The sequence below is a fragment of the Varanus komodoensis genome, unplaced genomic scaffold (assembly GCF_004798865.1).
Source record: "Varanus komodoensis strain SLA01 unplaced genomic scaffold, ASM479886v1 scaffold22, whole genome shotgun sequence".
Lineage (NCBI taxonomy): Eukaryota > Metazoa > Chordata > Lepidosauria > Squamata > Varanidae > Varanus > Varanus komodoensis.
Genome location: NW_025335606.1, coordinates 3,715,971 through 3,788,059, shown reverse-complemented (window position 1 = coordinate 3,788,059; position 72,089 = coordinate 3,715,971). Strand labels below are relative to the sequence as shown.

General features: G+C 44.2%; 1 non-coding gene across 1 annotated transcript; it reads right to left on the bottom strand.

Moving 5' to 3' along the window:
* Window positions 1-27,811: 27,811 nt before the first annotated feature.
* Window positions 27,812-27,893, bottom strand: TRNAS-GCU. The gene has a single exon. It is a non-coding gene; the product is annotated as a tRNA-Ser (tRNA).
* Between the last annotated feature and the right edge of the window lie 44,196 nt (window positions 27,894-72,089).

The following is a 72,089-nucleotide window of genomic DNA, read 5'->3' as shown; positions in this document are numbered from 1 at the left end:
AAAGCTTCACCCTATTGAGATTCTGTCCATGGGCTAAAATAAATTCATACCCTTTGTTTTAAACCATATTGTAAGTACTCATCAAGATGGCTATGAAATGTAGACGAAATCCAGAGGCAGTTCCTAGTCTAGAACTCCACAAACTCAAGACGATTGTGTTAACAACCACGCCATATTTTGCATGGAGGCCTAGATCTTTATTTTTGATGTGTTGCTCAGTGCCCTGCTGTTGTATGTGCTTTCACCGCCTCTGTGAAAATTATGGGCTTTTTTCTGAATTTCCCCTTGCATAAAGAAGGCATTCCTGCTCAAACAAGGAATGAGAAGATTTCTGATTCCCATGCTAGTGCTGTGATCCTTTGTCCCGTGCCCTGATTCTCAAGAGCGCGTTATCCAGATGGAATAAAGGGCCAGTACTGTACATGGCAAAGTGGACAGCGGTGGTGTAGTGGAATGGAGGCTCACAGGGACGTGACACGAGCACTGTTTTATTAGCAGGGACACTAATGCCATCTGCCACCCACCACGTCATACCTGGTTCCCTTGGAGCTTAGCCGCCCTTCTCAGTGTTGCCGTGGGCAGAGAAGTATTTTTTCCAGCAACTGTTTGTTGAGTTATCCCTGTTATAATGACTTGATCTTGAATGGCCAGTCAAGACCTATTTACTGCTCCTGATGGAGGAGGGGAACCCTGGTTGAGTATGTACTTATTTGGGTGGGCAGTTATAGGAATCAGTAAATTGCCTGCATTTCTGGGATCTGCTTGGGGACACGAAGATGGGTGCTTGCGCCTCAAGCACTGGGACTACACCTATTGCAATATTTCTCAAGAGAACGCTGGGGGCACTTTTCTTCCAGGATGGAGCGACATTTTTAGCAAACTGTAGCGGTTGGAGATTAGTTCTTTGCATTTATTTCTTTTTAGCTTCCTCTCTTCCTTTTTTCCCCTTTAAAATGCTTTTTGCCACTGCAGGAATCTTCCTCCTGGAGCCATCTTACCCCACAGTACATCTCAGGAAAGTGAGGTGCATCATGTAGAGAAGTGAGTCAAGATGGTAGAAGACCATTACCTTGTGAAAATAGTGGCAAAACCTTCTTGTATAAAGAGGGAAGGGGAAGTGAGGCAAAGAACCAAGTTTTCCAAACATTGAGAAGCTCCTTGGATCCTTCCGCTTACTTGATTTCAGGTCGCTGGAGGCTTTTTGATATTTTGTAGTATGTGTATTTATTCACAAACAGATGGATTGAGCATAGCTGGAGGCTCACAGTTTAAACCACCACAGCAGCTTCCCAATGTCCACAGATACCTCAGGTCAGATTTCAGAGCGGGGCCCAGGACTGACTCGCTGGCTCTTTCCCAGTCTGATTCTTTTTGTCTCACTGCTCCCAAATGGCAGGCTGGCTGCTTCACACCAGTCACTGGAACATCCCTTCAGGGAGAGGGGAAGGTTGTGGGAAAAACACATGCCCACCTTCCTAGAAACATCTATGCCCATGTCCTTGGTCACCCAATGGCTGGCATGTTTATGCATGCATGCATATGTGTATTTAAATGTATTTTTCAGGCGACTTTGTGGGTGGACCTTTTCAAGGTGACATATAAGATTAAAAACTAAATGAAGTGCATCTGATGAAAATCAGTAAGTACACATTCAACAGAAATGCATAAAATGAGGTCACCGATGAAAATCAATAAAAATAGACATTGCTAATAAAAGTGGCAGCCAGGAAAGCAGGTATCTCTTCAACGCTTTCCTGAAAAACATATGATGAAGAGAACTGAGGAATCTCCCCCCTGCACATGCACACACACACGGAAACCGTTCCTAGTCGTGCAAGACCATTAGTGCCCCAATCCTTGTCTTCTCTATGCTAAGTACTGTCCTTTGTGGGAGGCAAGAGAGAAGACCCTCTGCTGATGATCTCCCAAACCAAAGCAGATCCACCAAGCTAGGTATGTCCACATTGTTGGATCCATTTTGGCAGGACTCCTTCTTGCAATCACAGAAACAGAAGAACTCTTGACAGGGGACATGTCTTTCAAACTTAGAACGAAAGACAGTAACAGGAGACACTTCTGCTGGAGTTTGCTGAAAGTAAGTCTCCCACTTTTGCAATTGTTTGCAATTGTTTGGTCTGGATAAAAAAATTATCCAGACCAAATCCCAGTGCGAAGGAAGCACTGTTCCTCGGAACCAAGCCCCTGTCTGACGTGATGTGAGATGATGGGAAAATTCTGTCTTCTGTCTTCCATTTGTGCTGGGCATTTCACACATCCAGTGAGGTCATCCCTTGTCAAGGAGTTGATAGAACAAAGGTGAACTACTTGTGTGCCCCTGGATACTTTGGCTTACAACTCCCATCAATGGTCGATGGTGAACAGTCGTAGGAGTTTTTGGCCAACCATCCCTCTGAAAGGTCACAAGCTGCCCATTCCTGTTATAATGGGATGAACATGCATGTGTGAACTGCTATGGAACCCTTGCCGTCATCCTTACCCAGCGGAGGGAATCTTGCAATGGCAAATCCCCTGCAATGGACTGCAAGAACCAGAAGCGGGATGCCAGTTGCCGGAGAAGAGAAATCGAAATATGTTGCTATACTTGTACTCTCTGTCTGAGCTTCCTTCGGCTGCTATGCAACAACAGTTCCAGTTCCAGAATAGTTAGAGCTTCGCTTTGATCTGGAGGGGCTCTGAGCTTATTGTTAAGGTTGACTTGCTTCAACGAGACAGCCCCCTTGCAACACAACCTTGTACATGTCTACTTAAGAGTAAGACTTACTGAGTTCAGTGGGGCCGATTCTCAGGTGAATGGGTACAGAATTGCATATAATCAGTTTGAATCAGCCCGAGATGGTTTCCTGTTTTCAGAAGATCTTCCCACAGTGGGATGGCTACAACCATGCACTGTTATATGCTCCAACATTTTGCACATCGTAAAAGGGCCGATCTTGTTTCTCTGCAGAATCCCTGTTCTTGTACTGAGCCTCAGTATTTAAGCTCCCAAATATTGCTGAAGTCTGTCGTCCACTAGCTGCTTGCTGTCTTCTTTTGTGCCAATTTCAAGGCAAATGAGAGTCTGTTTCTTTGGGTTGATGGCCTCTTTAAAAAAAGTTATCGTTATATGTTACTTGGTTCTGTGTTATGTCCTATCATTCCTAATAAAACTCAACCCCATGTATTTCTTGCTACTGTTTGACATCTTAAATTTTACATTTGATAAAATGGACAGGGTTGGAAACACCCGAAAATGTCGGCATTTGCTTCAATGACTCGCCCATCACCTTTCACCAACAGCTATTCTGACTATGGCTGATGGGTGTAGAAGTCCAGAGTTCCGCACATTGCTCATCCTAATTGCATGGCCAACCGAGCCATGGAACTCAATGCCAATGGTTTCAGGCGACCCATCTGAGAAGGGGCTCTCCTCCGGAAGCCATCCTTGAAAGAGATCAAGAGGATGCTGGGCAACTGCTATTTTTATTTCTATAGAATAAAATTAAATTTATTAATACAGCCTTTTAGAATTAATTCATGGCAAACCGTTCCAAGATGTCTAAGTACAGGACGGTACAGAAAGATTTAAAATCAATAAATAATAGGTAAGTATAAACCACATCCAGAGAGCCAAACGGACTTTGCCGGTGGCACTGCACACAAGGCAGGCACTGTGTCGCCCCACACCTTAGTGTTCACATGTGAGCACTGATATACCTGCATCCAAGTATCCATCCCTCACGGAGGGTCTAACTTTTGGAAACAAAAGAAAGGCAGTGGGGATGGGGGAGACAACTGCAGGGACTAGTATCTTACTAGAAACATTTATTGATTTATGTATTTATTTATTTTTAAAGTATCCTTTGAATGTCTCCAAAATGCAAAGCACCCATAATATAGGGCAGTGACGGCAAACCTTTTAGAGACCAAGTGCCTAAACTGCAACCCAAAACCCACTTATTCATCGCAAGGTGCCAACACTGCAATAAATTCTGAAAACTGAAGTTTTAGTTTAGAAAAAACAATTAAATATGATGCTGCATATTCAAATATGCCAGGGGGACAGCACAACATTAAAAGAATCTCAGTCTCTTAATTAGAACATCTCTTTGCTAAATCTTAGATATTAAATTTCAATTTTTCATTAAAAAACTCAAAGCTAAAATCTTGTGTCAATAAAAACAAATGTATTAAAACCCACAGCCAGTCCAAGCAAATATAAAGGAGATATATATATATATCCTTGGCAATGCACTGACTGGCCATGCTAAAGCATGGACAAGTCTCAGCTAATGAGTCGTGGCTCATGATGTCATCACCTGGCGCCGCTACTCCTTTCTGAGCATGCGCGTGGCCCCTATGCATGCTGTTATCCGGTGCTCGACTGCCGGGGCGATGCTGGAGCCACTTGGCTCGCATGCCAACAGAGAGGGCTCTGTGTGCCCACTGCGGCACGCATGCCATAGGTTCCCACCACTGGTATACGGGGTCAGTGATTTATCAAGCAGGAAACCCTAGTAATTGGGGTTGCCCCCAGAAAATACAGGCCACTACAGTGTTTGCACAAATGCGAAGTGCAATGCTCCAGAGCAAACAGCTCTCACTTTGAATGACCTTTGCCCTCCGTTCCCATTAGCAACATGACAATGTTGCTCTCCAGGAAAAGAAGGAAGAGTTTGCATCACCACTATTGAAGCAGAAGTTGCTGGAGTTTCAAGAAATCTTTTCCTGGAATCACTTTGCCTGCCCTGATGGTACAGATCTTTGTTAAATTGGAGAACTCAATTCGCAAAATGTATTGTGCCATTTGAAGAATTCAAAAGCATTCCACTTTTCTTCCTCTCGTGGTTCAAAAGTGTGAGATTTGGTAATTTCACCGCACACTGCGAACTGAATCACTGCTGCTGCTTCCTTCCTACCCCATGTTTCAGCACTAATACGTGCATCCATTTCTACTGCCATCATTCAGGCGCATTTTTATCCCAGTCTCTAATGCTCTCCCAGTCTTGTTTTTTTCCAGGCACCATGATTCTTGACTTACAGTCACCCAACTTCTAAGTAATCCATAACACTTAACCTTAGTTAATTGGGCAAAGCTCGCAAAGGTTATAGTCAAAGGGACTGCCATAAGTCATAACCGAGCGGGGGAACCGTTCCGGCTGCTTTTCCTAATTAACCAAGATGCTTCCTCCAAGGGATGGCAAGGAGGAGCTTCTGCAAAGCTGACACGGCAAAGATGGAAGAATTAGAACACAGCTGCTCCGTGGTTTTTGGTTTCACTGGCTTTCCTCCCCCAGTAATCAAATCTCAAGATGGAAAACAGGTTGTTCTATTACTGCCATGGCCATCCCAAGATGACAGCCGTAACTCACTTTGCTGTCAATCATTCCATGGTCTGGATATCCTACAGCATCGTTTGGGGTTGTTTTAAGAGACAACGTATGCATGTATAGATAGATAGATAGATGATAGATAGATAGATAGATAGATAGATAGATAGATAGATAGATAGATAGATGAGAGACATATATTACTTTTCATTGGAACTATGGTGTCTTCTGCAAATGTATAATATATGAGCCAGGTTACCCTTTTCTCTAGCCTTGGCAGATTTGATTATTATCTCACTATGAAATCATTATCTCAGAGGGCAGTCATAAAACAGGATGGAATATATGCCCAATTAAGGCATTCCTTTAAATCTAGCCATGATATTTATATTACCCCCATTATCATAGTGCCAGGATGCCTGGACAGCTTGTTAATCTCATTCTCTGGAACCAAATACAGAAACTGTTGAGAAGCATGTGCTTAGGTGGTTGGCTTGCTATCATTACTAGCAAAACGGTGGGGCAAGTTTTGGAGTCTGTGAGGGGAGAGAGGTATGAATTGCACCCCTGTTGAAACTCATCTATAAGGAAGGAACTATGCAGTGCCGAGGATGGGACGTATGTTCTACATAGGTGAATGAGATGTTTGAGTTTGCCAGGATCCTTCAAATACAAGCACATCCCTGTGCAATTCCCACCTGCACTTCCTAACACTGCTTGATCTACAGGAATGGGGAAGTGTGTAACTAGAACAGCAATCAAATGAGTGATTTACACAAGGTTCACCAAAGTTGTACAGTGGTACCTCAGCTCATGAACGCCTCAGTTCATGACCAAATCGGGTTGCAAACAGAAATTTCAGAAAAATTTTGACTCAGGTCATGAACTTCACATTGGGTGAAGTTTGCGATCACGCCCGTCTTCCCTGCACAGGCATAATCGCGGTTTTGCTCCGGGTGGGGGGGAGGTGGTCATGATTGTGCTGGGGGGGAGATGGCCATGATCATGCCCGTCTTCCCTGCACTTGCGATCGCACCCGTCTCCCCACTAAGTGTACCCACGAATGTGCCTATCGCCCCCCAGCATACCCATTTTTTAAAATTTATTTATTTATTTTTCAATTTATATCCTGCCTTTTTCCTACAAAGGGCTCAAGGCAGCTTACATCTCCTCCTCCATCTTATCCCCACAACAACAACCCTGTGAGGTAGGTTGAGCTGAGAGTCTGTGACTGGCCCAAAGTCACCCAGTTGGCTCCTTGGCTGAGTGGGGACTAGAACCCGGATCTCCTGAGTCCCAGTCCATGCTCTGAACCACTATGCCACACTGGCTCTCTCACCCATCTTTCCCCAAGCGCGCCCGTGATCACACCCGTCTTCCCCATGATTAACAAAAATATTTACAGAACAGATTAACCTTATTTACAATGAACCTTATAGTGGACTTTAACTTGGCTTGCGACGAATTCGGGTCGTGACCAGAGTCATGGAATGAATTAAGTTTGTGAGCCAAGATGCCACTGCCATGAGGCTGATTCAGTCTGAGGAGGAAATGTGCAGAAAGCAAATAATTTGGGCAGGTCAAACTGGGAATCAGGTTCAAGCTGAACACAACCATGAACCGAACCATTTTGGATGACCTGTGCCCACATTCATGGCCATGATGCCAAATACTTTGTGAGCAAAAATGTAATTGCCAACAGTCCCTAGTTCTGCCTCACCATAGTGACATTCCCAAGAGGAGTGAAGAGCAGCCGTTCTTATTTGCTTCTAGAGAAGGTAGTAGGCAGGTATATCCTAGGATCCCAGAAAAAGGGATTTTATTCCTTATGTCCCCATTGGGGAAATGGGGGGTTTTCACAACGGATCCCCTACGAGTTTGGATTTCCATGACTCTCGCTTGTGGCTTCCGGAGCAGATTGATGGGCCTCGGAGTTGTATGACTTCCACTCACTTGTGGACAAATAAAGGAAGAGAGAGAGGATGATGGTATTTGTGCAAATTTTCACTAGTGGAGGTGGTCTCAAGCTCTAATGCTCCCTTGTCCCATTGAAACAAAATCTCCCTACGTTCCCAAAAGGGATAAAATTCCATCAATGAGTAAGCACTCATTGTGCAAGGACAAGCCTGAAACAATTTATCAAAATTTGTTCATCCCTAGGTTTAACTCATTCAATTATTTATTTATTTATTTATTTATGTTATTAAAACATTTTTATGCCGCCCCATTCGCCGAAGCCTCGGGGCGGCTTACAACAATAGATAAAACCAATAAGTTAAAATGTACATAAAAATAATCATAATAATTTAAAACACACATTATAAAATAAGCCGCCCTGGCCAGATAAAATTCAGTGGTATTAACATTTAAAATGTTGCTTAAATAAAAAGGTCTTCGCCTGGCGCCGAAAAACAAATAACGACGGCGCCAGGCAGACCTCTCTGGGGAGCGCATTCCATAACTTAGGCGCCACCACTGAGAAAGCCCTCCTCCGAGTAGCCACCCTCCTAATTTCTCTCATGGAGGGCTCCCAGAGAAGGGCTTCTCCCGCCGATCTCAGGGGGCGACTGGGCATATATGGATTAGTCCGTCCCAAAGAGGAAACAAGTTTGTGCCAGTTTTATTTATTTATTTATTTATTTATTTTATATCCTGCCTTTTTCTACAAAGGGCTCAAGGCAGCTTACATCTCCTCCTCCATCTTATCCCCACAACAACAACCCTGTGAGGTAGGATGGGCTAAGAGTCTGTGACTGGCCCAAAGCCACCCAGCTGGCTCCATGGCCGAGCAGGGACTAGATCCCAGATCACCTGAGTCCCAGTCCTGTGCTCTTAACCACTGCACCACACTGGCTCTCAGGTTACACCAAGCACAGCCTCAAAACTCAGCTTGGGATCTCTCTTCTGTCACACCAGAAGTGTGTACTGTCGCTTGCTTTGGATGCTTGGCAAAGGGTCAGTAGAGCAGTGGAATGGTCCTTTCTCCAGTCCCACGATCCTGCCACCCACGTTCTCAACCTGGCATCCTCCAGGCAAGGTCCAGACGCTCTCTACCTTCTGTCTGAGTATCTGCATAGACATAAGCAAGGAGATGGCTATCTCGAATGGCTATCAAATTAGTCTTTGGATTCCTTCCTCAATGGCTACTTGCGCAGGGGGAAAGGATGTCGAATTGCGGCCTGAGAGGTTATGAAAATCATCGAGGGAAATCTGCCAACAAGGCATGAATAACTTGTGCTCTCTTACACCATCCTCACCCACACAGGGAGCTTCACCTTTAAACTGGAAGAGTTTAATTTGATAATCATTCAATTTGCTGTAATTGGATTTGCATTATTGCAATTTGAAATTCGTGACACTCACCTCAATTTGTTTAATTCATCTCAGGCATTTAACTTTGCCTTCACCAACACAAAAGGTAAATTGACAGCCCCACCAAGGTAGCAACAGTGTCTGCTTTTGAGGCATTGTCTGATCCGCTCAGGCAAGGGCTGGGCAACATGTTCAGCTTTCATTCGTTCCACTTGTTCCAGGTGAGAATTGAGAAACAGAGAAACAGAGCGAGTCAGAAGGGGTCTCCTGGGCCATCTAGTCTGACCCCCCAGCTGGCTCCGCTCATGACATGCCTACCATATGCATGTCCAGCCTATCCTTGAACACCCTCACCGATGGGGCCTCCACCACCTCCCGTGCTTTCTCCTTTTTCCTTTAGTCCATTGCATCACTGACAGTCAATATAAAAAATGAATGAGGAGAATTTCTTAACAGCTCACATGTGGTCAGGGATAGATAAACCAACATTCTTTTGGACCACGTTGCTTTTGAATTTGCTTCCCCATATGCCCATTCCATGTTTTTGTATTAATTTTCTATTCAACTCAGCCCCCTTCCACATACAATATGCATGAAACCCCAATATATTTAAAAGCATAATTAAATGCACATTTTAAATGCATAATCTCCCAAAATGCATATTTGTCAAATGCATTTTGGTACGTCATTTGAGCTGCGATATGCATCGGAATGGTTAGGCATCTGAAAACCGAGCAGTGAGTTTCAATATTTACATGGCTCCAGTAAGTACATAGAAACATAGAAACAGAGTGAGTCAGAAGGGGTCTCCAGGGCCATCTAGTCTGACCCCCAGCTTCAGTCAGCTCCACTCACGCCGTGCCCACCATGTGTATGTCCAGACTATCTTTGAATACCCTCACCTTTGTACAGAGCTGGTGAGTTCATTACAGTTTTTCCAAGGATCCAACTCCCTGAGCATGGCACTTCGATAACTTTGCATGAATTCTTTTAATACATAGTGGAACTTTTTCAAGGGTGGGGGAATCTGGTAAACAAGCCATATGGTCCTAGGAGAGCATCCAAAGGACTCCAGAATTCTTTGGAGGCCCATTCTATGTATTTATTTAAAACTTTTTTAGACCATACCTTACCGTAGTCTTGGGGTGGTTTAACAATAAGACAAAATAAAATAAAACACAGCATCCTAGTCGAATTCTTAACCCATCAATAATAAAACCCACATTAAAAACAGTCAAACCTTAAAACATTGGGAAAATAAAAAGGTTTTAGCCTGTTGCCGAAAAGAATAAAGTGATGGAACTAGGCAAACATCTCTGGGGAGTGTATTCCAAAATTGGGGTGCCACCACAGAGAAGGCCCTTCTCCAGGTAACCACCCTCCTAATCCCCTTCAAGGAGGGCTCCTGGAGAAGGGCCTCTGCCCCGGATCTTAAGGGTCAAGCAGGCACATATGGAAGGAGACACTTCTTCAGGCAACCAGGTCCTAAGCCATTTAGGGCTTCCTAGGTCATCACCACCTTAAATTGGGCCCAGACTTCAACTGGTAGCCAGTGTAGGTGATAAAGGACTGGCATTATGTGTTCATACCTGCCGGTCCCTTTTAACATCCTGTCAGCTCTGTACTGATCCAATTGAAGTATCCAGACCATCTTCAAGGGCAGCCCCACATAGAGTACACTACAGTAGTCTAATCGGTGACCAGAGCACAGGTCACTGTTGCCAGGACTGCCCATCCAGATGGGGTGCAGATGATAAATCAGCCTAGCTATAGATGTTGGCACAACCTTGCAAGAGGGGCTCCAGAATTCCCTTTCTTCCCCACCCCCCTGTAGCTACTGCAGAAAGAACTCCCTAGGCCACGATCCAAGAGCACAAAAATGGCCTCAGAAGGCAACAGCAGGGTCTTCAAGGGAGCATCTGTTGGGTAGGCAGCAGAACAGAGCAAAGCAGACAGCAGGGTACAAAGTTTCTGATCACCTCTTCCAGGAAGGCCCCTGCTAGCATGTCTATTCGAGAGAGGCTTGGGGCCCATCTGTCATTAAAGCACAGTAAAAAGAGGCTGGGAAAGCAAAACTCAGCTCTAGCACTTACCTGCCCTGCTGGTAGCAGCCCAGTAGGCCATTAATACTTGGAGGCCTGTGAGACTGGGCTTTCTGCTAATGGATCATGTCCTGAAGCTTCTAGATCGAGGGAGGGATTACTGCCTCTCTATATGACTCTGGTGTGTCCATAGCTGGAGTATTGTGCTCTATTCTGGGTCCCTCATTTCAAGAACAGCAAGGTTGGAATCGGTCCAGCAAAGGGCCACTAGAATGGTGGCCCGTTTGCAGGGGAAGCCGAATGAGGAGAGACTGAGGGAACTGGGTCTCCAGGCTGAAGAGGAGAGTCTGAGGGGATCCATTGGGGACATACAGGTACAAGAGAGAGTGTCACACAGAGGTGGGTCGAGGCCTGTTTTCCCCTGCAGAGGGCAGGATGCGCTCCAATGGATCCAAACTCAAGGAACCGAGGTTCAATCTGGATGCCAGGAAGCACTTCCTGACAGTCAGGACCCCGAGGGTGTGGAAGGGGCTTCCATGGGAGTTGGTTGAGGGTGTTCAAAGATAGACTGGACATGCACATGGTGGGCACGTCGTGAGCGGAGCCGACTAGAGCCGGGGGTCAGACTAGATGGCCCGGGAGACCCCTTCTGACTCACTCCGTTTCTATGTTTCTATGTACTTCCTGACAGTTAGGACCCCTAGGGTATGGAAGGGGTTTCCACAGTATGTGGAAAAAGCTCCATAGGTGAGGTTGTTCAAGGATAGGCTGTCCATGCACATGTTAGGCTTGTCATGAGTGGAGCCGGCTGCAGCCAGGGGTCAGACTGGATGGCTCAGGAGGCCCCTACTGACTTGCTCTGTTTCTGTTTCTCACTCACAGGGGTATTACTATAGCGGAGGTGGAATGCCGTGTGTAGCCATAGCTCCTCTCTTGAAAGGATACCCCCTCACAGGTAGCAGAAGGTGGCAATATATGGAATGAGGTGGACTAGCATGTGCACTGGGTCCAAACTTGCTCTGTTTCCATAGTTCAGTCTTGACCACAACATCCGAACTCGGCATGGGTGTATTTTCCCTTCTTTCCATTCCTTATGCATCTGTTCAGTTTCCATGTTTTCCTTTCCTATCTAATCCCTTGGACTGCAACTCCCATCATCCCCACGGTGGCTGAGAAAGATGTTCCACGTAGTCCAACAGATTGGAATGGCACCAGCTTGGGGAAGGTTGGCTTTAGGGGCTGCACATTCTTTGAATTATACTCTTGTCTCAGAACTGGATAATTTCTTCCACAGTGTGTAGCTTATTCTGTCTGAACCCCCTCTCAAAAAAAAAAAAAAAAACTTTTCTGAAAGCTTTTTTAACTTGAGAGATCTGCCTGGAGCCCTGTGGGAAGCGTGCATGGCACCGTGATTTGCATTGAAGATGGTTCTTGTCTCGCGACTGCTGCGAAAGGCGCCCCAGAGGTACTCCCCTAGCTCTCTACTCTGATTCATTCTCTCCGCCGTGCTGTTGGATGCGGCTGCCTCCTTTTCCCAAACATTCCAGTGTTGCTTCCACCGCTCTGAATTATGAGGCTGTTTGCATGAGCAGGGACGGATGCCCTCTCCAGAGCACCGAGCTCATGTGGCAATTTGAATCTCTCCCTCCAGAGGCAATAAAGAGCAGAGCCTCTGACTCACGGCCTTGCAGACTGTACGTCCTCTGTCATTAGACAATTAATGTGACAATGAAAATTTTGCAGCCCGGTGCTTTGTCAGTTATCAATATTTCTTTTTTTCCTTTTTGGTGGCGCTTGGAGACTGTTTCAAGAATATGCAGGGCCGGTGTGCAATGAGTGTTATCGATCGACACCGCAGAAAGAACAGAGGGCAAGGAAAGATGGGGAAGCTACTTCCAGCTTGGAATCTCCTCAGTGCCGTTGGAAGAGGAGTGTGGGGCACACACGCTCGGATGAGGTTCCCAGGCGCGCACGAGAGACGGAGGGCTCTGGTTGGAATGGCGGCTCAGACTCGGATGGGGGGAGTGGAGAGCTGACCCAACCGTGGCTCAGAGATCTCACCCTGATATTGGAGCTGTTGAGACTAGCGAGGCCCCGGCTGCCCAAACCCTCCCGGTGAGCCAGCCCAAGCCAGATCTGGTTCCAAGTACTGCAAGACCAACCACAGAGCACCCCCATCCTGATTGTGGGAAAGAAGCAGGTGGGCCCTTGCATCCGCGTCTCCTGGGGTGTCAACTTCTCCTCCTGACAACCCCTCCCCAACCTGTTCTCTGCCAGCTTCTTTCCCACCATCAGGAGTGGGAGGGGGCTCAGTGGCTGTCCTTGAAGTGCTTGATCCAGAGCTGGCTCACTGGGAGGGTTTGGGCAGCCAGGGCCTCGCTACTCTCACCAACCCCAATATCAGGGTGAGAACTCTGAGCCACGGCTAGGCCAGCTCTCCACTCCCCCTCCTCCGAGTCTGAGCCGCCATTCCCACCAGAGCCCTCCATCTCTCGTGCGTGCCTGGGAACCCCATCCGAGCGCGTGTGCATGGCAAGGGGTGCCATTAAGGGAGCTGAAGGATGGTGGGCCAATGTGAAATCCCTGCAGGATGATCTCTAGGAAGCTGCCTTGCCCTGAACCAGACCAATGGCCCATGTAACCCATTCCGGCGGGCACGGATTGGCAGCTGCAGCACCCCAAGCCCTTCATGGGTTCCCTCCTAGTCCCGCCACATGACAGCAAGGACTGATCCATGCAAAGCACCTGTTCACCCACCAAGCTCTGCTTTTTCCCAATCTGACGCTCTGAAATTGCAGTGTGTCGTATTAGATTTCGCACTTAATGCAAACAGGGCTGGCTCGCATTCTCAGGCCATTGCTGAGAGACCCATGCCCTGGCTCCTCCAGAGTAAGCTGCTGGGTCTGAGAGCTCTTCTCTACCTGAAGGTCAGACGATGTCTAGAAGCACCTGAACTTGCCTCTCTCCACAGCTTTGTGGAGCAATTTAAATGGGGCTCAGAAGACCCACTGATCTAGGAGCAGACCTATCTCACCAAGGACCGCTCAGCTGTGCAAGTAGATGGCTCAGGTGAAATACCTGAAGGCTGAGAGGTGCTTCAAAAGAGGTTTGCTGGGTGAGCAAGCAACGTCCAAAAGCACCAAGAATCTCCAATCAGCTCACTTTGGGATCTTGAACGTCTGAGTTACAATTTGTGTATGAACAGAAAATCGTACAAACCAAACAGCTATCAAACCTGATGGTTGTGCACCTGTTCCCGATTTGGAAAACATTCTAGAGTTGCACATATTTTCCCCATAGCCTAAAGCACAGGAGTTGTTGTTGTTGTTGTTGTTTTTTAATGCGCACAGCTTTGGATGTTTCAGAAAACTGAACAGGAATTTGTGCAAATTAAACAATAGCACATTTGAAAGAAAAAAATAGCAGACACTTTCTCTTGCTGAACAGAGTTGTCAAAGCAAGCAGATACTTAGGAGTGCATTCATTCCTGGACTCACCATAACTCCAATGCAATTTCACAGCACATCACAACTGTTCTCCTGCCCAGGTTGGGCAACATACTCAATACTGAAATACTGAAATTTGCATAAATTTCTAGTTTGCTCAGGGTGGGGGTCCACTTATCGCTAAAGGGGAACTAGTACATCATGTGATTTCTATTCATGCAGCCTAATGTTTGTTATTTATTGTCATCATCACAATATTATTATTAATTAATATTTCTATGCGACTTATGGAGCCCAGCCAAGTCAGTTTATGAAAAAAAGAAAGATACCAACTACAATATAATAAAAATAGAGGATAAGACTAACATCATGTATGTTGTTAAGAGCACCTGGCCTGATGATCGTCATATCCATACATGTTCCTCCCATGATATAGAGAGACCAAAAGCAATTTAGAGCTGTATAGAGCAATCCTATGGCCCCTAAGACACTGTGTCTTAGCCATAGGACAGTTTGGATTCTTGAGATTTGTGGCAGCACCCCAGACTTGGAGCTCTGCACCCCTTCCTCACCCCATGGAGCTGGTGCGAAAAAAACACAATGCCTGTTCTTCGAGGTCAGAAAAGCGACCTCGGAGAGGCAGTCAAGGTAGGGAGGACACAGGAGGAAGCTGAAGTTAGCAGCTAGCTAGCAAGGTAACTGAAGCTTCCCACACTCCCCCCACCCTGCCTTTGAAAAGCCATCGCTGGATAGCTGAAAATGGCTCTTTTGCAAAAACGCAGGATCACTGCTCCTTTTGCTTTCAAGTGGCTGTCGGTAAGTTTTGAGACCTGCAGACACTTCAGACCCCACCCCTGCAAGTTAAAACCAGCACCTTGAATTGAAGCCAGAACATGGATTTCAATACTGGAGCACATGGTTAGCAGCCTGGTGACCCTTTTGCACTAATGGAGGGTTCTGGGCACTTTTCAAAGCTAACCCAAGTATTTTGCAAGAGTTTATCTGGTTAAGCATCCCTTCTTTCCTTCCTTTGTCATCATTTGCAGCACTCGCCTCCTTTCTCCACTGTGATGGCTACACTAAGGGGAAAGCAAAGCAAAGCAAAGCAAAGCAGAGGAGAGGAAAGCCAAGGAGAGCAGAGCAGAGCAGAGCAAGATGGCGGAGTACTTTGTGCGTCTCCTCTCCTGCCTCTTGGTTGGTTTGACCCAAAGAGGCAGAGGTTTGCAGAAGGGAGAAGCACAACTCTTAATATCAGGCAGTGCTATTATGGAACTTTTTCTGCTTGCCTCCAGACTAATTTAAATGGTGGCAGGAATGTCTCCCGCCGGGGATTTGTAATAGCTTTTCACACATGCCTTTTCTACATGGAGAGGACACCCACCAGGTCTGGAAATGGCCCATGCTGAACCATCGCTCCTTGCTGCTCCACCCTGCAGGGTTTTCAACCAAACGCTAATGCAAAATGCGGGAGGCAGCCCGATGTCTTCCCTGCGTCTCGCTAATAAGGTGTTTTCTGAGCACTTCCAAGATCTGAGCAGGTGGATTTGGAAGAGATCCAACTGTATGGAGCAGGCAGCCAGGGTTTCTGGAGAGGAGCAGCTGTGTGCAGAAGAAACTTGAAGAGCCCTTGGCCCTATCTAATAATTGGCTGGATTGTGTGACAAATGCCACACACTCACCCATGCACAATTGCTGTGACACACAAAAAGAAGCAGTTAGGATTCCTTGTATAGCCAGCCTGAAACCATTTCGTGTTTAAAGTTGGCGCTTGGAATGTTGTGGGACTGTGGAATCCAAAGAGACAGAAGAAAGTGCTTTATAAGTTAAAGGAATATGGCCCCAAAGGGACTTTTCTGTAAGAAACAGACCTGGTTACAACAGATACAAATCAGATGATGAGAGACTGGATGGACGGGCCTACATAGCAGATCATTCAACCAGGTTTAGCTGGATAGTGATTATACTCCATGAATGGTGTACATTCTGAGTTCAATAGAGTGCTATTGAACCTGATGGTTGGCCTTTGATTGTGGTGAGAAATCAAAATGAGAATGCATTTGTTTGGATTATTATGCATTATGATTCTCCAGCTGAGTTTCATGAAGTTTCTGCAAACTGCTGGATTCCACATACAACTATTTGAGTTAGTGTGTGTGGGTGGGGACCTTAATTATATTTTAGACTCCCTCCTTCTAGGCCTACATCAGCCCCAAAGAGGTTTAAAATTCTGAGACTTGCAATCCAGGCTTATGGGGCTGAATTTAGCAGGCTGGAGTCTTGGGAAATAAGATACCCAGACAAGCAAAACTATGCATTTCTGTCTTGTGTTCACTGTTTATTCTTTGTTAGAATACTTCCTAGTTCCCACAACCAAATTAGAGACTCTAAGATTGGAACACTGACATTGCATCTTACGTTTTACCTCTCAGTTTGTTTAGAATTGCAATTTACAACTTGACCAAGACCTACTTGGTGTTTTGAAGGGTTTTGAATGTTTGTTTTGCTTTGCTTTTTGTTAATTGACAAGCTTTTCAAATATCAGAATGTGATGAGTTAGAAGAATATTTTGAAATCAATGAACATGAAAACAACCCTTACTCTGCTGGCTGGGAGGCTAGTAAAGCTTTTTCTAGCATCAGGTTATTGCTTATGCTTCCCATAAAAATAAATTAAAAAGAAAGGTAGGAGTAACAATGAAGTCTACATTTGCCAGCTTTCCAACTATGAAACTTTATCAAGACATGCAGCACATTCATTGGTGGATGGACAAATATTCTGGAATGAGTGGCTGAATTTGCCTTAGTTCATTTAAGACAGACGTCTTGAGAAAGTGGTGACCATCCCAGGAAGGTTTTGACCTGTATAATTCTACCTTTGAATCCAGTTATCTTTCATCAGCACTTAATGATATTTATATTATAAATCGTGATGCAATAGACATCATGCTTATTTCGCTAACCACTGGCCCATTTCATTGATTGATGCTGATATTAACTTTGGCTAGTGGACTAAGAGGTTATTTACACATTAGTCCAACAAGATCAGGTAGTGTTTGATTGTTGATCTGATTACATTAAATATGGATAGAACAAATACAGCTGTCAGTATTTGTCTAGATGCAGAGGCCTTTGATAAAAGGTGTTGGAAAATTATTCATGCTACATTGAGAAAATTTGGCTTTCCTGAAGAATTTCTGAAATTGGTTAAAAATATATTCTATCCTAATAACTAGAGTTAGGGCAAAGTTTGCTTGCTTGCTGAATTTATGTTCAGTTGGTACACGCTATGGATATCCTCTTTCTCCATTGATAGCTGATCTATGTTTGGAATCCCTGGCATGTGCTACTCCACAAAAGCCTAATATTAATAGATTCTTGCATAATTCCTCACCTTTAAACTTATTCTTTATGTCAGTAATCATTGCTGTTTATTTACCAACTCTATTTAGTTATTCTGCCTTTGATGCAGAGAATTTTTTTTTTTTTGGATATTCCTCTAAATATTCTATTAACTGGTCATTTTCTGAGCTGATATTGACTGGAGATATATATCCCAGGGTGATCTAGTTAACTGGCAATTCAGACTCTGCTAGGAGGTTATTACTTCTTTGGGAATACTGGTCCCTAAAAATATATCTCAAGTTGTTAAGCTATATTTGAGTAAACTGATTAATGAGATCTCATAGGGCATAGATAGAAGGATGTCTTTAGGTCTATGGGGTAGGGCTAATATGATCAAAATTGCTTGTGTTTCACATGGTTCCCCTTTACTTAAATCTGGCAAATATTTCTGGGTATTTACTGTTTTCTTTTGTGAATTCTTATGGTGTTCCTTTTTGCCCTGAATACATTTGAAAAGGATGTAACTTTCCATTAAAGAGCTTGGCTTTGGCTTGTCAGTTTTGGAATCTTAGTGTCTGGATTTTCTTCCCGAACAAAGAAGGGATCACACCAAAGTAGAGAGAGTGTCTTCTAGAGTTAGGGCTGTAAGGGAGGTGTGATGCATATTTTCTCTTCAATTTCAGTTTGATTCACTTTTGCATGCAAAATTAATCTTATGTGGACAACCAGATTTTAAAAATGGAAAGCTTTTGTCTTGCGGATTTGAACAGACAGTCTGGTTTTCTTTTTGTATAACTTTGGATAACATCTTTCCCTTTTATGTTTTGCGTGCAAACTATGACTTTCCAGTTGTAGCCGAGTGGCAACGAATGTTACTGAAATTTTGTTAGAATCAAGGTGCATCCTGCCAGTTTTACAGCTTCAGACTCCCTTTTGCTTTCTGGAGTACTGATCAATGCTGAGCACCTACCCTGGCTCATATTTCATGTTTATAAATATATGTAGCTGGTGAAAAATGTATAATAGCCTGCATCTTAAACAGAATCAAATTATGAATTGGAGTGTTGCGTTATGCTTAATCAATGGAGTACCTTGTTCGCATCTCTTTCAAAAGGAGTGATGGTTCTCAGGCTATTTTTAATTCAAGGAGAAAAAGATGTTTCAAGTAGACTGGATGCCACATCATCTTTTTGATAAGGACCTAATCGGAAAAACAAACTGTTGCAAGTGCAATAAAGCTAACTTTTTTCCTTATGCATATGTTTTGCCAATGCCCCCTGACTGCTTCCTTTTAGGAGAAGGTAATAATTTGGATAAATTTCATGATGGGAAGTTCTTTAATATATGTGGAAATGCATGTTTTTAAGTGTCTACCTTTTTCTTAATGAGGTACTTTTTTGTCCAACATCACAGCATTCATTATTATTTAATAATTCATAGAAGCCACATTTCCCTTGATCTCGTATGGCCCTTGATAGCTAAATGAAGGTATTCACATATTCCCTGACGCCTGGCAAAGTATTCTTCTGGGCATCCTGCATTGCTCCTTCTGAACAGAATGTAAAAACACACAGCAGTTTTAGTCTGAATTATGGATGTTAAAAGGAACATTTTGCATTGAAAGTTATATTTTGCACAACATAATTACTTGCATATATACATAACTTTGCTATTGATCATTATTTACATGAAATAAATAAGCTTATTAAAATGAATATAGATAAAGAAATAAATTCTCTTTAAATAAATATCATAGCTAATAAGTTTCTCCCAGAAACAAATTCATTCATTCAAAATTATCAATGACTTTAAGATTGCTGTTCTTGAACAAAGAACTATTAAAGAGAGACCCCAATGCAAAATTTCTGAAATTCACATGATCAAGAAATTCAACTGTATTTCTTGTGGCTTGAATAAGTATAACCATTTTTAATCACACTGTATATATAAATGCACTCACCTTCACAGTTCTGTCTGTGTTGTCATCTGATGCAGTTTTGTGAATAGTGACCATTTAGCAGGCCACCACTGTCTACACTGTTTCCTATTTGAATTCCCTCTAACAAAGGGTTTTCCATGCAGACGTGTTATAGGGTTTGGGCTCACTCCCTCTATAAAACAATGTTTAAGTTTGGGGAGACAGATTCTCCCAGGGACCAAAAAAGGATGGGCCAGAATTCATAGTTGAAATGGTGAGGCCAGCAAACCCAAATCTAAGATAGAGAATTGGACTATTCCAAGGTCTGTTGGGAAGTTTAATGAGCAGGTGGATAGGGGTGCAGGGGGGCTGTACATCATTAATTCCTGGGTACAGCATCGGGTTAATTGAGCGCACCAGTAGAGAAGGATCAGTCACTCCAAAGGCGGGCTCCTTTTCTCAATGCAAGATAGAGATGCAGAGATCTCTTCGTTAGGGAGAGACTTTTAGCTTGGCTCCACCTTGGTAACACTTTTCTTGCTTCCTGGCAGGAAAGAGAGGGTTTTGTCTCTTGCTTGTCTCGGTGATGGCGGCATGATAAAGGGTTCATTAGGAGTGCCTTTCCTATGTGTCTTCTTTCCCAGCACCTTCACCAGGACTGTAAGGATTGAGCCAGTGTCTCAGCAGAAATGTCTGAAGAAGACATAGAAACAGAGAAGCAGAGCGAGAAAGAAGGGGTCTCCTGGGCCATCTAGTCTGACCCCCGGCTCCAGCCAGCTCCGCTCACGACATGCCCATCATGTGGACGTCCAGCCTATCCTTGAACACCCGCACCGATGGGGCCTCAACGACCTCTCGTGGAAGCCCATTCCACACCCTCGGGGTCCTGACTGTCAGGAAGTGCTTCCTGGCACCCAAATGGAACCTGGGTTCCCTGAGCTTTGCTCCATTGGAATGTGTCCTGCCTTCCTCTGCAGGGGAGAACAGGTCTCTACCCACCTCCGTGTGACATCCCCTCACATACCTGTATGTCGCCAACATATCCCCTCTGAGTCTCCTCTTCCCCAGGCTGAAGAGACCCAGTTCCCTCAGTCTCATCTCATACGGCATCCTCTGCAAACCGGCCACCAACCTTGTGGCCCTACGCTGCACTGACTCTAACCTGGCTATATCCTTCCTTGCTGGTCAGCTTTAACATAACAAAGTCTTTTTGTTAGTTAGTCCTAGTCTACTTGGAAGGAGTAGGAGATGAATAGTCAAGACGCACCCACACAAAACTACACTCAGACACACACATGTATATATAGATCTTGTAATTTGAAATTGACACTTCATGCATCTAATGAAGTGGACCACATCCCTGGAAGCTTATGCCACAATAAATCAGGCTTCAAAGTGTCACGTAGTTAACCCTAGAATTTTTTAAATTGTGCTTTTCTGGGAAGATGACCTTGTTCTCCAGAGGTCCCCCACGCAAGCCCTTTCCCTTGCATTAGCAAAGGTCTACTGCCTTTATTTCTCCTTCAGGAAAAATGAAGTTGAACCTGTCATGTGCAGTTCACATTCTGGAGAAATGACCAACACGTCGCTTTTCTCAGCTACCCCCGAGGCACCACCGCCTTGTTAAATAACAGACTTTGTGCTTGGCTTCACCCTGCAATGGTGTTGCTTTCCTCACTTGGGAGAGCATGACAAACAGGAAATCAAGACTAGAGGCATTCATGACATGGCACTCCTGCATAACCAGCCGTCTGGGTGTCTAAACAAGGAAACCAAGACGGCTCAATATAGCCAAGATCCCCTGCAGTTTGACTTAAATGCAAATGCTAGGCCGTCTACCAGAAATCCATTAATTTTGCTTGACAAATTGCTGGGCTATTCCCCGTGCTCCAGTGCTTAACTAAGGAAACGCCATGGAGAACCATTTGTCAGTCTACGGCGTGATGGTTGTGGTCGGACTTTGGGGTTATTAATCCTTCAACTGACTTGTCCTTTTCTACTGATTGAAGAAATTTATTTTGCAGTCTTCAGATCACAACTTTCAAAGATTCAGATAGTCTACAAACTTGCATTCACATTTTCTGGTGAACTCTGCTTGGATTCTTGGAACCACAGGTGGAATTCCACTCACTGAGTCATGGGCTTCTCAATTCCATGGGAAGTTGCCCCAGAAAAGCCATTCCTGAAAGTCAGGGGCCTCCCAGGATGACATGTGCGAAGGTCTGCAGCTGCGGAGGAGAGATTCAAGGAAATAAGAGAGTGACCCTCTTACAAGTTTAGAAAGTGCTATCTATTTATGGACGGAACACCTTGAATCCAAATCAACAGTACACATTAGCATCTTTATGAACACCCTGTAGGGCAGCAAGAACTCCAGAATGCCAGGATTTCCCCAGGATTTTAGTTTCCCAGGAATATGACAAAGATTGAATGTGTGTGCAAGAGCTTACACATATATATGGTTCAGCCAAAAGGGGGTGTCAAAACATTAACAGTGTTGATCTATCTAAGCAATCCATGCCTGACCACAGAGCAAACCCTAACCCACAATCATAGGCTTCTTTTTTTAAAACCTCATTAAGAGGCCATTCCAATCAACCCTGTATCTTGTGACCACGTGAACACTCATTTTTATTTCCAGGATTGGATTGTGAGGGTCACCATCCATACCCAAGAGGAAGCTTCAGCAATCTTTGGGGAAACTGTTTGCCTGGATCCTGGTGCCTGCAAGTCCACCCACCTTCCTGCCTTGTTCCAGCCTGCTCCTGCTTCCATCCCTGCCCTCCCAGGCACCTGCATCTTCCTTCCTCACCCCTGACTTTCTTCATGGTACTTCACCTCTGGGCTGTTTTCTTGGATTGTGAGCTTAGGTTATGTGTTATTGGACTGTACTTGTCTCACTAGATTTGACCCTGGACTGTTCAGCCAACAGAACTTGCTACTGGTCCTCTGGTCCTGCTGCAGAGATCTATCTCACACCTGTGCCCTGGTGTCCCAACCTTGATAGCTTGTTGCCCATGCCTTGGACCTTCCATCTAGCTGGAATGCCGATAATAGTGGACCCAGACTCTTCTTCTCTCTGCAGCCAGAATGGTCCCTTTACCCCTTCTCCAAGGTCACTTTTGGGGCTTCAGACAAGCATGTTTCTTTCCCTGCTGACTGTGATCGCAGCAGCGAGAGAGCTGAGCCTACAGTAAAGAGGATCTGAGTAACCCTTGGAGCTTGAAGGTCTGTTTCCAGAACCACATATGGGAATCAAGAGCTCTCGTGCCCACTAGACACTGTCTAGGAAAGCATTGCATTGCTCTCCGATAAAGGTCTCAAACAGGAGGATGAAGAATCTACTTACTAAGCCTGTGTACATCTTTCCAAGACTGATTTATTGCCATTACAATTCCTGGTGTTTCCCTAATAGAGACCTCCAGTTTCTTGTATTTTTGAACAAATCTGGTTTTAAACTCAGAAGCTGATGCTGCAGCTAGTTTCATTCATGACTTATGTATTTAAAACTTTTGCAGACTGTCTCATTACTGAAATCTCAGATGGTTTAACAATACAAAATATATATTTTTTTAAAAAACACAGCATCCTAAAATTAAACTAGTGGTGTGAAGCTGCAATTGGACTGATGTGGCTCATATAAAAGCACAATGATGGCCCTTAGTATCTTCTTTCTTTTTGAAGGAGGAGGAGAGGAAGAGGAAGAGGAAGAGAAAGAGGAAGAGGAAGAAGACGACATATATTACTGACATTTCCTAGCTGGAACAGGTGGATAATCACCTGAGGAAATTTCTTTATAGTCCAGTAGCTTCCCTGGGTCAATCTTACGGACTCTTTGTGATAGGCTGTGCAATAGTTCTTGGCTCAGCCAGTTATCTCCAGATGTTATCCATAAGAAGTCTAGGCCAATGCGGTCTTGCTGCGGACCTCCGAAATCCCATTTAGTAAACTGAATTTATCTCTGCTGAGGAGGAACCAGCTGTTTAATTAGGATAAAAGATTTCAGGAGAAAATAAAGCAACCTACTGGGCAGAAGATTTATTTTCCAGCAAAAACAGTATGTAGGATGTCAAGACTCCAGACCATCTTGAGCAAAGCACCACATTCATTTGAAATGGCCATGCTACTCCCCCCACCCCCCATGAATAAAATGGAGGCAGTGTTTTCCCTGCTGGAGGTTTGCTGAGCCATATGGGGCCTTCTGGTTATTAGGAAGAACTTGAATGGCCCTTTCCCTTGAACCTGAGAGGCATTACAGAACAAGTAGTAAGGGGGGAGACATTAGCTCTGTTTACACTCGGATTTGCACTTTCCAACACCAAAACTCAGTTGTCCTTTGCAATTTGCTCTTCTTCAGTTTTCTGGTGTTTTCTATTAAAAAATGCATGCAAAACAGGATGTTAGGGAAAATATTTGCATTACAAAAAGATTTGCTTTCCAAAATATAAGCAAGAATGCATTAGGCAATGCACATAATAAAAGGCTTGCATTAGAAGAAACGTGCACAAAAATTCTTATGAATCTTTGAACTGCAAGCAATCAGGCAATTAAACTGTCTGTTTGGGATGAGCCAGATGAAAGAAATTTAAGATTAGTTTTTTGTTTGTTTATTAGATTTGTATAAAAGCTATCCCTTAGTATTATGCTCTCTGGACAGTCATTACAATAAAAATATCAATAATAGCATTAATAAAATAATACAGTTAAAAAGTTATAAAATAAACAAGATAAAACACAATATAGGCAAGCAAGCAAAATGTAAGTTGATCATATTAATAAATGAAATTAAAATTAAAACCAGTGCCATCGAAGAAATAGTTTAAGTAGTGCCATGGGTGCTTCCATCAGGCATCTAAAATGCAATAAAGTCAGTGCCTGTGGAATCTCCAATTCTAAAGTGTTCCACAAATGGCCCTTCTCCTTGCAAACTTCCCCTTAGCCTCTCTGGGGAGACGAACCTGGAGGAGGGCCTCCACTGATGATCTCAAACAATGGGCAGAAATGTATGGAGTGAAGCATTCTGTAAGATTTATTTATTTAATTTAAAATATTTCTATGCTGTCCTAATTCACAAAAAGCCTCAGGACGGCTTACAACATAAAATAAGATATAAAATAAATAAAATCCCTGGCCCACACTGGCTGTGATTAAAAACATAGAAAAAAACAATATTAAAACTTATTACGATATCGCTGGAAATAAAGGTCTTAACCTGGCGCCGAAAAACAAATAATGACGATGCCAGGCGGACCTCTCTGGGGAGTGCATTCCATAGATGGGATATGCTTAAATCTACATCTAAATCACAATCTAAAGATGTTTAGATTGTGCCATTTTAGTTGAATATAGGAAGGCATCCATAGAAAACAAGGCCAATTCAGCAGGCAAAGACCTGAAGGAAATGAGAATCTGAAATGAGATGCCAGAAGTGAAGGGCTGAAGAAGCAAGATGACATTCCTGTGGGGATCATCCGAGATTAGCTGAACAAGCCCAAGAAACACAAACATCTTGCCATCTGTGCTTCCCATCCCCTGATCGCAACTTATCTAAATTAGCTCTCGGAACTTACGACACCACCTTGTAATGGGGCACTCCATCCACCCATCCACATCCATCAGACTGGATGCTCAAGATGAGCCAAATATTCTAAGCAGAGAAATCCTCATAATTTCCCCTTTCGTCTTACTCACAAGAAGAAAATTGTGCTCAATATCATCCTGATACATTTCTGTGATCCGTAACGTCCTGAAGATAAACCCTGTTGAAGGATTTTGCTCCCAGAGAATATTCAGCAATCCCTTTCCACACATTTCATCAAGAGCAAATTGGGTGGAGCATTTTGGAAGGGGATTTTTGTCTAACGATGAATGCATTTCTGGGACTTTCTCTGCCACTTATTCCCTTCCCCCACACAAGCAATCCTGTGGGAAAAGCAGCTGGAGAAAGTGCTGCTCATCACACCAGTGGACTTGCACATGGATGCTGGCAAGTTGTACTTGCTGTGGAAAATTCACAGGAAAGACCATCACTCTGAAAGCAACACACAACCCTACACACTCGGATTCGGGTTATGAATGCTTCTCCATCAGGACCTGCCCTGGATTGTTTGACTCTGTATTTCCACCATGGCTTTCTTTCCCAGTCAGAACTCAGGCTCACTAAATCCAGCAGAATCTAGAGTCTAGAAAGCCTTTTAGGATAATCACATCATAAAATGTGTGCGTGTTACTGGTCGTTTTTAGCTTTTATGTTCATTGCAGAATTGCACAATTGCAGAGTAATCCTATGGCCCCTAGTTAGCATCTAGGTAGCTTCTGGGATTTTTCTGAGTCCCGGCTTCAACCCTGGAAAACAGCTCCAAGTTCAGTGCATCCCTGCCACCTCTCCCCGCACCCCTCCATCCCCAAAAAAATCTAGGATGGAAAGAACTGTATTGGCTAGTTCTATGATGTTGCAAAATTGACCTCGGAGAAGGAGTTTAGGAGGTTTTGGAGAAGGGAAAGTTTACCACTGCCAAGGTAGGAGGTATCCTTGGAGCACCACTGCATGAGGAAACTACAGCATCCAAGGATGCTCCTGTATTCCTCCTACTCCAATGGGTTGCCCGTAATCCTCCAGCCTCAGAAGGTTGCAGGCATCGTGTTAGGACTGAGCCCTGAATTTCATAATGCAACAGCAAAAATAAAAATAATTTATGAATTCTCTTCCATGGAAGTCTTTTCTGCTTATCTGGAAGTCTGGAGAGCCAGTGTGGTGTGGTGGTTAAGAGCACGGGACTGGGACTCAGAGGATCCGGGTTTGAGTCCCCACTCGGCCATGGAGCCAACTGGGTGACTCTGGGCCCGTCACAGACTCTCAGCCCAACCTACCTCACAGGGTTGTTGTTGTGGGGAGAAGATGGAGGAGGAGAGATGATGTAAGCTGCCTGGAGCCCTTTGCAGGAAAAAGGCAGGATATAAATCGAAAAATAAATAAATAAAATAAGTCTGATGCCATTCAACCTTCCACCACTTGCAATGCACATAGATTTGCTAGCCAGTCATGAGTGGTTTTTTTTTTTTTCCAATTTCTATCCTGCCCGTTTCCTACAAAGGGCTCAAGGCAGCTTACATCATTCTCCTCCTCCATCTTATCCCCACAACAACAACCCTGTGAGGTAGGTTGGGCTGAGAGTCTGTGACTGGCCCAAAGTCACCCAGTTGGCTCCACGGCTGAGTGGGGACTAGAACCCAGATGCTCTGAGTCCCAGTCCCGTGCTCTTAACCACCACACCACACTGGCTCTCAGATCGGAATGCTGACATGAATGAACATTTATGTCCCATCAAAATCTGAATTGGATAGAATCAGATATGAGAAAGGCTAGGGATAATGGTCCACACTAGCGGGACAAAAGCATTTCTTCTCGGAGCTGAATGTGGCACAGCATCGTGAAATCCCAAATGTACATGGCACTTGGAAGAAGAGCAGCAACAGGAAACATGCAGGATTTGCCCCCAAAGTTGCTCACAATCCACATGCTTCCCACTTTGGGGAAAAACAAAGGACTGGGGGTTATGGAAGAAGAAATGGTAGCAACCGATCAATTGATGGGGGTGGGGGCGGAATCTTGCAAATTCCTTGCTAGGGTCTTCGGGAAAAAAGGCTTGGCTCAGGGCATGGTATGAAGCCTTATGATACAGCCACCTTTATGGCAGCCATAACCAAAGTGCTTTGAGGGTGGATGGATAGAGAGATGATCTGAAGAATACTAGCACTGAATTGACACCTTTCACTGGTCTTCATTGTATTATAATAGTTTCTTTGCCACCCAGTTGCTGAAGCTCTCTGGATCATCCACAACGGACCTTCTGGCAGGCTCACAATAGCTCTCTCTTGGCATCATTTTACAATATTTTCTGCAGCAAAGGAGACATGATGTCAAAAGTGAAATTATCATGGGTCAAGAAAAGACCACCAGGAAAGTTGCCTTTTGAAGGTGACTCTGCAGGGAAGCACAGATGGGGCTTTCAGTCACACACAAAAAGAAAGTACAGAGAGTTTGCTTAGGATCACGTATACAGGAACTCTCCCCACCTGTACCCACTAAGGTCCATGGTTAGGTGAACCTGATGTGCATCTATGTGGAAAGATTACAGTGGTAATCTTTCCCTTCTCATAGGTACCTGTGATTTGAAACCCTACATCCCAGGGTCTCTGGTCAAAGAGACTGGCGTTTACATGGCATTCAGGGGAAACCTGCATAAGCTCCTCGTAAATGTAAAACAGACAAGGCTGCTTTCAGGACTGGGGCCAGTTGGACCAACAAATAGAAACATAGAACAGAGCAAGTCAGAAGGGGTCTCCTGGGCCATCTAGTCTGATCCCCAGCTCCAGCTGGCTCCATTCATGACATGCCTACCATGTGCATGTCCAAAACTCATCTCGACGAAGGTGGGATTCGAACCCACGCGTGCAGAGCACAATGGATTAGCAGTCCATCACCTTAACCACTCGGCCACCTCGTCAGGTGCATTTCTGGCACTCCCTTCACTCTCTCGGCTTCCCCTTCACCTACATGTCCATCCCACACTGCTTCTTCTACTAAATGAGCATGGCTACAGAGCTAAGAATCCGAGTTGTTGTTTTTATGTGTTAATTTCATTGCTATATCACTCAATAGCCAACGCTCTCTGAGAGTTCATTAAAAGCAGTTCATAAACTTGAGAATACAATAACGCTGTGTGTGTGTGTGTGTGTGTGTGTGTGCGCACACGCGTGCATGCGTATGTTGCAAAAATACAAAATTTCAATCTATTAGCATAAACAATAGAGAGTGACAGCACCTGACATTCATACCCCCTTCAAATCCTTCAACATTGCTGGATGTCTAAATGTTTCAGCATGGAACGCTGTCTTAACCTGATGCAAAGGAGTGGCAAGGTTGGCACCAGACGCGCCTGACTGGGGAGATCAATCCACAGTCAGGGGGCTGACACTAAGAAGGTCCTGCCCCTTGTTCCCACCTGCTCAGCTTCTGATTTGCATTGAATGGTATAGGCACCAAGCAATGGTGCTTGTGATGAAGCTGCTGATGATATGGAAGACGGTTTGGGGCATGCACCATGTTCACTGTTTGGGCTGTTTTGGTGCTCTCTGGAACACAGAAAGGGGGAAGGAAGGAAGGAAGGAAGGAAGGAAGGAAGGAAGGAAGGAAGGAAGGAAGGAAGGAAGGAAGGCAGGCAGGCAGGCAGGCAGGCAGGCAGGCAGGCAGGCAGGCAGGCTATTGCATTGAAACAGTACTAGAGGGATTACCAAAAAATTGTCTTCCAGCGCCTTGCTATATTCTGAGTTAAGGTTTAAAGCCAAAATGTAAAGCAAAAAAAGGACTGCCTAATCCTGAAATTTGAATCCACGTCCATGGTGCAAACATGCCTTCCTCTGCTGGGAAATGGCGACTTTCATTAGCTTGCTGGCTGCGGACAGAAAAAAGGCACTTTAATGTGGGAGGTTTATATCAATCTAAGATGAACATACTTGGAAGGCTCTTATCTCTTAATGCAGCAGAAGCTTTTCATTAAGCTGTCAGTAGTTAGCTTATTAAAATTGGTATATAGTTGTGGTTGTAAACATTTAATCAAGTCACACTGGATACAGCTCAAGTCAATCTGGGAAAACGTCCAGTGGCTCCTTCCAAGAGGAAACCATCGCAAATTCACTCTTGGAGAGATGTAGGCCTCATTCAGATGGGATGTTGCATGTTGGGCTGCAAAGTATGGCTCCTGGTCTGAGAGGGGTCCCAGCAGGTGGCACCCCTGTGTGACCCACTCAGGTATGGCTGGCCATTGTGGCTTTAAGCGGCACAGCATCCTAATCCTCCCAGGGTGGCCAGTCCAGCATTGCTCAGATGCATGGCCAGAAATTAAAATGGTGGTGTGGCCAACGGGGCGACCATTTTAATTCCCTATAGGACCCCTAGTGATGTCGCCTCCCGGATGTTTTGGTCATTTCAGTGGTGGCTGGTTCACAGGGTCAGCATCAGCAGTGGGTCCTTCCAGGGTGCTGTGCACTGACGAGCTGCCCCAGAGGGTTGGATGGTGACATCAGTCCTGATTAGGTCCATTTTGAAAGTTGCCTTTGATGGCACGTAATGTTTTGAATATCTTCTCAAGGTACCCAACTGTTGGCTAATGGAACTTACTTGACACGCTAGAAATCTTCTCATGGTTTGTTCCATTGTTCCCAAACAATACCAAGTCATTGGCATAATGACACAGATGAGTGGCCTGCGGGCAAATTTAGGCCCACAAAAGGTTTTTCAGCTGGTCCCAGGAAGTTCAGGTCTTAGCAGTGCTGCTTTTCCAAGCTATAAAAATGAAACATTAATTTCAATAGATGAGTTAATGGCAGAAGAACACAAGAAGACCAGAAGAACATCCTGGATCAGACAAGGGTCCATCTAGTCTGGAATTCTAGCAAGTGGTCAAGCAACTGTCCACAGGAAATGGACAAGCAGGAGATAAACGTAACAACGCCTTCCCAACCAAGGTTCCCAGCAACTGCTGCTCATAGGCCACTGCTTCCAATTATGATCCCATCAAGACTAGCAGTATTTCTTTCCATGAATTCATCCAGTCATCCAAAGTGCTGGCTGCCACTACAACTTGTACAAGTGAATTCCGTTATTTAACTATGCATTGTCTTAAGGGGACTTCTTACACATTCAGTTTTTCTGATATTATATTTATTTGTACTAAAAAGCAGAGACATCACCCTGCCAACAAAAGTGCGTATAGTCAAGGCTATGGTTTTCCCAGTTGCAATGTATGGCTGGGAAAGCTGGACCATAAGGAAGGCTGAGCGCCGAAGAACTGAGGCCTTTGAATTGTGGTGCTGGAGGAGACTCCTGCGAGTCCCTTGGACCGCAAGGCGATCAAACCAGTCAATCTTAGAGGAGATCAACCCTGACTGCTCCCTAGAAGGCCAGATACTGAAGATGAAACTCAAATACTTTGGCCACCTAATGAGAAGGAAGGACTCGCTGGAGAGGAGCATAATGCTGGGAACAATTGACGGGAAAAGAAGGAGGGGACGGCAGAGGATGAGGTGGCTAGATGGAGTCACTGAGGCAGTCGGCATGAGCTTAAATGGACTCTGACTCTGGGGGATGGTGGAGGACAGAAAGGCCTGGAGGAATGTTGTCCATGGTGTCGCAATGGGTCGGACACGACTTCACGACTAACAACAACAACAATTTATTTGTATCATGTGCTTTCTTTGAGAGGCTCAGGGTGGCATGCCTGGGAGTTACTCTGTTTCATCCTTGTAATCATTTTGTGGCTTAAGTTATACCAGGAGATAACCATTAGGCCTGGCCAACCCAGTGGACTTAGGAGCTGAGCTGAGCTGAGCTATATGCCCGTGCCTTCCTGCTTGAAATCTAACATCTGCATGTTACACAGGCACTTACATGCAGCAGTATTGCCCAATATTTGGGTTAGAGGAAAAGGAAAGGAAAGGACAACTGTTTTCTCTTACTTTCTCTTTCCTTCAGATTAGGCAGAGAGATGGCCTTTTTTCTCTCCTTATTGTATGTCCCTCAATTTAATTTGCTGCAGTTATTCTGCTTTGGGGCATGCTCTTTGCTAGCTGCCAATCACAGCCTGTATCATGAATGTTTATCTGTAGGGACCGGCAAGGAATGGACTGGCCATAGGCCCTGGCATGACTGAGCCATGGCTTCAACAGGAAGCTGGCATAGGGGATGGAAGCTGATTCCAAATCCATGCTCCAGTTTAGCAGATACATCTGTGGAAGTCGCTTCTTGCCTACGGAATAAATGCAACTGATCCTGTGTACGCTTGCCATATAGTGATCCTTGAAAAGCAGAACTTACATATGGGGAAGTATTCATAGTCTGTTGCTGCATATTTTTAAGTTGTTACAAGACAGTTCCTTTTGTCGGCAATCTCACCTGCCTAATCCCAGGGAGAAGGACTGCATGGAAGTGTTAACTGTATGGATTAGGGCTCCATGGATATTCTTACTGTAGTTGTGGTGATCATTATACAACTTTAGAAATGCAGTTACGATGATAACTGCAACTGAAGCACAACTGTTAGAAGGAATGTCCAAATTCTGGTAAATCATCATCATCATCATTTCTAAGCCATTAAAATACATTTCAACCAGAAAGTATCCACCAGTTTATAATTTAGGAAAGAAACAACATTATCATAAGGCCATCAAACTATCACAAAATAAGCAGTCCCTTGTGCAATGGGACTATCTGCTAACAGTTCTGACTGCAAAATAGCGTCAGCCCCAAATCTAATAAACAAATTATACAAATGATATTTCTAAGCATTTGTTTCCAGCAAGTCAGTAGAATTTAGCAAATCCTGCCACAGTCTTCCAATGAAACATGGTAGGGAGCTAGGTTTCCCCCTTCTCACTCTCTAAACAACAGAGCATTCTTTGGTAAAAGCTCTTCATTCTCCAGTGTATATCCAACAAAGCATGAGCAGCAAGGAAAGAGTCTCTGAGCATGCACAGAGCAGTTTGTTGAACTCAAACTAGAAACTGCTTCCAAGAATTCTTGTTCTGGGTAATCCTGGACTGCACCCCTCTGGGAGTGCCCTTCTGGAACCAGGTGAGCCTCCTAGGTGTACACAGCCCCTTTAGTTAGCTAGACTTCTATCCTAAAATGGGGTCAAGGATCATACCAGGCTCATCTGGTTCCTGGGCTCCTATGCCCCTCCAAGCAGTTGCAGGCTTGGGCTCTTCTCAGACTCTGTCTGAACACCTGGAGATGGTGGCCTTCACATAAGCTCTTCCATCTTCCATCTATCTCGTGGCCCTGAACTGCACACCAAGAACAAGTTTCATTCCCAACAGATATACCAAAACATCATAAAACTATCCATTGTAACTTGTATGAATTTTAAAACAGGGGAAGAACTCCCATTAAGAAAGCTTCATTTGCAGAGACACTGCACTGACTTTCACATGTGGATGTAGACAGTTTTTTTTCTGAATTCAAAAATATAGAAGAATTCAGAAACATTGATGGCCTCTACTATTCCACTGAAGGGTGAGATATAAACCTATGGATCAAAATCTATGCTGAAATTCTATGTCCGTGAGGTCATAGGTTGGTGTGCATCTCCCTTTCCACCCACAGAGAGTGAAGTCCACAGGGAGAGAGGGAGATGAGCTCTCCTTGCAGGTGGGGAATCGTCTCCCCCGCCCCCGCCCCACCGCCTTGTTCTTCTGCCACTGGGATGGTAATAGCAAAATGGGGATATGCATGGGATGAATCCAGAAAGGCTCTGGACCCAGGGGATCCTGTTTCATGGAGACACTCCCAGAATGGGAGCAAGAATGACTGCCTTGGGACCAGGATAAGTCTTTCTCATCCCTCCTTTGGAACCGCTCACACATCAACGTGCTGAACATGGGATCCAGTGGACATTTGGTCACCTGCTGTGTGAAAACAATGCTGGACTGGATGCACCTTCGGTCTGACCCAGCAGGGCTGTTCTGGTGCTCTTAATCCTATGCACATGTTTAGAAATGAACTTTCTAGAGCTGGTTATGCTATGAGACTTACAGTATATGTACAAATAAGTACCATTTCATAGAGAAAAAACTGAAATGTGGGGAAGAACATCTTCAGAAACAGTGTGGAGTTGAACTATGGAATTCACTTCCATGAGATGTAGTGATTTCCACCAATTTGGGTAGACTTAAAAGGGGATAGGACAGGGACTGCAGGTGGCACAGTGGTTTAAATCACTGTGCTGCTGGGCTGGTTGATCGAAAGGTCGCCAGTTCGAATCTGCACTACGGGGTGAGTTCCCGTTGCTCCGTCCCAGCTCCTGGCAACCTTGCAGTTCGAAAGCATGCAAATGCAAGTGGATGAAAAGGTACCACTTCGGTGGGCAGGTAACAGTGTTCCGTGCACTTCGGTGTTTAGCCACGCTGGCCACATGACCACGGAGACCGTCTGCGGACAAACACTGGCTGCCTCGGCTAGGAAACGGAGATGAGCACTGCCCCCGAGAGTCAGGCATGGCTGGACTTAACATCAAGGGGAAACCTTTACCTTTACCTTTTTAAAAGGGGATAGGACCAATTACTGGAGGAGGGGACTACCAAGGACTTCTCATTCTGATGACCAATGGCTACTGGCCCTGATGCCAATTTACTGCCAATATACTGAAGAAGCATATCAATATTCACTGGTGGCTGAGAAACACGCCTGGGACAATGCTGGTGGGATCATGCATGCTTCGGTCTTCTGTGGGCAGCTGGTTGACCACTGAGTGCCCGGAACACTAGAATAGGTAGACCCTTCGTCTGATTCGGCATAGCTCCTCTCATGTGCTTCTTTTCTTAATGATAAACACGTGAATGTCAGCACTTATATGTATGAGTCCAAGAAGTATAGAACTCTATTTTCAGGTTTATTTAATACCTGGAAATCATTCAACAAATGTTTGGCCTTCACTGTAATGTAATACGGAAGTGTGGGTCCAAATACATTTTTTAGTGTAACCCCTGGGCATGCGAAGGAGTTGTGTTCTTTTATCTGGGTGATTCAGCCCCATTTTTCCATATTGTGTGCTCTCTGGCTGAGGAAATCCAGTTTTCCAGTGTCCCACACCAGCAGTTTGATCAAATTCAACCAATTTTAACATTTATGCTGTGTCTCCTGCCTTCATGGGAACACACACAAACAACAGATGGTGAGAAGCTTGTCCTGAAAAAAAGCTTTGAACAAATGATCTGTATGGCCTTGCAACGTGCAGCTCTTAGATTTTTAATATCAACAATTAAACCTGCCCTCGTGTATTGTCAGAGTCTGGAAAAACGAGGAAAGCAAAGTACTAACAGTCTAAAGCCACAGATGTTGAAACACTAACGGTCCAATAAATCTTTGGAAAATAGTTTTATCATTTCACACCATGCAGCAGTTGTGCATATTTTGGGGGAGATATTTATGGCGAGAAATTGGCATGCATTGGAAAATTCCAAATGGCAGGATTTATTAGAGAAAAACACTATTGCAATTAACAATAAATTTAGGGAAATGGTGAGAAGAACTCACTGGTACCATTACTTTTTCATTATCGGGGGGGAAATGACATATAATAATTGGAAGGAGAAAAGAAAAGTCTGCTCTTTCCATTTGTAATGGTGATGGAGAACATCAGACGGTATAATGTAATAGGCCATCTTCATGTTCAGCCTCATTTTTTACTACTGGAGCGTAACTGTCGCTGTCCCTCTGTATGTTTGTTTTCCCTTAGCAGTGGGCCACTGGCAGTCTAGATGGTTTGAGATGGAGCTGGTCTGAAGATACCATTAATTTGTTGTTGTTGTTGTTGTTGTTAGTCGCAAAGTTGTGTCCAACCCATCGCGACCCCATGGACAGCACTCCTCCAGGCCTTCCTGTCCTCCACCATCTCCCGGAGTCCACTCAAGCTCACACCAACTGCCCCAGTGACTCCATCCAGCCACCTCATTCTCTGCCGTCCCCTTCTTCTTTTGCCATCAATTGTTCCCAGCATTAGGCTCTTCTCCAGGGAGTCCTTCCTCTTCTCATTAGGTGGCCAAAGTATTTGAGTTTCATCTTCACTATCTGGCCTTCTAAAGAGCAGTCAAGGTTGATCTCCTCTAGGACTGGCCAGTTTGATCGCCTTGCGGTCCAAGGGACTCACAGGAGTCTCCTCCAGCACCACAATTCAAAGACCTCAATCCTTTTGCGCTCAGCCTTCCTTATGGTCCAGCTTTTACAGCCATACATTGCAACTGGGAAAACCATAGCCTTGACTATACGCACTTTTGTTGGCAGGGTGATGTCTCTGCTTTTTAGTATGCTGATACCATTAATGGATGCAAGCAAAGAAGGAGGAGGGCAAGTGGGAGGACCAGGCAGCCTAAAGTAGAGGTAGAGATGGAAGACAAGTATTGTATCAGAAACTCCCATCTTCTGTGCATTCCTTGGAAAGAGAATTGTAGCCTTCTGTAGCAGATCCCTAGCCATCTTATCTAACACCTTGACCCCCACAGTGGCCACCTGTGCCTCTGGGAAGCCCCTCCAGGAAGATGTCTCTGGGGAACCCAGTGATGCTGTTGTAACGCTGATGTGAACTTCTGAGAGGAGCAAATGACTGGTCTAGAGGCAGAGATGGGAAGACATTTGTCAAGTGCTTATTTTACTATGAACACCTATTTTGTGCTTCCTGAACTGAAATGCAGGCTGTAATGCTCTTATCCTTCTCCCTTTGCATGTCTCTGAATTTTGCAATGCAGTTCTACTCGAAATCAGAAAAATCAAAATCGATACCACAAAAGTGTGTGCATTGGTGGAAATGACATTTAAAAGGCACATGTCTGAGGAACCTGTTTGCAATTGAATAATTTATTTTGGGCAAATGCATACAAAATGGGTAACTTAGGGAAAATATGCACAACTTTTCAGACTTTTTAGACCCTAAAGGGAGAATCTAATGTGCAAACATGATGGAATTAACTTGTGTTTCAAAAATTGGAGGCCGTGGGATAGACAGATATGTCCATCTTTCACTAAATGAACCAGCCCTACATTCCAATTTTTAAGAGCTTCAGTGAAAGCAGTTTCACTTGGGTTTTCCCTGAAAGAAATAAATGCAGCCCAGAATGACTTTCCACTTTGGGAAAAATACAATAAAATGTGAAATATAATTATCTCTCAATGCGTAAAGAGAAGTTTCAGCTGCTTTTGCACTGAGCAGGAAAGTAATTTGAGTTGCTAAGACAGCCTAGCCCTTTTTTGCCCCATCTCTATCAGCTCCCACAAGTAATTATAACACAGGGTGGATGTGTAAGTTTACAACATTGCAGATGCGTGTTGATTAATGTGCTCAGAGATTCTGCCTCTGCATTTAAGACAGATATTTCCCCCCCTTCTTTCTGAAAGTCTTTGCAACTTAGCAATTTATTTGCTGAACAAAGCACTTGTAAGCGCAGGTACAGACCTCCCCCTTTCCCTCTTGTTTTCGCAAAGCCAGCCCTTTCCATGAACTGGCTCTCCATTTACACTGGCAGGCAATCTGGATTGCAAAATATTTTCTTGGGAGAGCTGTAGTACCAGTGGGGGGGGGGGCGGGGGGGGGAGAGGATGCATGTTTTTCCTCTCCTAAGAGCGTAGGGACAAAAGAAGTGTTGATTTCAAAAGTAATATAGTTTTCTCATTACGCTTTCCCTAAAATTACCTCTGTGAGAGCAATCGAAAAATAAAAGTTCCCTTTTAATTAAAGGAACCAGAATGAGTGTATATATGCTCTAATTACAGTGCTGCAAATAAATTTATTCTTTCACACATTTTGCAGGTTGTATTGGAGCTTATAAGCGCAAACAAAAGAGGCAATCTCTTTATTAGCCCTGCGAAGAGCAGTGCTTTACGTGACTCTAAATACCAGCTTGGGAATATGTGCTGCAAACCCACCTCCATACATGCTACTTTTGAATAACATAAAAGCAATGAAATACAATGTAATGGGCAGTTGTAAAATGTTACACAAAGGGCAGGAGAATCAAACTCACACAAAGTGTGGTAGTGCTGCAGGGGCATAGAAACGCTCTCCTTATTCCGATGAAGCACAGCACAGCTTTTGGCCCAGGGTAATGACAGGTCTCTCCTTCATGAATCCACAAAATTGCTTACAAACTGAATAGGAATTCACCACTGCTTGGGTTGTGGGGGTGCGTAGCAAGCTTTGGCTTTCACTCCAGTGGTGGAATCTTCTTAGATGGGAAAGGACCACTTTTACCTCCCATACGGCCCTTCCTTGAATACTATGCAAGATACATACAGCCCAAGGACCGAATTCAGTTTCAAAGTCCCTCTTGGGGGTCTCATTTCAAAAGCAAAAGGTGTAGAGAGGGGAAGGAGAAGGAAGAGATGGAGATGAAGGAGAAAGAAGCCATGGAGAAGGAGAAGGAGAAGGAGAAGGAGAAGGAGAAGGAGAAGGAGAAGGAGAAGGAGAAGGAGAAGGAGAAGGAGAAGGAGAAGGAGAAGGAGAAGGAGAAGGAGAGACCAGCCTCTTGTGGCTTGAAGCCCTTACTACCAGTATCTAAGCCTTAGAGAGAGAGATTGCAGCCTTTTAGAATCAAGGAAAAATATTCTGCAAAAGCCCAAGAAACCACCAAATTTTTGGTGACCAGGGAAAGGAGGTGTCTCCAAGGAAATGGGCCATAGCCTTCTGGAGAAACTCAGAGGGCCAAAGTGGGATCTCAGGACTGAACATTTTCCTCTGTTGTTGTAGCCTTCTCTTCTGTCTGGGATCATGGAAATTGAATCACAAATTCCATTATCCTCAGCGTTGCTCATGGCTGGGGATGAAGGAGGCTGTGTTTCAGACCTTAAAGTCCCAAGCAGAAGGAGATGTTACAGCACCGAGTGCATCACAAGTGTCTTCAGTAGACATCAAAGAAGACAAGTGGTTGAAGGATAGCCCTAGTCAGAGTCTCCTTTGCAGGAACATTATGCTTCTGGAACCATGGACAGCTCCCCTGGTAAGCTTTTTCCTTAGCAGCTTAGCCAAGGAGTCCGTGTGTGCGTGGATGGGTTTATGTGTGTGCACTGGGGGGTGAGGACTAGTGAAACGACTGAGCTTTGGTGGGAGGACAATTTTATGGTCCCCATTAGGCATTTTTAACTGAGTGTGCATGCCCATTCAATCTTCATCTTCAGTGCCCTGTCCAAGAACTATTAATGTATGCACTGGATTTTCTTTGTACCTCACCAAGAAAAAAAGGCACTCAGTGTAGCTCCTGTGAGCCAATCCCATTTGCTGACTCGAGGAGGTAAAAGTGTGCGGACAGTTTTAGTAGAGCAAAACTATCCTGTCCAGAAGAAAGACAGTACCATTATTTTCTATTAGGTAGGAAATGTTTATTCATAAAACCCCAAAGCCCACAAATATTAAACCAAAGCTCATCATTTCTTCCTTGCAGGATTAAGTGGTCTGTATATTTTGTGTTCATGTGAAAAGCAATCTACTGCAGTAAATTTCAAGGTAAACATTGTAAATCTGTATAAAAGTAAATCTATTTATCATTAATGCTGGGTTGTTTCTTTTTAAAAGTTTGTGGAGTAGATAGCAGAGGGTAGGGATGAAATGCCCCATTGCAAATGAAAAAGGACAGACTCCAAGTTGCAAGTCAAGTTTCTGCTTCGCTTTGGGGAGCCCAGGTGTCTGTACTCCATTTCAAAATATCTACCTATTTCTCTTTGATCTTGGATCATGGGATGAGAAGTCAATCATGACACAAAGTGACATAGCATGTAGCAACCCCAAATGAGTGGAAATACAAGTTTCTGTAATGGAGCACATCACGGAAGTTCATACAAAGGCAGTCTGCTGACCTTTCCTAATCTGGAATCAAGTGTTTGGTTTTAGAGCTGCTAGTTCCCCAGCAAGCCGGGGGTCCTGTTGGTTTGGCACAATGACCGGAATGCAGCAGTCCCATGGTTCTCTACCCTTGCCTTATCTTTGAGAACAAGATTCATTTTCCAAAGCAGGGAATTTGAATTCTGATGGTGTCTTCAGAAGTCCTTAGGATAATTATTGCAACTATGCATGTAGCATTTTGATGCTTCCTTGTATCCAGAGAGCATCAGAGACATGGGGACGGGTTGGGAATGTGGTGGCCTTCTCCAACATCAACAGTGCTAAATGCCTTTCATTCTAAGATCTGGATTTAATTTCAGAGATGCTCTTGTGGATATAATAAAAGCCCCCCAAAAAATGTGGTTCTAAAATACCAAAACTGCCAGCATGTTTTTGCAAAAGTCTTTTACCACCAGTGACTAAGCCTTAGTAGAAGCAATTCAGTTTACAGAACAAAGGTAAACTGTACAAGACCCAGGAAACCACCAGAAGAAACAGGAGACCAGCAGAAAGAGGACAAGTCCAGAGAAATAGTGTGGCTTCTTGAGAAATCATGGAAGGGTGGATTGAACTTCCACCTGGGTTAGATTTGGCCTGCTGCCGTGAGATTCAACACCTACATGCTGCAAATTCCTTCTAGATACATGATACAAAGTGGAGTGGAAGCCAACATGGGGAAGAAAAGTATGAACTGACCCTATGCTGGTCAGATAATTGGTAGGATCTATTGCCCAAGATTCAGGACTTACTGTTCTTTCATTAGATCAAACGGTCCCACTAAGAGAAGGCATGAGCATTTCCCCTTTTCCGGCGTTGCAGACTTCCTTCTGTGTCAACATAGTCTCATAATAATTTAATAAATTATTATTTCCATTTGGCCATGGATGCTAGGAAAGAAGTCTGCCGCAGTCTGTTTAAGGAATCTCCCTGCCTGAGAAATCCCTTTGAGAAACTCCTGAATATTTCATATATCTGCCATTTTTAGGGAAATGGTACCTTTAAGTCTGCAGCCTCATGGCACATGGCATGAACGTTTCCCAAAGCAAGTGGCCTTGGCTCCCAAGAACAACTGTACAGATCTGGGGACAAATGGCATATTTTGGTCAAAGATAGTTCTTGATGTTCCCCCCTCCATTCTTCTATCTGGCAACTAAGATGGACCCAACCATAAAAATCATCTGTCTGATATTTTTTAAAAGAAAAAGATAGTGGGCATCTGTTCAGAGCTGATTAACTGGTTCCAGAACAAAGCACTGGAAGAATAGAAAGCCATTCTAATCTTCTGACAGAGGAAATTTGCAAGCAAAGCAGAAACTGGGTAAGGAACAACTCTAGAAAGTTATGTGTCCCCCACTTGTGCAATAGCAAAAGGTGTGACCTACAAAGCAGGCATAATTTACGACACTGCAGGCATTTTATAAGATAAAAAGGATATCAAAGCTAAGAAGAGATGGCACAACATGGAACGTGCCCTTTCTTCACCATAAAAAGGAGGGGACTACCAGTGCCTTCTCAATGACCCTTCTCTTCCTTCCCCTTCTGGAGGCTGCAAGCTGTCTTACTGTGTGCTATATTCTTACTGTCTAGGTTTCTTGGAATATTTATGGAAGAATCTACACAAGAGCAAGCCAACCAGACTTCAGATTACACAAGCAGAAATGCACTTGGGACATATTCAGTGTGACCCATCTCAAGCGTGAGTATTTTGCCAGACCTTTGTCATGGTTATATATCATTAAAAGTACACTGCTAGACTTTCAGAATACACACATCAAATCCAAAAACATTCCTAGTAAACCCAAAAGGACATGAACCCTAAGTGATGGCGGTGACATATCCTAATGCGTACCAGTCCAGATAAACAGGAAAGAGAAATTAGCATATTCTTATAATGCACATCTTCCTTGAGGGACAGAGAACTGTAGTTGTGGGATGTGGTGATGGGGGAAGAGTGTATATATAGGGACCATCCTGTTGTCTATCTGTTAAATTAGGGTGCTCTTGAACATTTATCTATCACACAGATTGTATTGCGAAAAGCAGGAAAGCATGGACCACCAACACATCTTAGTGCAAGGAAACAGCGGCAGAGAGAACTTTCTTTGTCCAATGGCTGTGTGTTTCTCCCAGGAGGGGTCCAGTACTTCCCATTAGGGATGGGTGAGTATTTTGTTTCAGTTCATGTTTCGGTAAGTATTTCCAAAATATCACCAGTGTATTCATATTTAAGAGGGAAAGAATTGAGGATTTTTAATCAATGTGGGTGTAATCAAAACTGACAGATTAGTCCATTCAGGTCCAGGGATTGACTGTTTGACTCTTACAAGACTGGGCTGAATCCCTCCGTATTTATCAAGTTGTTACTGAATTGGATTTGCCAGCTTCTTTCCGCCACTGTTTCCCAATGGGCTTCTCATCTGCGACAGTTACTTGGTGAGCAGGTATAATAGGATCCTTGTAATACCTGCACCTATTGAATGTATGTAGTGCAATTGGGTAAGCATTTTGTTCCATATCAGTTTGCTAAGTATTCCCCCAAATTCACACAGTTCTTCATATTCAGGATGGAAAGAACTTGTGATTTAAATGAATCCTAAAATGAGAGAAAGAAAAACTGACACATCCTGTGAAAAACTCTGCTTGAGAAAGACATCCCTCCACTTTTATGATATGTAACCGATGTTCCTCTAATGCACAATCAGTGCCTGACTAACCAAACAGGGTCCACTGGGTCAGGTTTTTGCCCTGTTAGTTGCTTAGGAACAAATTGATCTGTATAGCCTTAGGAAGACTGAGAGAACTGGGCATGTTTGGCCTTGAGAAGAGATGACAGAGAGGGGACATGGTATGCCTCTAGAAGTACCTCAAAGGCTCTCACAAAGAGGAAGGTCAAGATCTCTTCTTGCTGCTGCCAAACTGTGACTGTAGGACACAGGATCATCAATTCAAGTTGCAACAACCTGGCTGGACATGAGGAAAAGCTTCCTCACTGTCAAAGCAATACAACAGTGGAACCAGCTGCCTGGAGAGTTGGTGGGCTCTCCCCCACTGGAGACATCCAAGGAGAAACTGGGCAGCCATCTGAGTGGGATGGTGTAACATGGTGTCCTGCAACAGCAGGGGTTGGACTCAATATTTATTTATTTATTTATTTATTTATTTTCTGATTTATATCCTGCCTTTCTCCTACAAAGGGCTCAAGGCAGCTTACATCATTCTCCTCCTCCATCTTATCCCCACAACAACAACCCTGTGAGGTAGGTTGGGCTGAGAGTCTGTGACTGGCCCAAAGTCACCCAGTTGGCTCCATGGCTGAGCGGGGACTCGAACCCAGATCGTCTGAGTCCCAGTCCCATGCTCTGAACCACTACACCACACTGGCTCTCAATAGCCTTCATGGCAGCTTCCAACTCTACTATTCTGTGATTCTAAGAGATTTTAAATACTTGACTGAGTCCTCATTGGTGCTACCATACAGTGGTTTGGGAACTTATGCATTATGTAGGACTCTTGGGGTATTACACAGACTTTGTTTCTTTGTGACATTCAGCACAATGCTACGTAATTCACCTTCCTGCAGACTGGCGTAGTCTATCTGGAGCTCACGCTATTGGTCTTCCTGGAGAAAGGAGTCCAGAGCTGTTGCTAATGCAATACAGGCAGTTGCAATCAATGCCACATCTTTTGTAAATAAAGCTGAAATTGGAAATAAATGTTCTAAACAGTGACACCCATATTTTATTACATGGATTGCCATAATCAACTTCATGGTAATTAGAAATACTGTGCTCCACTCACAACAAGCATGAATGCAGGCAATATTTTACATTGATTAATCTATTAGTACCACATCCTGCATGGAATTTTGTTCGTTTCAAACAAAGTCATCGGCAGGACAAATGCAGTGGCTAGAAAATAAATATGCTCTGTTTGGTCAGAACAAAATGAAAATATGCTTCTGTCATTTTCCCCTTGGGAAGCGGTCCATCACGAAGTGGTTACCAAAGCCCAAAGAGCATGCCTAGAAAGCCCATCGATGTCAATGCCCCATGAATTCTCTCATGGAGTCTGATTAAGAGGCTTGGAAGCACTCATTATTTCATAGCTTATGTCAGTTCCTTGGATAAGGGCTGATGCTCCATCTTCCCTTCCTATCACTGAATCATTGTGTTCCTGCTCTTGGCATTTCTTGTTCAATGAAAGGAGCGAAGCAGGGAGTCACTTTCAAACCAGTGGATAATACTTCTATCTGCTCAGAATTAACTCATGGGGTTTTGGAGTCACCATGCTATTCATGAAATGTTACGTGTGCACCTTCAGATCTTCTGCATGCTGTCTCCTGCCACATCTCCCAGAACAGAGGTAAGGCCCCTGAAGAAGGACTGGGGTGTTCTCTTGGCAGATGGCATCCTGCAGTTGGATTTCAGAAAGCGGATTGTCCCTTTTTGCCTAATCAATGCTTAGTCAAAACGTTGGCATCTATCTCTACACCTCTATATCTGCACCTATAGATCTTAGACTGTGTCTTATGTAGCAAAAACATTTGTTTGAACTCCATTGGATACCACAACATTTCTTCAATAAGGGTTTGTCTAAGTCAGATAATTATTGAAGCTGTAACACAGTTGCTTCTTTGGGAACTGGAACTGAACAAACATAGGGAATCATCACATAATTTGTATCCTGGAGAAGGCAAGCAGGATATGGGCACCTGGGAAATCTCAGAGGTCCAGACTGGGTTTCTGAACAGGTAGGATTTGGTCCCAGGTTCCAAGGTGCAGAACCTTTGTTCTGTGTGAAGGATCTGTTTATTGTTGGCAGTTGGTCATTTTAGCTAAGTAGAACCCTGTGTGAAGAGGAAATACCTGAGTACCAATGATGTGGAACAAATAATACAAGAAGACCATCTCCTTCAAGCCTTCTTAATGAGCTTCCAGGAACATTTGACTCACATTTCATGAGAAAAAGCATGCTGCATGTGCTGGTCATTGTTTGATTCCAGTTCAGAGATCTCATATGTCTCAGCAGCGGAGCTCAAGATCACAAGTCTGGATTGCTAAAAGGTGGATTTTTAAAATATGTACCACATGCCTTCAGCCAGCTGTTTCAAAACAGCTACACCCCTGTGCAACACTAGAATGCTTTTCCTTTGGTAAGTCCTTGTTTGCTGCTTGAAACAAATGGAGCTGCTAGAATTAGGCATTCTGGTCAGTTACACAGTCTATTTCTTCAGTTCCCTTGTAGGTCCTTTCTCTCCCACCCCACATCTCAGTTGCGGTTCAGCAGGCATCATACCCTCAGACAGCTGCTTTGCTTGCTGTCATCCTGGTCCCTGTCAAAGATTCCTGGAGAATATCTGCAGCTCCAAATCCCTTGGCTTGCACAGAGAGGGAATGAGCAGAAGAGAGGAGTATAAGAATAAAGTGAGAATGACAGATGGCTAATTTAGGGTTAGCATGTCGATTTGAGGCCTTTGAATTGTGGTGCTGGAGGAGACTCCTGCAAGTCCCTTGGACTGCAAGGCAATCAAACCGGTCAGTCCTAGAGGAGATCAACCCTGACTGCTCTTTAGAAGGCCAGATACTGAAGATGAAACTCAAATACTTTGGCCACCTAATGAGAAGGAAGGACTCACTGGAGAAGACCCTGATGCTGGGAACAATAGAGGGCAAAAGAAGAAGGGAAGGCAGAGGATGAGGTGGCTGGATGGAATCACTGAAGCAGTCGGCGTGAGCTTAAGTGGACTCCAAGGGATGGTGGAGGACAGGAGAGCCTGGAGGAATGTTGTCCATGGGGTCATGATAGGTCGGACATGATTCCGTGACTAGCAACAACAACGTCAATTTGAGTGCATTGTATGCCTATAAAGATGGAATCGAAAACTTTCTGCAGGGGATAGGTGGCCTGCCTGTCTAAGAGTCCATTTTCCATTACCATGTAGGAACTAAGCAGTAGGAATTCCACAAATAGCTTTGATTTTCCTTGTCTAAAACAACAAATAGCTATTTGTGGTTTCAGATAAATATCTCACATTGGGGATTATGATAAATTTGTTTATTTTATTCTGATCATAAATTATCCGGTATGCACCACTTGGGCTCAGATGTAGACAGACTCAGCTTTTGTACACTTCCAAGTTGTGATGTAACTTGCACACAAAGAAGGTGTTCAGTACCCTGCAGACATTTGAAATGTACACAAAACATCAGTCAGAAAATTATTCATGAAGATACTTGGACATTTGGGGATGTGAAGAACAAATCAAAATCAGGCTCTCTTGCAGTCCTGACCCCTATCTCATGCTTGGCTTTGGCCAGGAAGAAAACTGAGCTGAGATCAAGTCCAGAAATGTTCACAAAGCTTCTTTGTGCGATGGTTTCTTTGTGTGAACTGGTTTTGTGAACCACCCAGAAAGGTTCAGCTGTTGGGCAGTATAGAAATTAAATAAACAATTGCATGCAAAGAATGTAATTGCTTGTGCAAGACAGGCAAAGTACATAATTCTTTGTGCAAATTGTGAAAATTATGCAATTCTTTGCATTAAGTACTCAAAGCCCACAAGTAACATGTGCAGAGACATAATTCTCCTTGAACCTGCTTCCTGCCAGGTACCTACTCAAATGCTTAGCATTAGGGAGATTTAAGTCAGAGAGCAAGCTGGCTGGCTTACGAGGAGCCAGACTGAGAAAATCCTATGGATTCCTACCTGCAGACCAGATTCTTCGCATATCCCTACACATATTTCCATGTGAACAGGAAAAGCACAAACTCATAATGTCATATGGACATGGGTGTTGTGCGCCAAGATTTCCTCCCTTTACACATTCAAGGTAACAGACCATTTCTTAGGGGGAACCCCCCCCCCCCGTATTCACCAAAGGATTCTCAACAAACACAATCCTTACAGAATGTATCTCTGTGCATGCATATAGTGGTTTGTTGAGCCTAATCTAAACAGCTACTTCTGGAAACCCTCCTTTTGTGTATCTCTGGTCCTGATCTCTTGTGAAGGGCCTGTTTGGAAGCAAGTCCACCTCTTGCTGATATGCCTATACTCCAGTTAGCATTCCCCCATCTCCCGAAGTCATGCCATGGGCTCAAAAGTCATAACAGGTCCACCTGAGAGTTCCTCCCCTAAGCCCTCACTGGACACCTGCACATCTCGACTTGGCTCAGAGCCTTCCTGAGAGCTTGGGGAGAGTGGCCATAAGGTAAGTGTTGTTTTTCTCATCTCAAAGTCTTGAGTCCTGCATTCCCAAGCTTCCTCCACCTCCTCCTTCCTCTGTCTGAAAGGCCAGATCAGTGCAACCCATGGGTGCATGCAAAGAACAACTGAAACCCTCATTCCCTACAATGGGTCTGAATTTGAAAATTTGATGCTTTGTACATCCCTCTATTGAAGAACAGGGTGATTCAGAGCATCAGTATTGGATCTAGGGAAGGCGGGAAAACCCCTGATGACTTGATGTCAATGCATGATTGAGCCAATGACACAGAATAATGCAGAACCCCAGTAATGCATGTCCACACAGGTCAAAGCAAACCAGGCAGCTGTTATTGCAAGCAATTAGCTTACACTGGTAGAACTTCACGGTTAATTTTGTTGGGTCCACCAAACCATACGGGAGTTGGATGAGCAGGCTGTTGTTCTTCTAAACTGGCTGCAGCTGGCACTTGGTATGCCAAGTTCAAAATGGCAATGCAAAGACTCCCATGCATCTGTTTATTGATTTATGTAAAGCTTTTATATCCCACCCTTCGCAATGTTTCGGGGTGGTCATACAATAAAATAAATAAGATACAGCATGCAGATAATAATACATAGTCTTAAAACACTACTAACATTTAAAATAATGGGAAGTTAAAAAGGGGTTGGCCTGGCACCAAAATGAAAAAAGCATCAGTGCCAGGTGCAACTGTTCTTGAAGGAAGGTCTCGCTGAGTTCAGTGGGTTTATTCCCCAGCAGGTATGCCTGGTGCTGGAACCCTACCAAGGTGCAGAATACTGTGCAGTCAAGCCAACAGTAGGTGCTGAATGCTGTGTCCAATGTGGACACCAAGATTTAAGAAAGATGCATAAAAATTAGAAAGGCTCCAGGTGGAGGAAACAAAACTGATGCAGGGCTTGGAAACACTGTCCTACGAGGAGAGACCGGGAGAGCTGGGTATGATCAGCATTGAGTAGTGAAGACAAAGGGGAGCATGATATCACTTTATAAGTGCCCAAGGTGCTGTCCCCAAGAGGATGGTTCTTCTCACTCACACCAAAGTATAGGACTAGAAATTACCAGCTCGATGTGTGACAACCCAGATTCAGGTTAAATAGGAGGAAAAGTTTCCTAACTGGTCAGAGCAGTGGAACCAGTTGCCTTAGACAATGGAACTTGTGGGCTCTCCTGTACACGTCATCATGGTCATCAACCATTCAGTCATGTTTGACCCTTGGCCACTGTATGGATCATCGCTCTCCATGCCTCTCTGTCTCGCACGCTTCCTTCAAGCCCATCATGTCCATCCCAGTATCTTTCTTTATGGTGTCCACCCAGAGGGTGCTGGGGCACCCCCTTCTCCTTTTTCCACTGATCACTCCTCTGCATGACTGACTTTTCAAGAGAGTCAGCTCATATGACATAACCAAAGTGTGACAATCTTTGCTTGGTGATCTCGGCTTCAGATGATAATTTTGGTGAGGCTCAGTCTAGGACTCCTTTGATTGTGATTTTTTCAGTCCTTGGGATGCGCAGCAGTCATCTCCAGCACCACAATTTGAAAGCATCCACCCTTCTTCTATCTGCCTCTTTTCAGCATCCAAGTTTCAGAGCCATGCATGGCAATTGGAAAAATTATTGCATTGACTCATCTGTATTTGGTAGAGAGGCTGATGTCTTTATTCTTCTGGATGTTATTCATGCTGGACATTGCGTTGCTTCCAAGTGCAGCACCTCCCCATCTTAGGACTGTGGCCACCATAAAGAAACTGGACAGTCATGGGAGTGAGATGGTGCAAATAGGTGTCATACAACGGCAGGGGACTGGACCTGATGACCTTCTTGGCTCCTTCCGACTCTACTATTTCATGATTCTATGACTCTATAAATGTAGCTATTTCAAATGGGAAACAGGTTTGAGAACACGTCAAAAATGCAGCAGTTGACTGAGCAAGCCAATTGGAGCCACTGGGATGCAGAAAAAATGGTTCTGATATGCACTGGAAAAACTTCACGTAAGTTTCTGTCAATAATTATCTCAAACCAGCAAGCTAAGAGATGAAAACAGCTGGAGAAATGGCAATAGAAATAAGAAAGCAAGTGTCATGCTTTCCTAGGATAAAAGGCCGTTTCCTAAATTCTGACACCATATTTCTTATTTCTGGAGGGAAGGATTCGTAAGAAAAGTGGATGCAATCAAAGATTTCCAGAGAGACTGCAAGTTTAGTCTGTGTCAGAAGAAACAACAAAGAGCCTTGTGTCATCTTAAATTCTAACAAATTTATTCAGGCATAAGACAGTTAGGCACTGCCGCAGGAAAAATTTAGCTGCAAAATTGCACTAAAAGGCAGTTGTCCAAACTTCCTTCTTGAAATAACTTCCAGAAATACTTCTTTAGAAAATCAGTAGATACCTCTGGGTATATCCAGACACTACAAGTACATGAAACCTAGGGGATAAGTAATGTGCTAGTGTTTGTTTTGTTTTGTTTTGTTTTTTTAATTTTAATTTTATTTTTGGAGGGAGGGCATATTTTTAGTACTGTCATCTGGGTTTATATAATCTGTAGCAGGGATGTAGGTATCTGAAGGAAAAATCTGGGTTCTCCATGTTAGATAAAATATCTCTTACCTCTTTGCTAAAACTGGAATTTGAGGTCAAAACATAGCTTAAAGAGGGTCATTTAAGGTTTTTTTTTTTCTGAATGACAAAAGTATTTGTGCTTGCATTCCAGGATGCTTCGGAAAATGTCATAGGAGGCAATGGGGGAGGAGTTTGGAGCTCTCAGACAGTCACAGGCATGTGGTCGTCTCCTTGTGAAGGAGTGAAATATGGTGTCAAAGATAAATACATTCAGGACAAAACCAGGTGATGGAAAACTGGTGGGCAAAATAGTTTAATGTGGCTTGAAAGTGCTTTCACCATCTGTCTGCTGTGATAAGGTCGCATCCCTGAGACAACCTAGATTAGGTTGGCTAGTGCAGCAAAACCAACACAAGTATCGAGACAACAGATAACGCATCGAGGGCTTTGTTTGCTTGGTGACTGTGTAATATAAATAGAAGCCAAACGTTTAAACAAACACATACAAATCCATTCAAATCAGGGTGAAATGCTGCAATTCTGTATAGCTCCCCTTTTCTCATCCTTGCATCGAAATACAACCAGGAGAAAGGATCAGGTCTTCTTTTTCATGGGGAAGGTAAGAAGCCCAGTGAGGACTTTTAGCGCACTTGAGAAATCCTGCAGTGCTCCTCTCCCTTTTTCCCACTGCCACACTTTTCCATTCAATCGCCTTCTTTGTTTGGATCCAGAGGAGAAAGCAGCAGGAGGAGGAGGAGAGAGAGCAGCAGGCAAGGAGAGCACCTGGGCCAGGAAGCTCAGCAGGGGCTCAACAGGAGCCCCACACTGTGGCACCCTGGTGCTGGCATTGGAGAAGAACATGCTGCTCCCAAGCCCAAGTCCAGGCATTTCTAGGTAGAGCAGGGTGTCTTTCTGAAACCCTGGAGACCCCCTGCCAGTCAATGTTGACACTACAAGGCTTGATTGACCGGGGGATCACACAGTATGAGGCAGCTTTGGAGGCTCCCAGATACCTACCCTAGCTTTCCATCCTCTCTACTTAGGTAAGGTGAGCAGAATTTCTTAGGTTGGTTCTGAGCATCCCTGACTAGAACTAGAACCCACCTTAAAACCTGACTGAAGCCACTTGGCCAGCCTGCGTTAGAGTGTCATTAGTCTCCCATCATCACTGAGTGAGCTTTGGGAGAGGGAGGGAGGGAGAGAGAGAGCAAGCGAGCAGGCAGGCAGGCAGGCAGGCAGGCAGGCAGGCAGGCAGGCAGGCAGGCAAGCAAGCAAGCAAGCAAGCAAGCAAGCAAGCAAGCAAGCAAGCAAGCAAGAAAGAAAGAAAGAAAGAAAGAAAGAAAGAAAGAAAGAAAGAAAGAAAGAAATTGGTGTGTCTCTGATTAAACCCAAGACTAGAGTTGCCACTGATTTGCTTTGCTTGTTATGTTCTGCCTATAAGTATCTTCTTTTTATATCCCACCTAAAAGTAATGAATTTCATTTCTGAACTTCTTTTAATCAATTTGACCCTTGAGAATATCCTTCTTACCTAGGTAATATAAAATGAAAGCTGATTGATATCTCTGGCTCGGCTCAGTTCTGTTCTGCTCCCTTCAAGTCATCAGTTTGGCAATTACCAAGAAGCAATAACCCAGTGGTATTTGGTTGTATGAAAGCATCCTAACAAGTTCTCAGACATCGAGCTGTAAAATCAGGCCCTTGAAAATTGCAGGTACGTAGCAAGTTAGAAGCCAGCCTCAGGAATGAGCTCCCCGAAGCCTCATTTCAAGGCCCTTCCTGAATCCCCTCTTAACTGTGCTCTTTCTTGGAACAAATTCAGCCATGAATGGTGGTTAAGCAATGATTCAATGCCACAGTTAAATCTTGACAGTGTTTCCTTTAAACCAAGACACGAAAATGTTATTTGATTGAACGGGGCCCCTGGACTTCCATTAAGGGAAAGCTGTTTGGCTTTAACTGCTGGAACCATTTAAATATTTAATCATGGCTAAGGTGGGGAATTTTCTGAATGCTAACTTGCATGAAAAGGGTGCCAATATTCTTCAAGACACACCAGGCTCCTGCAAGCAGAACTGAAGGAAAGAGCAGGGGGTTTTGTCCCCCTTCTCTTCCATGGTCCTGTTTCCCTTCCAGGGTTCCTAAAGTGGGAGAAGCGATTTAGACCAGCTCCAGGGCTGCCCAAGAGGATTCTCTTCTCCATGCACAGGGAATGATTCAGGTCTGTTAGGGGTTTGTCCTTCTCTTCTGTCCCTAAACCCTCCATTTCCTCCTGTCTTCTAAAGTCAGAATGGTCAGTAACTTGGATGGTTATCTAGAAGCAGGAAGAGAGAATCCGAGAACACGTATCCTCCTCCCAGGTTTGAACTCTGCCTCTGACCTCAAGGGGGACTCATCCTTTTCTAAGGCATCCCCATGTCTACCAGATGGTAGAATCCAACGTTCCCTCTCTACCAGGTTACGTTCACATGAACCACCTAGCTGCTGTGTCCAAGTTTAGTGAATTTCCTAAAACTCCTGTAGTAATGATGTTAAAAGCAAAGAAAGCTAGACAGAAACCAAACTGAGATATTCTCTGGTTGGGTTCCTCTTCCATTTTATCCCCCGGTTCCACACCAGTCACCCAGACTTCCTCCAGCCCAGCTCTGCTTTCCGCCTTGGTCAATATTCTACTCTTTGCCTTTATGGTGCACTAAAATGCCTGCTAAACCTAAAGCAATCCGGGTTGATGGCTGTAACAGATGTAGCCCCATGTGTTTTAGAAAAACACCATCTAATTCTTCTTTGTGGTCAAGCCGAACATAAAGGGAGATTTATCTGCGTGCTAACAATATCTATTATGGGCTTTAGCAAAGTGGGCAGGGAAGCAACGACTGCTCATTCAATGAGACGTTATCGCCAGCAGAGTGCTGACACCGTTGATAACGGCAGCAGCTGTATCTCTATAAAATCTTTCCTTTTAAAACCCAAGTTTATATCTGCAGTTAGCCAGGGAAAGCCAGAGGCATTTGTCTTGTTGGACGGGGTGTCACTTCTCATCCCTCTTTAGGTTTTAATTGAGATTGTCTAAGAGCAGGAAATTTGACACAATGCCAGCAGAATCCACCAATTATGGGATTCATAAAGTTTGGGATTCATATTGCAGGGATTCTCTTGACTGATTTTGGGTTCACCTGCATCCAAATTTCAAAACAAGGTGGTGGTAAATCTCACTGCTTCATTTGCTCAGCAGCCGGGCATACATCCCTTAACCATGAATGAAATCTGTTTGAATTTTCTTAAAGATGAGTGAAAGTGTAATTTCAAGTACTTTTCCTAAAACTGTATTGAAATTGTCAAAGAGACGATCATTGCAGCTGATTGTCCTAAAATCTATTGAAATGTACAACTAGAATCAAGTTCTTATCTTTGGATGTATGTGGAAGAATGGGCAAAACTGACAATCAGACCCAGTAATTTACCCTTAAAAGTCTGGGTTTGAAGCCCTGTGTACTTGGACACATTGATGCAGAATTAGAGTTTCTGTTTGTTTGTTTGTTTGTTTGTTTCCTGAAAGGTTCCTATCTTCAGTATCGATATGGCAAGTAATTACATCATCCACCTATCGAATGTGACTGACACAGATGGGTAAAAGCTCATTTCAGTTCATTTTTTAAAAAATTAAAATGTACCAAAATTCACAATTTTATCCATTGGAACAGTAAGAATGTGAGTTTCTAAAAATCAGAATGTGGGAGAAAGCAAACCTGCACCCAGTATATTTATTGACTGTACTTGTAAGTGCAATATAGAGAGACTGGAACTATGACTAACAATGGGGGTGGGAAGGGAGCGAGTATAAAACATGGTCCATTAAAAACAATGCATTAAAAAGACTAAACGTATAAGTCTACAAGACACTCTTCACTGGGTCAGTTGAATACTCCATCATCTAGCATTCTGCTTCCCTCAGTGACCAGTCAGATAAAGCACTGTCGTATGTTCTTCATGAACTGTATCAGTTAACAACAAACAAACAATCAATCAAACAAACCATGATTGATTGACTAATCCCATATCTATTACCCATAACCATCCAGTCTTTCCCAATCTTCAGTAACAGGGTTCTGTTAGAGTATTTCCCTGATCATGGGCTGGGTGATGATGGGAGTCCCACAACATGTGGGTAGGGACTGATGGCTTAAAAAAGACATATTCAGTACTGGATGGCATGTAAATACTTTAAATGAACGAATGAATAAAAATATTTGATTTATGAGAAAGAAACTATTTGGGAATCCTAACTCCAGCCCTACTCTGCATTTGACAGTCGGTGGGTTCTCATGGTACAACAAGCCATGGTGACATCTTGCATGGGATAGTCTGCCGTGCCATCTGAATCCTGGCACTGTATTTTGGCATGCTACATTTGGGATTTAGAAGCCATAAGAAGAGCAGCAGTCCATTCTATGGCTTCCCTGCTTTACCATGGTTTCCCTGGTCATCTGAACATGGTGTCGTGGTTTCCACAGTCCTGCTATGCAGCTACCATGAAGCAGAAGCTGCCGTAGGAGTTGCTCCAGCCATCCGCTGTAGAATTGGATTTCGGGCATGGTGGCTGACAGGCTATCTGACAACAGTAGGAAGACTAAGGAGGGTGTAAAGCATGCTAGCATAGAAACTATTGGATTGCCCGTCGCGCACATCCAGGCAAAAAACCATGCGCCATAGAAATCATGCAAGGCTGCTTGGCACAACATGTGAACCCAGGCAGTCTTAAAAGGACTCATTTGTAGGTCTATCGAAGTCTAAACTACATGGCATCATGGGAGAAAGAAAGTCACCCCAGGATTCAGGATGAAGGAATAGCATCACACATTTTTAATATTTATTTATTGGATATCGAGCCGGCCGAATTAGCCTTGAGGCTTCCTGGGTGAGTTACAGATAATGTGTTATTGATGTGTTATTTGAGCTATTTAATTTATATTTCCCAACATTTTTCCTCTAGTACGTGTTCTATGGATTGTCATGCCGGGTGCATGTGCTCTGACACATTTTTCTCCAGACAGAATCACTGCTCCCTTTCTTGGTCCCTGTGGCCTTGGAACACCATGGCTGTCCCCGATGTTGCTGTCTCTTCATCACTAACAGCAGTGAGGAAACACACCCACACACCACCATCCCACCCAACTTTGGAGGCCACAGAGGTAGCCCCCAAGGCCCATCGGTTGTGCCCCCATTGTTGTTGTTTGACAATGGTGGAGGCAACTGCTCAGTTTGCTGTCACTCTCCCCCGGTGTGAAAGAAACAGGAGTTTCAGATTAGAGAAGGTTCTGATGCTGCTCATACTTGAGCGATAAGGCTATAGCTTGGCACACATGAAGAATCTATCCAAGGACTCCGTTGGATTGGCAGGTCTCATCTCCCCAGACTCTGGTTGGTTTCTCAGTGGCCTGAAGGCTGAGCTCCTGCTGAGTATGCTCAGCATTCATGTATGCTTGCCTGGAATCAGGCCACATGTGTTGTGCCTGCAGCACCTCTTTCCGAAGCCAAGAAAGACGAAATAGGAAAACCAATGAGCAGGACTGTGTTCTGCACTTATTTATTTATTTATAGCATTTTTATGCCACCCCCATCGCAGAAAGCCTCGGGGCAGCTTACAAAGAAGATAAACAACATAGAATAACATTAAAAATTCGGAGCATCTCGGCAATAGTTTAAAACCAATAAATAAAAACAGCAATTAACAATTAAAATATCATTTAAATAAAAAAGTCTTGGCCTAGTGCCGAAAAACAAATAACAACGGCGCCAGGCAGACCTCTCTGGGGAGCACATTCCATAGGTGGGGCATCACCACAGAGAAGGCCCTCCTCCGGGTACTCACCCTCCTAATATCCTTCACAGAGGGCTCCCGGAGAAGGGCCTCTTCCGCTGATCTCAGGGGGCGGGACGGCATATATGGTGGGAGGGCATATATGGACACTTCCCTAGACTTTGCCTGATCAGCTATGGAATTTCCAAAGAAATCAAGAACGTGTTGATAATGAGGTGAAAACTTTCAGGGAGATTTTGCAGGTCTCTATGCGCAAGGTGAATAATCAAATTCTACGTTCTTGTCAGATGAGATTTTCCTCTAGAATATGCAACTGATTAGCTCCAAATCTTCATCCATTGATGAAATGCTGATGAGAAAAGGAGAATTTGCAATCTAAATACGATTTGATATGCAGTATATCCAAGGAGATCATTACACATAGCCTCTAGACAAGCAAAACTGAAAGAAACATTTATCTTGCATTGAGAGTCTGGGCTGCTAAGGTTAAACTAGGCATAAACCCACAACACACGAGTCAGATGGAAATTAAAAATAAGGTAACACCTTTAATGACTTGCAATATATACTGAAAATACAGGCCAATGATCCTGTTTTTCCCAGGCAAGTTTCTAAGTATTATTCCATGTTTCTTGAGTTCTCTGCCTTTTTATGTAGCATTTCTCCCCTTCATTTTACACTCAGAGCACTGCAGCTCTGACATGATAAATTGCTACCTTTGGTCTCAGCATGGATGATTTTTCTCTTACTACTCACACAGCTTCTGTTATCACACACAGAGGGAATGCACAAGTTGGACTAGCTTAAAAACAATACCAATAAGGGAAGGGAAAGGGGGTGTTTTGGCTCATCAGGTGTCCAAGTTGGAAGGATTCCGATAAACTCCTCACTCCAAGGGTGCAATGCAATCACTGTGAGCCTCTGCTGGTTATCGTGTTTTGAAGAGAGGGAGCATGCTTCAGCTGTAACAACCCCCTCCTTTTCCTCAATGCCAACAGAGGGAGCTTTTGGATGGCAAGATACGCAATTTGCTCATGGAAATCGGACCACCTCAGCCAAGAGAGACTTGACAGCTGATCTGGATTTCTACTTGAATGTCTAACATAGAAACAGAGTGAGTCAGAAGGGGTCTCCCAGGCCATCTAGTCTGACCCCCGGCTCCAGCTGGCTCCACTCACCACATGCCCACCATGTGCATGTCCAGCCTATCCTTGAACACCCTCACCGATGGGGCCTCAACGACCTCTCGTGGAAGCCCATTCCACACCCTCAGGGTCCTAACTGTCAGGAAGTGCTTCCTGGCATCCAGATTGAACCTTGGTTCCCTGAGCTTTGCTCCATTGGAACGCGTCCTGCCTTCCTCTGCAGGGGAGAGCAGGTCTCGACCCACCTCCATGTGACACCGCCTAAGTTCAGGTCTCCATCGGAAATCATCATACAGTTGGGGTGGCGAGTGCCTCGCGCTGGGGTCAGGAGCTTCTATGGGAAGCCACTGGCTTTTGTGCTGCTGCCAGATGTAGTAAGCCAAGGAACTGTGGTTTGGAGCACCTTCCTACATAGTGAAGGATTCTTAGACTTTAGGCTGGCCTCATTCACCCATCCTATGCAGGAAAGCCTGTAAACAGACTTCATTTTTAGGCTGAGATTCTGCTGCAGCATCAATAATCCTTCTGGTTCCTATATATTTTAGTGTGTCCCTTGTCTCTGGTGCTTGGCTCCTGAATCCCTGGAATAGCAACTTGTTCCTGGCTTCCATCTGACAGACTCTGACCTTAGCCCTAACCCTAACCTATAACCCAGCTATGAGGGCTGGCTAATTTTTTGCAGAACTAAAGAGTGCCGGCTCACTGCTCCAAAGACAATGCAATCTTGGCGCTGCCTCCATGCACTTAAAGCCATACGTGCATGGAGCTATATATGACATAGGTCACAACTTTACTGCTAATGGTTGAGCTGTATTGTTAGTTTCCCACCCTGTCCCCAGAGTGGGTTAAGTGGCTCATTGGTAAGACTTTAGGATGGTTTTCTGTCTTGTCCTGGCTTCCCATTAAGGCTTCCAGTGAATCATAGACTAGAAGAGTTGGAAAGGGCTCAGAGAGCCTGCTCAGTGCAGGACTCTAGTTAAAGCTTCCCTGACAGGTTGCTGCCCAAGTGCCTGTTTACTGCTTCCAATGTGGGACAGCCCATGTCCTCCCTAGGTCATTGGTTCCATTGTCATACAGCTGTCACAGTCAGGAATTTTTTTCCTGGTATCTAGCCAGAAAGGGAATTCCTGTAACTTGAATCTGTTATTCTGAGTCCTGCATGCTGGGATTATTGAGGATGGATCCTGACCTTGCTCTGGGCCTTTCAGGTCTTTGAACAGTGCTTTCACATCTTCCTTCAATCTTTTCTTCTCAAGGCCCAGTATCAGTAGCATGTGCTTGGCATTCATTCATTCATTCATTCATTCATTCATTCATTCATTCATTCATTTCGGGCAACAGCTATGGAGGTGTGCCTCTTTTGCCTCTTGAGCTGAGACTTGTGGGCTAATGTTTGCCAGAGATTCCCTGGGCCATGCCGCTTCCAGTCAGGAATCCCTGTTTCTTAGGAAGACAAGAAGCACCCATATAGCCTTGTTTAACCCAGCTTATTATGATATACACCACCCTTTCCCAAACCAGCGGCCTCCATATCTTTTGAATTGCAACTCCCATGAAGCCCAGCCAGCATAGCCATGGGGCAGGAAACCTGAGAGTCATCATTCCAGTGAGCGGAGCCGGCTGGTGCCGGAGGTCAGACTAGATGGCCCGGGAGGCCCCTTCTGACTCGCTCTGCTTCTATGTTTCTATGAGCAGAGCCGGCTGGAGCCGGGGGTCAGACTAGATGGCCCAGGAGATCCCTTCTGACTCGCTCTGCTTCTGTGTTTCTATATCTGGTGGCCATGACCTTGAAGGATGTTGGTCTAAACTGAGCAGAGAGCTTCAGGTTGGTTCCTTCCCAGCCCTACATGAAGATACCGGAGACCAAACCTGAGATCTTAAGCATGTAATATATGCTCTACCACTGCTCTGCAGCTCCTTTTCCATGTTGTTTCTGGTCAAGAGCATGGCAACACATGTTCAGTTCCCCAGGATGGATCACTGAGCCTTGATCTACACTGTACAGAGTAGGTGAAACTGACCACACTTGCATGGACGAGAGAAGCAGGGCATGATTATGTGAGTGCGTGCAAGAGAGAGAGAGCGAACGAGCGAGTGAGTGCCTTGGAGTTTGGAGCAGAGTTTTTAGTATTCAGTAGTTTAAAAGATCTAGGATGCATTAGGGAAAATTATTTACAAGCTCAGTGGAGGGCTTTTATACTTGGAAAAGTATTTGAACATGAAATGATCGTTACTCGGTTTACAACATCAGTTATTGGATTTATAGTTGAGATTGTATTTTTAATGGCCTTCTTAATGACTTCTTTGATTTTTTTTAAATGATGTTGCTTTGAAAGACTATTTTGTTAGTGACTGCAGATATTTTAAACAGAATGGAGGACATCTATCTATCTATCTATCTATCTATCTATCTATCTATCTATCTATTCTGTTTATCCTGATATATCTTGCTTAATAAGATAAGAAGATAGGATAAGCTGAAGTGGAGAACCTCCAGAATAGGCTTGAGATGATCCTCTTGGGTCCAGCTATCTTCTGTTCATTAGGCTTCTTCTTGTGCTCAATCCTAGCTTAGGAAGCAAGCCAACTCAAGAGTGTTTTGTAAACTCTTGCAGAACTCTGGCTGCACGAGTGACAACCTTCTTCCACAGTACATGTAGCATAAAGGCTGGAAGTCACATGCATGGTGTCAGGGTAATGCTTGCACAGCATTTGCATGGGCCCAATTCCTGACAGGTACCCATGAAAATGTTCAGTGTGCTCAACCCCAAATTGAACCCATAACCAGAGTCCAGGGAGCTGAGCAGAGGGAATTCGAAGAATTCTTACCCTCAAGCAGATTCCTAACTTAGTCTACTACAGACTGAAATCAGATTTGGTCAACTACTGCTGTATAAATGGCCCATGGAGGCCATTTCAGTCACTGGGAGGCCATGCAGCCCATTGGCCAGATGGATGGCTATCTCAGCCTGGTTCCCTTCCTCTGCAATAGCCACAGAGAAATCAGCAGATCATATGTCAGGAAGACAATTTTGTTTCCTTTAGACCTGAGCACTCCATGAGAAGCTGCAGAATAGTATTTTTCTCAGTAGCCACTGGATGGTGTCCATCGTTTCTCTCCACAATCCCACTCAGAACAAGGAACCCAAAGTGCCCAAGGGATCAGGCTTGACCAGCTGCCAGACGCAGAACTTCCTACATGAGGAATGAGGACTCCTTGTCAGCAAAGGTACAGTCAGAAGCAAAGCTCTGCTCACAGTGGGCCATTCTTCAGTTGGCATCGACAGCCTAAAGCTGTGCTTTAGGGTTTAAATGTTCAGCCTTCTGAGTGCTGGAGTAGCAGCTATGGAACAACTCCCAGACTTGGCCCTCAAATGCTCCTGACCCTTCCTCTTCTCTGGAGCACCTCAGAGAATTGGACATAATTACCACAAAGAGATGAAATCAGTCAATCTTAAAGGAAATCAACCTTGACTGCTCTTTAGAAGGCCAGATACCAAAGATGAAACTCAAATACTTTGGCCACCCAATGAGAAGGAACAACTCACTGGAGAAGAGCCTGATGCTGGAAACGATTGGCGGCAAAAGGAGAAGGGTACAGCAGAGCATGAGGTGGCTGGATGTGGTCACTGGGGCAGTGGGAGTGGGCTTGGGTGGACTCCAGGGGATGGTGGAGGACAGGAGAGCCTGGAGGAACGTTGTCCACAGGGTCATGATGGGTTGGGCATGACTTGTGACAAAACAAAACAAACCGCATGGAGAGAATGGGTGGAGTGAACTGCCTGTGAACAAAGCATGACCTTCTCCAGAGAATAACTACGTGTGGTGATTTTGAAACTCAAGATGTGCAGATTCTTTCTCACAGGCATGTTGACCACGTATGCATAACAATGTGTGAAAGGCCCTTCTGTGTTTGAACTCTGGGGTGATGCTCATCTCGCACTGAGTTGCTGGTACCGGGATGGAGGAGGTCAGTCCTGGAACTGCTGTCAGTGGGCAATGACTCCATCTTGCTCAAGGGCATCTTCTCTGGCTGGAAGCATCTCTCCAAATCCTTCCGCAGAATCTTCCCAACCCCTTTAACCTGAGCTCCTACTACATGAAGCAAATACCATCTTGTAGACCAAACTAGGAACAGGTAGGCAAGTGTTCAATTACAAGCACATCTCTGACAATAATGTCGTTAGTGCAAAGAATTTATTGGAAGGAAATGAAAGTTCCAGCCTTTTGAGGAACTGTAGCCAGCTTTCAAGATTAACTGACAAGAAAATATATTGAGTGCTACTAATGGGAGATGTGTCCTGTCTCACCGCTATTGGAACTGCCACGCAGAAATAATGAAAGATTTTACAGAATGTGCCTACAACGTAATTTATATGGAGGCAACACATGTCATGATGCTGGGCTAGTGAGTGACCTATGATTCTCTAATGTGTCCTGTAAGCTCATTAGTTGTACCAGGGGTGGGAAACTTCCAGGCAGATGTCCTGAAAGCCATGATGGAGGGGAAACAGATTGCCCAAACTGAGCTTTTCAGGCAGCTGTCGGAGCTGGTCCTGGAAACCACTTTGAAAATGTATATTTGAAAAGATTCCAGGTGAGAATAAGGGATTTTCTTGGCCATAAATGCAGTCAAACACCAGTTTGATTTGTGCCATGACTGGATTTCCAAGCATGCCTTATCCAACCATTCATCATCGGCATGAGAGGTCAAGGATGTATTTGGATCTCTGCAGCAGCAACTGGCACAACTGTTGAGCAGCAGATGACAAATGAGCCCCTTCTGGGTCCGAGCCTTGGTGGACACTTGGGTAACACTCCCTTAATGGGCCATTCCTTGAGTGAGCCTCCCTCCTTCATCACAAACTCATGTTCCTTTTCTTCAACACCTCCACTACCTGCTTGCTTACCAGGAAAAGGGCCAATCAGCATGAGGGATCCATTACCTTTAGTCATGTGGTTAATGCTTGACCCAATGATCCAGGAGTCTGACAGTAAAAAGCAGTTTCTTCTGTTCCTTCAGATAAACTTCTCCACCCCAAAGGTCTGAGGTTCGATCACCAGGAGCTCCAATTAAAGGGATCTGGTAGCATGTGATATGAACAACTCTGCTGAACCTCTGCTGGTCGGGTTCAACCACTCCTTCCCAACTGGGTGCTTTCCAGGTGCTCTTCACCACAACTATTATTCTGAGCCATGATAGTCCAGGATGGCTGGCCAGTTCAATCCAGGACACCTGGAAGGCATCAAATTGTGGAGTCCTGTGTTGGACCAGACTGTCTAGTGAGGCTCAATATAGGTTTGCTGTCTTTGCCAGCTATAACAAAATGCTTCCATGAATTCTGACTAATGTCATATTGTGATGAGTTTGTTGGTCGCTGCTTGTGCAAAACATCCAAGCAATTTCCCAGGAAGCAAAAAGATCATTTAATAAGCCTAGAGATATATCACTGTATGTTTTAGCCATCACATTATTTGGAGATCAATTAATATCATAGCCATACTTTCAAAATATCATTAATTCTGCACTTCTAGACCTACTCACCTGGGAGAATGCCTCAAAAGAATCAATGGGACTTACTTCTGAGTAGACAAGTATAGTATTGCACTTTTAATCCTTTCCCCTTTCTCAATATTGGCAAATAAACCACTCCTTTCTACAGTAGAAAGCTGATCAAAGAAAAATGTGTAACTAATTACTTGAATCTTACTCTCTGCTTCTTGTGAATGCATTAGCTAATGTCATGAAAGAGACATATGAATTGAGATCAAAAGCATTTACTTTGGTGCTTTTGCATCTGTTCCAACTGCAGGTATTAAGAATAGCCCAGTTTCTCTCTAGTATTTTTTCTTTCTGCTTTGGAGCAGCCATTCAGCACTAATTATTCTTCTTTTTGTCTCTCTCCCATTCTATTCTCTTCCTAAACAAAGCAAAATTTGAAAAAAAAATAGAACAAAAATAACTTACTTTCTAGAGCACACACCTGTACCATGAATTAACACATTCAGGGCACAGAAAAGTCCTTCAGCTCCCAGCATTTCTCATCCAGTCATGCTATCAGGGGAATGCTCTGAGGCGTAGAATTTATTTTTCTCTCATTGTGCATAGGCATCCTCCCTTAATGTTTAATAGCAAACCTGGTCTTCTTAAAAGTGAATCAGATGCCCTTGGAGGCAGGGATGCTCAACCCATAAGACATATGTGCTTTTTATCATTTCCCACGAGGTTCAAGAAGTCTACAGAACCCCAGCAAATTTTCCCCATGGCATAGGCAAGACATGCAGATCTTGTTCAATCTGCTACATCTGTTTCCCCCCCTCCCTTCTCCTGCCTTCAGAAAAGGTTCTCCCACTTTCAGGGGCCGAGCTGTAACGTAGTGATAAGGAGCACAAAACGACTTCTAGTTTAGGCTGTCAAGCTTTGGGAAGGCCCAATATTCAGTAGAAGAGCTTATAGTTTGTGTAGAAGGGGTCTCAGGATGAAACCCTGAATTATTCATTAATTAGTTGCATTTCTATCACATCCAGAAGCCAACCATTCTGGGAGGTTCACAAGAATAAAGGCAACCTTCCTACAAGCCCTAGACAGTGGATTCCTGAAATGGCATTTAGAGACAGTGGGAGCTGGTAACTGGAGATCTGGCTGTCTCCTCTTAGAGTTGGCATAGCAAGAACCTACAGGCTGTTCTCCAAGGTTAGAAAAGCACCATCAGACGGAAGGAGAAGGAGGTGTGCTGGGGTAGGACTTTTTGTGCTTAAAGATGCAAAGGATTACACCCTAACAGATTTTAAATAACAGAAATGGAAAGATTGGAAAGCCTGGGAAGTTAGTAGTTCTTCACTTGATGCTGATAATTGCACAGTGTAGGTGTCATATAAGCTTCTCTGGGAAGCTCATTACACAACAAAGGTGTCACAACAGGAAAGTTCCTATTATTATTATTATTATTATTATTATTATTATTATTATTATTAGAACATTTCTATGCTGCCCCTTGCCGAAGCCTCGGGGTGGCTTACAACACAATAAAATACAATACAAAAATAACAATATAAAATTAAAATTAATAATATAAAAATAAATAAAAAATATAAAAGATATAAAAGAAGTTATAAAAGAAAAGTTATAAAAGAAAAGAAAAGAAGTCGCCCTGGCCAGATAAATAAGTAAATATTGTTAACAATTAAAATGACGTTTAAATAAAAAGGTCTTCACCTGGCGCCGAAAAACAAATAACGACGGCGCCAGGCGGACCTCTCTGGGGAGCGCATTCCATAGTAGTCACCTACCTCCTTTCCTTTGGAGGAACCTTCTGGAAAAGAACCTCTAAAGATGGTCTTAAGAGGAGAAGACCATCTTTCAGGTAGCCTGGCCACCATCAGGTTGGACTTTGACCTTTACTACTAGAACATATACTTGGGCCTGCCTGAAGTGGACCGACTGCCTGGAGAGATGTAGAAATACAGGCATGGCATGATCGTGTCAGCCAATCTTCAAAAATCATCCTGCTGCCCTGTCTTCAGCTGAAATGATCAGATAGGTGGTTGCGTGGAAAGATCTCTGTCTAAGAAGCTATCATCACAGTCACAGAAGAGAAAATATTTTGGTGAAATGGACAAATAGACTTACCTGACACTAGCCAACTTCCTATGATGCCTTACCTTTCCTTTGTTTCTGCTCTTTACCATATTTCATTTATGCTTAGGTGATTGAGCAAATTTCAGACTCCCCAGGGTTCTTCCAAATGCTCATCTCATTCCTGATTCGTATCCATGTTTGTGATAGCTGCTTGGTTTCTGTGAACAGGAAGCCTGCCAAATCTCCCTGCAACAGAGCAAAGCTCAGGGAGCCAAGGTTCCATTTGGATGCCAGGATATACTTCCTGACAGTCAGGACCCCGAGGGTGTGGAATGGGCTTCCACGGGAGGTCGTTGAGGCCCCATCAGTGCGGGTGTTCAAGGATAGACTGGACGTCCACATGGTGGGCATGTCGTGAGCGGAGCTGGGTGGAGCCGGGGATCAGACTAGATGACTCAGGAGACCCCTTCTGACTCGCTCTATGCTTCTATGTTTCCTTGAAATGTTTGCATCTCTCCAAATTCTCAGGACTTTCTTCCTAAAGTGATGCTGATTTCCATTATCATTTCCCTCCTTCTCCCCATTCCACATACACTGGAGTCATTGACTAAGACTGAGAATGTTAACTGGCTATTACCGCACTCAGGTTTCTGGGCTGTGTGACCCAAGTGCAAATTAGCTCACAGAAAGCTCACGTTGCACATTCCAAAAACTGTCAATTACTTCACATGCAGCAGCTTGCATGTATATCCCAGCCCTTTCCTTCTGATGAAGAACCCAAGGCAGGTTGCACAGCTCCATTCATTCCTCACAATGTCGCACTGTCAGGTAGGATGGTCTGAGAGTGAACGTCATGGCAGAGCGGAACTAGAACCCGGATGTCCCGTGTTCTAAGTCTATCACTCGAACCACCACTCTGGCTCAGAGGATACCCATGCAAGGCTGGAGGGCATCCCTAGCCCATTACTGCAAAGGAGGAGCTGAGGCTGAAGGAAAGGTGATTCACCTAAGCCCATCTAGTAAGTTGGTGGCTAAGGTGAAGCTTGAACGGGAAAGGTAACGCATATTCTTGGGAGGAGGGTGGGAGAATAGTCTTGCTTTCCAGTCTTGCCTTAAAAGGAAACACTCGTAGGACAAACCTGGAATTGTCATGTGAAGTTCTCCACTTCTTCTCCTGACCTTAGGTGTGCCCTTCCCATCCATGTCCACATGTGGCTTGTCTTGCTGTCATTCCTTCTAATTGAATTTCCCTTTATACAGCTAAAAGCTCTGGTGCTTTGCCTCCTCTCCCTCTCAGAACAATGGAGCCATGTGATGTATGCCCTGCAGGCTTCCTTCGTTAGCTTCTTTTGAACTTCTGAATTATTTCCTTAGGATTTTGGCTGTTTATGGACTGACAGTTCTCTGGCAGTCTTTTGATGTAAATTTTTATGCCACTGTTACTATGACAATGGAGCAATGTCATGGTGGTTTAATTGGGGGGATGGGGATATATATATATATATATATATATATATATATATATATATATATAAATTCTCATGGTTCAGAAAGCTCAATATGTTTTAATAACTGGCTCAGATGTTTCTAATATAAGAGCTTGCAGCTATAATTTTCTGGGGTTTGTTTGTTTTCTTTTTTCTTTCTAGAATTGTGTGTGTGTTTCTGTAGGATTGGGAATATGTATCTAAATATGATTTTTTGCTCAGAGTGTCTCTCTCGTTCTCTCTCTCTCTTCATTAACCCGAATCACCCCAGAATATTCTGCATCAGAGGAAAGGAATGGAATGGCATATTGCATAATAATTCGGCTCAAGCTTGCACTTGTCCCACTGCCTTATCATCACAGGACAAAAAGGATGAGTCCTCCAAACGTTTTTGCCAGGCAGGCTTCGCATAGATCCTTAGACTAGTAGAGCTGGGAGGAGCCGAGATCACTGAGTCCACCCTGATTTTCCATGCAAAGCTCCAGGTTAGAGCATCCCTCCCAGATGGCTGTCCAGCTGCATCTTGACGTCCTCCAGTGTGGGAGAGCCCACAACCCCCCTATGTCAACAGCTCCATCTGCTCTAACATTGATGATTCTTTCCCAGATCTATCTGGAATCCGGCTTCCTGTCACCTGAGCCCTTATTGCATGTCCTGCACTCTGGGATGATGGGGAAGAAACCTGTCCTTCCTCTGTATGACAGCCTTTCAAGAACTTGCAGCGTGCTACCCTATTTCTCCACAGTCTTCTCTTGGAGCCTAAACATGCCCAGTTCTTTCAATCTGGCCTCGCAGGGCTTTGCTTCCAGTCCCCAGACCATCCTTGCGGCCCTTCTCTGAACCCTTTCCAACTTGTCTGCATCTTTCTTAAACCAGTCAGAACTAGACACAGGACTCCCGATGAGGCCTAAGCAGCGCTTTTTTGTCTGTCTTGAGCGTCTATTTCACAGGTGGCTCAGACTCCTGCAACTCATATCCTGGCCTCCCTAGTCTCCTTCCTTCCTCACCCATGGAAACATGCCTTCTCCACCTTCTTGGAGGTTGCTTTTCTAGCCTTGGAGAGCAGCCAACGTGCTTTTGTCTGTTGCAGTTGTGCAGCTGCATGTCCTCTAGACGCTGACCAGTGGGTAAAGAATTGCCCACTCCATTGGTCTATACAATAAGACTATTCAAATCTTCTTGGATGTATACCACACTGAATTCCACAGAATTTACCCTGATGCAAGTGTGCTTAGGACTGAATCCTCAATCAACAACCCAATTCAAGTCAAGGGAGCAATTTTAGTAGACTTTCTATTGCTGTTATTACATTGCATTACTGTTCTGCCCTCTTACTATTCTCTTGTGAGGAACAGGCTGAGCTGCTTGCATAGCTCCACTTATCCTGGCAACAGCAACCCTGAGAGGTGGATTAGGCTGAGAAACAAGGGTGGGCCTGAAGTCACCCAGTGACCTCCTGGCCATGTGGGGACTGGAACCCAGATCTGCCAGGGTCCCAGCACTAAACGCTCTAACCACCACACCACACTGGGGCTAAAGACATGCCATGCTGTAAGTGAAAAATATGTTTTAAAATTGGCCTTTCACTCTAACACTATGGAGCAGCTTTTGTTTATTAAATGGTTACACTTCCTTGCCCTTCCTTCAGTATCTCAGAAATGTGCATCTAATGAGGCCACATTAAAATTAAATGATCAAATTGTCAAATAATCTATTGATTAATCTGTTCGAAGCAAATGATGATCACCTAAAAACAAACAAACAAACAAAAAGCCCCCAAAACCCAACAGCAACCTTTAATTGAAGATAATAGCACTGCAAGCAGAGTGGATGAAAATCTCCTAATAGCTCACCCACCTTTGTTCTCTCTATGTGGAGGATTACCTTTCCACTTGCCTGCTAACTTTGCTAATAACATTCACCCCTTGGCACCCAAACAGGAAGGCAAAGAGAAAACACTAAACCTGAATTGCAAATCCCCATGTAATCCCCTAAACAGGCTGCATTTGCATCGCAGACTTGTTAAGAAGCATCAGCTCACTGGGTCTAAAGGGATTAGGTTTGACTGTGAGGACTGGCAAAGTCACTTTGCGGCAGAGGGCTCTACCTGGACCCCTGCAAGTCATTGGCTGCATTCCAGCCCAGAGTTCAGTGCGCTCAGGTGCATGGATGCCAGCGTTTTCAGTGTTCCTGACTCCAGACTCGCGCAGACCCTCAGCATGGAGGACCATTCCGATGTTCAGCAAAATAGCAAGGGAAGGCATGTGCCCGATGCCATGGAAAGGCTGACCTTTTCATGCAAGCCAGGAGTTTCCAAATGCTCCTGCAGGCACAGTGTGCACTCGTGTGATGGGATAATTAGGGATAATCAAGCTGACCAAGACTTTATCAACTCTTTCCTTCCTTGCAGGTCTCATTCGGTTCTGGCTGGAAACCTGTTCTGCTTTTCATTGGCGTGAGACCACTGTGCATATCCATGCAGGTCGGGGTGCACGACGGAGCCCGGCAGTCACGCATTTCCCAAACCTGACTGATATTTAGGCCAGGGGAAGCCAACGGGTTGCGTGGGTGGGTGAGAGTACCTTGCAACACGGCCTTCACTTCTGTGATGCTTTCCAAATGAATGCATCAATTATGCACGTCTTTGCTACGAGCTCTCCTTCCACCATTGACTAGCCATGCCTATGAGCATGTCCAGTAGCCCAGAGCTTCCCTTGTGTCTTTCAATTGCACTTCTGGGGCTTCACAAACCTCACTGCAAGCTCAGGAGACTTAGACTGCAGGTGATGTTCAAATCCACGTTCCGCTTGGGAGTAATGAACCAGATAAATCTTGATCCAGAGTGAACCAAAATGAATTTATCGTACATCTCTTGTTGAGACCTAGGTGAGTTCTTATCCAGTTCCCACATTCAACTTTTCAAAATCTCAGGTTCTTACCATCCCATCTATGAAGGCCTTTGCATTTTTTCGTATATTTGTATAAAAAACAGAAACAGGTCAAAATTCTCACCCTTCCCTAGTCATTGTGTCTGGGTGTAGCTTCAAGACACCAGGAAATACCTTCCTATGCTAAGTTAGGTCAATGGAACAAGAGAAGTAAGCCTTTGGTACTGAAGTCAATTCATCTGGTCATCGTTTGTCATAAACAATGGCTTTTTGGCATCTGGCAGGCTCAATGTCAACCTATGAGACCTTTGGACAGTATACCTGGCACCTGGCAGGGCTCACCACTCCACTGATCCCTGACCTGTACTGAGCAGGAGGTTCAGGAAGTCACAATTTTAACGTCCTCCAATGCATGGCTAACTGCTGCTAATGCCCACCAGGGCAGCATTTAGGAATTGCCAAAACAAGACAAAAGGCATAAAAAAAGAAGGGGTGCTCCAAGAAAGGAGGGCTCCAATTTGCAGGAACATTGTTTATTCTAATATAGGTGGGAGTGGCACATTTAGTACTAATGAATATAATTTAAGCAAATGTGCAATCACCTCGCCATGTTGGGAAAGACTGTGAGGACCATGAGCCTGCTAAGTGTGTTGCTTCAGGTACGACCTGCTGATGGAGAACTTCACGGTCTTTACTCTTGCTGGGCAGCTCTTCATGAAGTGGATTGTCATCTTTAAATTTGGGCACATGGCCAATAGCTGCCTTGAGAGCCTCTTGCTCTCCTCATCCTCCTCGTCCTCTTCATCCTCCTCCTCCTCTCCTCCTCCTCTTTCTCTTGGTAGAAAATCTAAATAAACAAATAAATAACAGCAGGCTGTCCTTACTGCTGCTTCCAGGGAAACCCTGGAGCTTCACGTTTGGTTGGAATTGGCCCACAGGTCCACTAGAGAACAGTCTGCTGAAAGCTGCTTCAGGGTGGAGCTTCCTTGTAGAGCCAGGACAATAGCACGAAACATAGCTGACTTTTCCTTGAAGAAAGGTGTCCGTCTATAGTTCCCTGTCCATGGTTTCACCTAAACTCCAGCTGCTGCCCGTTCTGGTTTTAGGAATACACGACCATTTCAAATGCTGCTTCCATATCCAAGAGCTCGCTAATTGGACTATTGCATAGTTCAGCCTGGAATAATGGCAGAGCCAACAAGTCATAAAATATGTGCTTGACTTCAGCAATAGGAAGTGTATGGGAATTATTAATAAGAACAGAGATAGGAAAGCATTTTGGAAATGCATAATTTATTAAGAGGTGACCAAGAAAGACTCATAAAAATAGCCTGTGCATGTGGATGGTTTGCCTCTGTTAGCAGGGGTGTGGAGGGTAGAAGTGTGCGGTGGCAGCTTCCTGCTGCTAACTGGGATGGAGGCAGCTTCCTGATCTCACCAAACCGAGCTCAGCTCTCATACATACGGAAGTGGTTGCATATTCCCAACTTCTGATTTATTTGGCTCTCTGCAACAATAGAACTGAGCTAAACTTGCTTTCAAAACTGTGGCCTGTTTGGATTCCTAAAAGAACACAGAGGGATGTGTGTCAAGAGCCTGGTCTCTTTCAAGACAGTTGGGCTCACACAGAACAAGCCAGTATGAAAAGCAATTCTATGGGAGGACAGGAGCAACCGGCCCCCTCCTCGCACCACACACACATCATCAGCGCTACCTTATTACTTATTATTTTGGCAATGCTTGCTGAAAACGCAACAGGCAGGAGAAGTAACTAATAATATTCCTGGGTGAGCTTGCAAAAGATTGAAGAAGAAAGCTCAGTTTCTCAGTTCAGCAGACTGTTTGTTCATTATTTTTGCATCTAAGCAAACATGAAACCAAACAAACACAAATCAAATACACGCACAGACAACCAATGTGGAAAGAACTCCGTGAGATGGTGCTTGTCATTCATAGTTTCTGTTTGCTTGTTTTGGGTTGTTTTGCTTTTAGACGATGCTGGTATTGCTTATAGATGGATGTATTAGCATTTCATCTGCATTAACATTAGGACAGGAGGCCCTGGAACTAGGAAGAGGAACTCCCAGATCTGAAAGGAGCTGTCCAGAACAGAGTACAGAAGCACAATGCTGTCCTTTACCCACCCAAGCTGGTCCTTGGATCATGGGAGACAGGAAGGGCTCTCCAGATGACACATGTTCTTGACACCAAAACCCAGTTAATACTGAGCACGTTTAGATATCGCAGGGCTAGTCCCACTTCGTGTCTGAGCCATTCCTCATCTGCACAATCAACTTAGTTGGGAAGTCCCTTCAGTGAGTACAGGGTTTCTCCTGCACTCCTAGCAAACTGGGGTTTCTAACTGGGGAGAAGGACTGCAGGTGGAGCGGTGGTTTAAACCGCTGTGCTGCTGGGCTGGTTGATTGAAAGGTCACCAGTTCAAATCTGCACAATGGGGTGAGTTCCCATTGCTCTGTCCCAGCTCCTGCCAACCTTGCAGTTCGAAAGCATGCAAATGCAGGTAGGTAAAAAGGTACCACTTCGGTGGGCAGGTAACAGCATTCCGTGCACTTTGGTGTTTAGCCATGCCGGCCACATGCCCACGGAGACTGTCTGCGAATAAACACTGGCTCCCTCAGCTAGGAAACGGAGATGAGCACCGCCCCCGAGAGTCAGGCATGGCTGGACTTAATGTCAAGGGGAACCTTTACCTTTACCTTTTAACTGGGGAGAGGCTCAGATAAAAAGCAGGGCAAGCCCTAGGTGACCAATACTGGAGGGCAACCCTGGAGCTGACTTGAAAGCCAAGGCCACCAGAATGTCAATAATCTCCATGCTGAGATGCAGACGATGTGTCTGGTTTTATTTTTGGGTGTAAAAAACAAAAATTACACCCACAACACATGACATTTCCCTTCCTCTGATGCTGTTTCTTCCTTCAAGGTCTGGTCACTGCACTACTTAACTATTCGGTCCAAATCCTCAGAAAAGGAAAATCTAATCTTTATTTTAATGATAACTGGCACACCATTTCAGCTGTATATGCTTTTCACAGAATCCTTGTTTGGTCATGTAGATGTGAGCTGCTTTAAATCCTTGATGTGCTATATGAAATACACACACACACACACATCTGCTGGTATGCATGCATCATGTTAACATCCCAACATTTTTTTTTTTAATTCCAGAAATCATGTATTCTTCTCTCTCCAAAGTTTTTACTGCATTTTTTTTATAATGCTCTGGTTGTTATTTCATTGCTCATTAGAGAGGAGGGTTCCATCAATGGAACATTAGAACTTGGGCCACTGCTGGATCTTTGGAGTTTGCTGCAAAGATTTTCCCCATAGCACTTTAGGCCACTTGATTCAATGAGATGGAAGACGAGGCAAGAGGAAGCTGCTTCTATTAGTATCCTCAGAGTTGCTCAGTGACATGGGCCTCGGCTAGAGATGTAGAAAAAGAACTGTCTCACTTTCTCCATCATTTGCATTGTGCAAAATCTTCAATCTTTCCTTCCCTTATAGGATGAAATGGCTGAATTTGGATAAATGTTTATCAGAAAGGAACAGAAACAGAACAGAACTAACCCATCTGTACTTGCTGTTACTTGGGTCCTGTTTAGATTCAGGCCCTAAACTGATGCTCTCTGAGATGCCCCAGAGGGTTACCAAGCCTATTCTAATTGGACAAAGACCACCACAGATGCAAAAGTAAATGGAAATGTTTTGAATACCTTATTTAAGAAAGTTATAAAAAAGAAAAGAAACCCTTTAATAAAAAAGGAGTTGTGGTTACATGAGCATAATTAGAAGCTTCTTTGTGATTACAGTTTTTCAGAGAAAGAGAATGCTACATAAATTCAAGATTAACTGAAACAATTGTCATCGACAAAGTTTGTGCTACACATGTAGCTTGCAAGATAGAAAACTGAGACCCTACCATTGTTGTTTGGATAATATGATCACCACAGAACCCCCCTGTACTTTACTTGTGTTGCAAAGATAAACCAGAATGTGCTAAGATGTCTGTCTTCCCCTTCACCTCTTTCTGAATATCACTTGAATGTTGAAGCTAAAGTATTACTAAATTCCTCGAGGCACATAAAGAATTAAACTTGACATGTATCCAACTAAATGTAGAAGCTAGAGTAAAAACGAAAAAGTCTGCAAGTGAAGACTGAGTCATCTAAATGAAAACCATAATAATCCTGCGTTCCCCAAGATTGTCCAGGGGACTATAAAATTGTGCCTGTGATACCGAATAACGAATAGGATCTCTGTTTTGCATGGAGACAAACATGCCTGGACTTTAGAAAGGAGCTTGTGCAGTGAATCTATTGCAGACAACAGCAGCAGCAATGTATAGAGATGGACTGCAAAACCCATACGTCTATTTTTGTGGCTAAGTGTACTGAACATGGGGTGCCAGCCAAGAGGGAGACAGAACATCTGGGGAAATAAAAGGATGGGGGTTGGTCATAATTATGTGTTCCTAAGCAAATACTCCCATTTCCCGGGAAGCAAAAATGATGACTTTGAGGCTGTCAAACTTCATGCACATCCCGAGAAGGCA